Raw genomic sequence first — 72,089 nt, 5'->3', positions numbered from 1 at the left:
TTCATGTCCAAATATAAAGTTCCTTGGATATTCAAATGGCAATATCATATTGAAGATCATATAGTCATTAGACAACATTTTGTCAAATGGTGGGATGCATTTAAAGCCAATCAAATTATTGATTAAGGTCAAAAAGAATTTTCGGTCAATATTTATGCTCCTACTCCAGCAATGGTTAAGTCTTCTTAGCAAAACCTAACTGCTTCAGTCACTCAAGGAAGCCCACTGCCTCTCACAACAGTCAAACTTGGCTAGGCCTCCAAAATCTAAGTTATCCAAGTCAAAGTCCAAAACAAATCCCAAGTAAAAAACAAGTAATGAAGAACTCATCCAGATTGCGAAATTATTATTGGCCCAAGCCAAGTCACAAGATGAAGACAATACTTCAGATGGATCAACCTCTTATGAAGCCTCTTCTAGTCATGAATTTATTCCTCTAGTAATCTCGCATGCCCAACACCAAGTGATTTTAGATGGTAGAAAGATGTCTTTACATCTAGAGTCATGCTTCGAGATGATTGTACCAAGTCATTTTGGAAAGAAAAGTTTATTAATGGCCTTCCTAATCTTTTTGCCCATAAAATTAGAGATGTCCTTAGCCAGCCTACAAGAATCATCGAATATAGCAATCTAACATATGGTGATATAATTAGTACCATACAAAAAGAAGGATTGAAAATGTATATTGATATGAAACTTAGTCAAAAAACTGCTACAGATAAACACAAAGCTAAATATGAATTAGGAAATTTCTGCGAATAATATGGTCTACCTCTGATAGCAGCATCTAAAATTTTGACAATATTTTCATTTTGTTTCCATTTTTTTAGTGAGTCATCTATCATTGTCAGTTAAGCTATATTTGAATAATGGATTTGGGTAAAGATTTGTAAAAGTAAAGAAAAAACGTATGTAAAATATAATTATATGATATTTATATTATATTTTAAAATTCCTATCCAAAATTATGATTCAAAAACATTCCTAATATTTTCAAATGAAATAATGACAAGTTATTACATTTTACCAATTCTCACATAAGAAAGAAGAAAAATGAATACATTACACTGAGTGAATATTTCGCTCAACTTCCAATTGGCAGGGTAGGACAGCATAATATTTAAAATTTTAATGAGTTGGCCTAGTGGCTTAAGGCTTGAGGCTTAAAGGTCTACTCTCCCTACTCAAGTTTAATTTCCCCAATCAACATAAAACCCTTGAGGCCACGGATTGTAGAGAAACCTATTTCGAAAAGACTTGTTCGAGCTATTGTAGATAGAAAATAAATAAACTATGTATGAAAATAAATCAGATTCGTTAAAAAAAAAAAAAAAAAAAAAACACTCAAAGTAAGGCACATTCATTTTTTTTTAATTTTTTTTTTTTGAGATATTAATTTTCTCTTTATTATATAGAAAGGTCTCTTGGAAATTATATCTCCAGGACACAATGCCTTATTTTAGAAACAATACTAATGTTGTATTGCTTAGTTGTTTTCTAAATCAGAACCTTAACCTAGAAAAATCAGAATGAAAATAGTGAAAAAAACTAGTAGGAAAAAAACTAAGTATCTAGGGCTGTTGAAGAGAGTTTCTTAAATGGAACTCAAACAGACACCAACCAAGGAAAGGGTGCGTCCATCCTTTATAGACACTACTTGAATTTCAAAAGTTTAAACTGATTCCCAACAAACTAGCCATTAGGATCTGAAATTGAAATCTTAAAACTATTTTATTCAAACGGTCCCAAACAAAACTGTTTTGAATATTTTATTTATCTATTTCTTTCTTTCTATATATATATATATATATCAAAAGAATTAGAAGCTCCATCTCATGGATATCTTCAATAGAAGACTCTAATGGAAACTTGAAGGACTATGAAAAGTTCTTCCTCTATTTATAGTAGATGAGAGCACACTCATTTGCTCAAGATTTCTAAGTTAGAACCAAGCTAAAAGTTTAAATTCTAAGTGAATTGAGGGAAAATGAAATATTAAATTTCCTCCAAGTGAAAATGTAGATATTCCTTTAGATTCCAATATGGGAATCAAGAAAGGAAACAAAACAAAAAAACGTGGAGATTTATTTATTGTTATTAGTAAATAATATATAACAATCTTCCACTAATTTACTAATAAAACAGAAAAAACAAAAACAAACAAATAAACTCAATAAAAATAAAAATTGGGTATTTATCTAACACATACTCTTAAGTGGACAAGTCTTGAACTTAGAGTTGAATATGACCTTTGAGATTCAAACAATTAAGTATTGATCTTAGTGAATTCAAACAAAACAACCATATTTGCACCATACATAGGTTCATAGTTCACCCTAGTAGCGCATTAATCGGCCTTGCGCAAATCCCGATTAGCAAGTACTCTAGGATTAAGTCGGTAATCCGTAAGGAGCGGCCCTTACTTCTATATTTGCAAAGGCAAACTCATCTAGAACATTCCACAACCTCTCTATCGCCCCACCGAAGCTATGAGTAATGTGAAAGATTTAAAAATCCAACCTTTTAATTATAGACTATTGAGTGCATTAATTAGACATGGAACTTTGTTTGAATAGCATTAACCACCACTATTCACAAGTTTATAAATGCATTTGAAATATAATCTCTCATTATATTTCATACTATAGATTTTAATTAAAAACCTTTGAACTTTAAAATAGTGATTATGTGAGTTATACAGACATCAACTACTTAGAGTAGGCTACAATAAAAAGTCTATTTTTTAAGTAACTGGTGAAAGTCTCATATCTCTCATAATTTTATTGATAATTTCACCATTAAGTAGCTTTGTGAGAGGATCCGCACGCATTTGATCAATAGGTAAAAATATTCAAGTAATATTTTATATTTCTTCACAAGTTCTCTTATGTGATTATATCTCATAGCAATGTGTTTGCTATTATTTGAGATTCTCATATTTTTAGTATTGTGAATTACTGCTTGATTGTCACAATAGAAAGTAATAGGCCCTCTAGGTATTTCACTAAATGGAATACATCTGATGGAATTTTTCATCAAAATCAAATCTTTACTTGCTAATGACATAGCAACATATTCAGATTTCATAGAATACAAAGCAATACGTGATTGTTTTTTAGAAGACTATGTAACTATAGCACCACCAATGGCAAATAACCACCCACTAGTAGATTTAGATTTAGTTCTGTCAAAAGCCCAATTAGCATCACTATAACATTCAAGAACATGATTTGTGCAGAAATAATGTAAACCATATTTCATGGTATATTTCAAATATCTTAAAACTCTATTAAGTTCCTTCCAATGTTCAATACTAGGATTACAAGTAAACCTGCTTAACATACCAATTGCACATGCAATATCAGATCTAGTATAATTCAGAGCATACATTAAACTACCTATAATACGAGCATATTCTTCTTGATTAACAGAAGCGCCTAAATGAAGCACCAATTTATTGCTAGGATTAATACGAGCATATTCTTCTTGATCAAAACAAATCCATTATATTTTTTAATAACTTTAACACTCAAAATAAAAACAACAAGACCTAAGTCTTTAATGTCAAAAGTTTGTGCCAAAAAACTCTTAGTCTCATTAATACAAGCCACATTAGAACCAAAAATTAATAAGTCATCAACAGAAAGAGTCATAATGTCATGACCTGAACCTGCCCCCGCCCCCGCCCCCGCCCCCGCCCCCGCCCCCGCCCCCGCCCCAATGGGTTAAGGACATAATCGGCTAGTAATCATGAGATTACCTACGGCCTCAAGCCAAATAAGACATAACTCATCAGAGTAAAGGAGCCAAATGGAAGCAAATTTAAAACTTTGTCCTTAGAGCTGTGCTTATATGGCACATCATATCAAACCATACATATATATGTTAATAACTCACATCAAAATATGCACTAACACAGGGTTCTGTACATACAGGATCATTCAAGTCTAAGTCAGCCAATCAAAACTATATACAAACATATCCAAAGTCCTCGCCAACATGACAAAATAAAACAAGATAGCAAAAGGGTGAAGACGAGTCTCGTGCGTGAGACGTAAGGACTGACTCTTCAAAACTTGGTTGTTCCACACAAACTTCACTGAGGCTGGGTTTGGACCTCTCTTGGCTCACCTACAAACACATGAATGAGTGTGAGCGAAAGCCCAGTGAATAATATCAAATAAAGAAGATACACGAACAGTATTTATAACAATATACACCAAACGGCCTTGGGCCCAATTCATATTTCTATCAGGCATATATATAAACATATATAGGTCAAGTGACTGCGATTCCAAACATATCAAACGGCCTTGGGCCCAATTCGTTCTTGTCCGACGGCCTTTGGCCCAATCATTTGTATCATACGGCCTCTGGCCCATCCATTCATGTCATATGGCCTCTGGCCCATTCATTCACGTCATACAGCCTCTGGCCCATGCATTCCTTCATTCATGTCAAACTGGCCTTTGGTCCATTCATTCTATCATTCATGTCAGACTGGCCTTCGGCCCATTCATTCTTTCGTTCATGTCAGACTGGCCTTCGGCCCATTCATTCTTTCGTTCATGTCAGACTGGCCTCTGGCCCATTCATTCTTTCATTCGTGTCAAACTGGCCTTCGGCCCATTCATTTGGCATAGCAAACATTTGTCCACCATTCAAATTAACAAACTTATAAGACTTACATAGGAGTAAGCAATTGGACAAATAACATACTTTAGATATCTTTATGAAGATATTACTCACAGTGATCGGCGAGATGATTTGCCCTAGAGCTCGACCCTACACATTCCATGAACACAATGGGTCACAAACAATTCAATCTATTCTTAATTCACATATTCCTCTTTAGGCTTCATGCTTATCCTTTTAACTCATTTACAATGCTTAATGCATGCCTAAGAGTACTTAGAAGTGAAAGGGAACGGAAAACGAAACATAGAATGCACTTACAAAATTTCAGAAATAGGGGTCCCTGCTTGAGCTTGGACTTCCTTGCTCGAGCGGACCCATTAGGTCTGCAAAAGTACTGGTTGCGTCATTTCTATGCTCGAGCACGAATTCGGACGCTCGAGCTGAAGGTCATTCTACATAGCTCCCCGCTCAAGCATGAACTTTCCCGCTCGAGTGGACATCATGTCTGCAAAATAGTGGACATCATGTCTGCAAAATATTCTGGGAGCTCGTATTTTACGCTCGAGTAGAGGTTCCCCCGCTCGAGCGAACATCAAGAATTCTGGGTTTTCCAGAACTGTTCTTCAAGTTCAAATTTGACCTCCAAAGGCTTTAAAGCTCAAATTAAGGCACCAAAAACATGCAAATACATCATATAGCATATGGATGTAAACAACATGAGGCCAATTATTCAAAATCATGGTCCAATCTTCAAAATTAATCAATATTTCTTTGTATAACCAAGGCTCATGCATTCAAACTTCATATAATCTTCATATCTTCAATATTCAAACATGCATGCCAATTTTTGGCTTCAATTCCATTTCAAATAATGCAAATCGTGTCCATTCTCATGAAACTCAACAAAACCATGCTTGCATGTATGCTTTAATACTCATATTCCCATATTTAACTTAATACATACTTGATTATGCAAAATCATGGTGATCCTACACATGCATGTGCATATTAACTTCAAATTCACCAATTATAAAACAATTCTTGTTCTTGATCATCATTCAACTTTGAATTCACAAAGTTACAAACTAAAATCCATGAGTCAACGGTTGATTACTAACCTAGGAGCCTTAATTTTCACAATTGTGGTCAAATCTTGCACCTAGCCTTCCCAATTCACAAATCTTGAGCCAAAATGCACAAGGATGCCTCCTCTCTCTCTCAAAGTCAGTTCTCTCTTTTCTAGAGAGCCAAAATCAGCCAAAATGAAATAAAAGAGAGGAATTGAGTGCATAAAGGCCCTTTTATAGTTTCAGTAGATCAAATTTGATTATAGCTAATTAATGGCACTTAATTAATCGTTCTGAATCTAATTATTTTGATCCGAATCAATTTTCAATTAAATTTCATCGTAGGCACTAAAAATTACGCCAATCACAATGGCACAGTCAATTTCGGTTTCTGTGGCCGATAGGGCCTTCAATTTAAATCCCAAAGCAGATAAGCAAACAGATATTCCTACGGTGAACAGATAGAAATTCAAAACCACATATTTTCACATAAATGGCACACAAAATCATATCAAACACATAGTCACATTCATAATAAAGACCAATTAGCATAACACGGAACAGGGTTATCACACATAAGAACTTTATAATTTTCTGTTACTTTAATGAAAACACAAATTTCTACTTTAAAGCTTTTAAAATCAAGATTCTTAATTTATTTTTTAAATTTTTCATACCATTGTCTAGGTGCTTGTTTAAGAGCATACAAAGACTTATTTAATTTACAAGCTAAATTCTTTTAGCCTTTAATAACATAACCTTCAGGTTAATGAACATAAATTTCTTCTTTAAGAGTACCATTAAGAAAAGCAGTTTTTACATCCATTTTGATGTACTTCAAGATTATAAATAGAAGCAATAGCAAACATAATTCTTATGGAAGTTATTTTAGTAACATGAGAAAAGGTTTCAAAAAAAGCATATTCCTTCTTTTTGACTACTTTCACTACAAGAAAAGAGGCCATATAACACGGAAGCATTTGCAACGGCATCACTTACCGTCGCAAAAAGTGATTTTTTGAGACGGTACCACTTGTCGTCACCAATAAATTGAGTTTTAGTGACAGCACGACTTTCTGTCACAAAAAAAGCAAGTTTGTACGACGGCAACAACTGTAGTCGCAAATAATGCGCCTTTTTTGAGACAGTAACTCCTGTTGTCACAAATAAATCTATTTTTTGCAACGGCATGAACTGCTATCGCAAATAAGAGAGTTTTTGCGACGGTAATAGGTGTCGGCGAAAAAAAAAAATACTGTTTTGATATAACATTTCTTTTTTCACCAATTTTTTCATCTTCCTATCTCTCTGTCTGTCTCTCTCTCTCTCTCTTTCTCGCTCATTTCTCTTTCTCTCTCTCTCTCTCTCATCACTCTTTGTCTGTCTGTCTGTCTGTGTCTTTCTCTATCTCTCCCCCACTGTGTTCGCGTTGCTTACTTTCTCCCTCTCATCTTCTCGATTTACCGATCTCCCTATCGATTTATCAATCTTTTTATTCTCTCTCTCTCTCTCTCCCATCTCTCCTCTTTCAATCGCTCATCTCTCATTTCTCTTAATCACTTGTCAAAAGAAGAAAAAGTCAAAAAAGGAAATGGGCCTCTTTCTCTCTCTCTCTATCTCTCGCTCAACTCTCCTCTCTCTCTCTGTCAATCATCACTCTTCTCTCTGGCTCTCTTATCTCTCATCGCTCTTTTCTTTCTTGATCATCTTTATTCTCTCTATCTCTCTTTCCATGTCTTTCTCTATATCTCTTGTTCATCTCTTTTTGCTCTCTTTCTCTTTTTCTCTCTCTCGCTCATCTCTTGTTTCTCTCTTTCTTTTATCTCTCTCTTTCTCTCTGTTTCTCTCTGTCTCTCTCTCTCTCACTCATTCATTTTTCTTCTCTCTCAATCAGTCATTTCTATAAATTACACTCATCTCTTTCTCTTAGCCCATTGTTGTTGAAAGAGGAAAAAGTCAAAAAATGGAATGAGTCTCTCTCTCTCTCTCTTGTTCATCTCTCTTTTCTATATTTCTCACTCATCTTTCTTCTCTATCTCTCTCTGTCGCTCTTGCTTATCTCACTTTCTATGTCTCTCTTGCTATATCTCTCTCGTTCATCTCTTTTCGCTCTCTCTCTCTCTCTATGTGTGTGTGTGTGTTTATCTCTTGCTGATCATCTCTTGTTTGTCTCTCTTTTTTTGTTTCTCTTTTCCTAGCTCTCATTGCGCAGCAAAATGGACACAATGTTTTTTTTTGCAAAAAATGAGTTTTTTACGACGGCAACCTCCCTCCGTTGTAAATAAATTTTTTTGGCGACGACAACCTCTCCTTGTTGTAAATAAAGTTTTTTGGCGACGGCAAACCCCCCATCGCAAAAAAAAAAAAAAAAGAGTTAAATAGCATCAATTTGTTGTTTAAATTTTCATTTGTGATGGAAACTTGATGTTGCAAAAAAAAAAAAAAAGAAATCTGAGGCTAAGCTTTTTTTTCCCTTCCCGCTCGTTCCTCTCCCCACCCCACCAAAAATCCCCAATCTCAAAAACTAAAAATCCTTTTCAACTAAAAATCTCTAATCTCTTCTTAGGGCTCTCTCTCGATCAATCAACTATGAGCAGTGTTAGACGATGGTGAGCAGCAAACGACGGCATCGAGCAGCGTTCAACGACGGTGAGAAGCAAACAATGGTGGCGAGCCAAAAATCCCTAATCTTTTGAAGCAAAATCCCCAATCTCAAAAAACAAAAAATCCCCTTCGACCCAAAATCCCGAATCTCTTCTTACGGTTCTCTCTCTCTCTCTCTCTCTCTCTCTCTCTCGATCAACTATGAGTAATGGTAGACGGAGGCGAGTGGCAGACGACGACAAGTAGCAAACGACGTCATCGAGCAGTAAACACAGTGGCGAGAGACGGTAATTGTTCTATGTTTCTTTTTTTTTTTTTGCTACTATTTTTTTCTTCTTTTTCTCTATTATTCAGCATCTTTTCATGTCTATGTTTCATAAGTCATCACTGAATGGATATAAATTTGGGTTTGGGGCAGAAAACATGTTTATTCAATTTGTCCTTCTAACATGTCAAAACTATCTCTCTTCCAATTGAGAAACCTATGACATTGGAGGCACCTGCGCCTTTGATTGGCACACTTTCATTGGAGGTGAGATCTTACATGCTATTACATTTGAAATGTAAAATTTTTCAGAATTCTTATTTATTTTTCGTTTGTTTTATTGACCATGGCACTTGAATTGGTCTTCAACTAGAAGTTTCTTCACACATACAAGGTCATAATGGTGTACCTTATGATATGAAATGCTTGTAACTTTGACATAATTTGTCATGATTTCATATTTGGAATCTCAGTATTCTTGAAGCTGGTTTTCTTTCAAGGTATATTTCATCAAATAATATGCATGAATTCATAGGTTTTCCATTTTCACTGCATATGTTAACCGAGATAGCATATTTCTTTATCATTTACTTATTAGTCTCTTTAGTTTATTTTGCATGCTACAATCTTCCAAAAATTTTAATTGTTACATTACCAGGTAGTTTGTATCCCATTGGATAATCATACATTTTTGTTCTCAGGTTCGAGGGAGAATAAGAGATTTCATACTGGGTGTATTTGCTGTATTCCAAGGTATGTAATACTTAGGGATGAAAAAACTTGTTCTTCATCAATAAAATGTGATAAACTAAGCTCTAAAGGTTTTATCTATTCCATATTTAATTTAAGTAAAGTTTGATGTTGTGTTGGCTATATTAAAGATATATGATTCTTGAGGATCAAACAGTGTTTTTTTCCGTTACCAAAACTTGTACAATATGATGCTCAAATAATTTTGATCTTCCTTACATTTAAGTACTTTGTACATGTAATAAGCTAGGGATCTTTACAGTCTAAAATTTAATTGGACTTGCTATCTTTGATGGGTAGGATATAATTGAATTTATAAGCCTTTCTCATCGAAGATAGGGAGGTGAAAAACTATATCTTCTTCTGTGTTGGTGAGGGTGTGTACACATGCATGCACAAGTGTGTGCGGGTGTGTAGGTTTTTGTTGATGTTTTGTTTGACAATTATCTTCCATTTTCTTAGACATTGACATTGTTCACATGATATTTGTTTTTGTTATTCTGTCTATAGATCTGGATTTTAGTTTCCTTGAGATGAATCCCTTTACCCTGGTGAATGAAAAGCCATACCCATTGGATATGAGGGGAGAGTTGGATGACATTGCTGCCTTTAAGAACTTTAAGAAGTGAGCTCCTCATCCTCCTTATTCTTCTTACATTCTCTTTTGATACACAGTAAATTGATCTGTGAAAAGTTCCATTTGACATAGCCCATTTGTGATACTATCTAATCCTATTTATTTATGAGCTCAAGTGGGGTGACATAGAGTTTCCTCTTTCCTTTGGAAGAGTTCTGAGTCATACAGAAAGCTTCATTCACTCATTAGATGAAAAGGTAAGTGAATTACTTTTTATTTATGCGTAGTATGAGAAATTTCTATTTTGAGTAATCACTAATTGTTAAGTTGTAGAAATTTTTTATTTTGGTTTTAGTTTTGTTTGTTTTTTTAAAATTTATTTTTATGTAGTTAGTTGAGCAACAAAGTGTGCCTGTATATTAAGGAAATGAGCTTTTTGACTATAGATGCATTTTTGACAGTATATTAAGGAAAGTATGCATGTATATAAAGTGCCTCTGAAGGATCTTTTGTGTTGCTTCATGGCTGTGCTCACAACCCATCTGGCATTGATCCAACCCCAGAACAATGGGAAAAAATTGCTAATGTCATTCAAGAAAAGAACCATATTCCATTTTTTGAAGTTGCATACCAGGTCCTGCTGACTTTTATCTACTTTTTTATTTTTATAAGTACTTAGTAGTTTGGATTGCTTGATTTGAAGCTTTTAAATTTCAGTTTATGCATGGATTTCAGTCCCCTGAAATGAAACTTAATATATTAATATTTTTGAAGTAAAGTCTCATGCTAATCAATATATATACATATATATTGATCAACATCATGGACTGTTCTGTTAATAAAAAATAAATAAAATTCAAGGACTGTTCTAACTAGTCAGGGAAAAAAAAAACAAGGGTTATTTGCACTTTGCCCATTCAACTATCACTGAATATCGTTTTACCCCTGTTAACTTTAAAGCATACACTTAGACCCCTTAGCGATAAAAAAAAAAAAAAGCCCCTTCGTGGACAAAAAAACCCCTCAACGAGAGATTTGTGGGAGAAGACGGGATTCGAATTGGGTTCTCGGTTTGGGAGATGGAGCCGGATTTCGGTATAGGCAAACTAGTTCCTTAAGAAACTTAGAATTTGAGGTGTTGACACCCCAAAATCACCAAACGGTGTCAGATTAGCACGAAACTTGGAACACACACCCGCCTTGGCACGAGAGACTTGTGGGAGAAGACAGGACTCGAACTAGGTTCCTGGTTAGGGAGTTAGAGCCAGATTTCGGTCTAGGCAAATTAGTTCCTTGAAAAACTTAACATTTGAGGTGTTGACACCCCAAAATCGCCAAACGGTGTCGGATTAGCATGGAACTTGGCACACACGACTGCCTTGGCACGAGAGACTTGTGGGAGAAGATGGGACTTGAATTGCGTTCTTGGTTTGAGAGTTAGAATCGGACTTCGGTCTGGGCAAACTAGTTCCTTAAGAAACTTAGAATTCGAGGTGTTGATGCCCCAAAATTACCAAACAATTTCAGATTAGCATGAAAATTGGCACACATGACAGCCTTGGCATGAGAGACTTATGGGAGAATACGTGACTTGAATCGGGTTCCCGTTTTGTGAGTTAGAGCCGGATTTCGGTCTAGGCAAACTAGTTCTTTAAGAAACTTAGCATTCGAGATGTTGACGCCCCAAAATCACCAAACAGAGTCAGATTAGTATGAAACTTGGCACACACGACCGCCTTGGCACGAGAGACTTGTGGGAGAAGACGGGACTTGAATCGAGTTCCTAGTTTGGGAGTTAGGGCCAAATTAAAGTCTAGGCAAAACTAGTTCCTTAAAAAACTTATAATTCGAGATGTTGACTCCCCAGAATGACCAAACGGCGTTGGATTCACAAAAATAGGGATACAAGACCGCCCTGGCACGAGAGACTTGCAGGAGAAAACAGGGACTTGAATCGAGTTCCTGATTTGGGAGTTAGAGCTGGATTTCTGTCTAGGCAAACTAGTTGCTTAAGAAACTTAGCATTCTAGATGTTGACACCCTAAAATCACCAAATGGCGTCAGATTAGCACGAAACTTGCCACACATGACCACCATGGCACGAGAGACTTGTGGGATAAGACGAGACTTGAATTGGGTTCCCAGTTTGGAAGTTAGAGTCGGATTTCTGTCTATGAAAACTAGTTCCATAAGAAACTTGGCATTCGACGTGTTGACGCTCCAAAATCACCAAATGGCATCAGATTATCACGAAACATGGCACACACAGCCATCTTGGAAGGAGAGACTTGTGGGAGCAGACAGGACTCGAATCGGGTTCTTAGTTTGAGAGTTAGAGTCGGATTTCGGTTTAGGCAAACTAGTTCCTTAAGAAACTTAGCATTCGAGGTGTTGATGCACCAAAATCACCAAATGACATCAGATTAGCACAAAACTTGGCACACATGACCGCCTTGGCATGAGGGACATGTGGGAGAAGACGGGACTCGAATCGAGTTCCTGGTTTGGGAGTTAGATGTGGATTTCAGTCTAGGAAAACTAGTTCCTTAAGAAACATAGCATTTGAGGTGTTGACGCCACGAAATCACCAAACGGTGTCAGATTAGCACAAAACTTGGCACACAAGAACGTCTTGGCACGGGAGACTTGTGGGAGAAGACGAGACTTGAATTGGGTTTCCGGTTTGGGGGTTAGAACCAAATTTCGGTCTAGGCAAACTAGTTCCTTAAGAAACTTATAATTCGAGATATTGACGCCCCAAAATCACCAAACGGCATCGGATTAGCATGAAAAATGGCACACACAACTGCCTTGGCACTAGAGACTTATGGGAGAAGACGAGATTGAATCGGGTTCCCGGTTTGGGGGTGAGATTCGGATTTCGGTCTAGGAAAACTAGTTCCCTAAGAAACTTAGCATTCGAGGTGTTGACGCCCCAAAATCACCAACGGCGTCGAATTAGCACAAAACTTGGCACACATGACCGACTAAACAAGAGAGACTTGTGGGAGAAGACAAGACTCAAATTTGTTTCCCGGATTGGGAGTTAGGCAAACTAGATTCTTAATAAACTTAAAATTTGAGGTGTTGACGCCCCAAAATCACCAAACGGTGTCGGATTAGCACAAAACTTGGCACACACGACTGCCTAGGCACGAGAAACTTGTGGAAAAAGATGGGACTCGAATCAGGTTCCCAGTTTGGGAGTGTAGACATCCCATTTTTGACCGCCTTAAGACTTGGACACCACTGATTGATCACTTCATGATGAAAGTTGTGCTATGCAAATGTTCGATTTCTTTAGCAAGAAGAGCTTCAAATCCCAACCTTGCACCCCATTTTGGACCAAAAAGAGTTTGACCAAAACTATTTTGGACCTTAAAACCCTCTCTTTCAAAATATTTTTGAAAATTCTTCTACGATGTTCCGAGGCTCGCATTTCATTAAATGTTGCACTTTTCGGTAAACCGAGCAAGGACAAAGTTGAAATAAATAGAAGAGAGGTGAAATCTTTGAAAAAATCTTTTAAACATTTTATTTAGAGGTTTGGTGTTGAAGAAAATTGGAGGAGACTGAAGAAACCTAGTTGGGGAAGAAGTTGGGCATAAACCGTTAAGAGAGAACCGGACAGCCTTCACTAAATCAGGCCTATGCTTTTGTACACTTTGACTTTAGTTGTGTGGCCACCACCATTGGAAAGTGGACTTCTGGGGCTTCATTTTGCACTCAAGAATCTCCAAAGGCTGTGTCCGGATGAGATAGATATGGTTGGTTGAAGTTAGGCATCATTCTGGTTAAGCCAAACTGAGCGACCTTCACTAAAATAGGCATATCTCTTAGTAAACTTAGAATTTAAACATGGGGTCACCACCATTAGAAAGTATACTTCTAGAGCTTCAATTTAGACTCAAGAATGACCTGCAAATAAGTCTGGATGAAGGAGATATGCCCGTTTAAAGTTGGGCCTAGAAGTAGATTTTTGGTGGCCGACCGGCCACCATTGATAGCTGACCGGTCATCATTGGTGGCCGACTGGGCACACTTCTGGCTTGTCAGCCAATGGTGAAAAAGCTAGATATTTTGTGCCAGCTGTCCCCCAAAAGCTCCAGTCGTCCAGAGCTTGATATTTTCGACTGAGGGACTGTATTTTCTATATATAGAAGGCCTCTCCACTTTCTTTCAAGGTTAGAATACATTAGGAGTGAAGAAATATTTTGAAAAATATCCGATCTCTCTACAATCCTCTGTCTCTACAATTCTCTCTCTCTTTTGCAACTTGCATAGCCTATGCCTAAACACTTTAAACCAAATTTAGAGAGCTTCTTACTGAGGTGATTTGAGCTTGGATTTGAGCTCTTAAAGCACTTAAGAGTGTGAAATTAGTTGGTTGTGACTTAAGGGTTCATTCTTCTCCAAGTGGTATACTTCTCTTTCTTTTGCACCATCTCTACAACACTTGTTTTCCATCTTTTCATGCTATTTTTAAGCTCTTTAAAACCAGTTTTTATGGGCTGAAACTTGTGGTTCAAAGCTACCAAAGGTGGAGGGGTTAACCACCATTCCTTGAACCTTACTCTCCAAGCTTTTGCCCTTGTGTTTCCTATTCTTTTCTCAACTTTTTTTGAGCTTTTCACCACTAATTTTCAGAGGTTTTCAAAAGCTAAAAATGTTATTTTGAGGTCCCAAATATAGAGGGGTTAGCCACCCCTCTTCATGCATGTTTACTAGCTCAAAAGCACCATGTTTTAGGTTATTGTTTTAGCTACTTTTGTCTTCGTTCCAGCATGTTTTCCAACTGATTTTAGGCTATAAAAACTCTGTGTTTTTGGGCTGAAGCTTGGGTCTTAAGGCTATTAAAGGTTGAGGCGTTGATAGCCCTTCTTTGTACCTTGTTTTGGAAGCCTTTACCCTTGTGTTTCCCACCCTTACATCATCTTTTTCAGAGCCTTTAAACACTAAATTTCAAAGTATTTTCAGTGGTAAAAATCATGTTTTGAAGTCCAAATTTGGAGGGGTTAGCCTCCTCTCTTTGTGTCTTGTTTGCTAGCCTAGTTAGCTCTTTGTGTTAGCCTTTTTTTTCTAGCAAGTTGTAGTTTTGTTCCAGCATGATTCAGGCTCTTTTTTGGACTGTTGTAAATCTGTTTTTGGCTAGTTAATTCATTTGAGTCTTGTATTGCATAGTTGTAGTGTAAGTCCTTCACTAGCTTGGTGTTTTAAGGTTTTAACCACCATTGGTTTGAGTTGATTGCATACTTTCGTGCTTTTTCTCACCTAATTTCAGCACTTATAATCTCTGCAATCTCCCTCATTTCTTTCCTTTTACATTTTCTTTGAGGGTTGTTTCAACCTTAAGGTTGTTTAAGCTTGAGATTAAGGCTCATGCTTAATGATTTAATCCTCCTTTGAGGGTTCATTACCAATGGCATGAAGCTTCTCTCATGCCTTAAACTATCCCTTGGTTGACACTTCTTTCATCTTAGAAGACACTCACCATTGGACAAATTGATTAATGAATGATTTGGTAACTAACATGTGTAAACAAAATTGGCAAGTAAAAGTGACAAGATAAGCATTCCTTTGTGTTGCATTGCATGTGTTCAAATCGGACGTTAATTTGAACACAAGGAAAAAGGGACATTTCATACCCAAAAGTTATGAAATGTGCCATTTTCCAAGGTCTCCATTGCCCTTGATCATGCATGATAGGGTGATGGTCATTTTGGTCTCATTTTGCATTTATTAAACTTGCACAATTGATTTCACAAGCCATCATGCAATAAAATTGCTTGATTGATGGTTTATAAACCAAATTTTGTCCCTCCTTTAATTTCCCCGAGAAATGGAAAGGCAAAGTGTGCAAATAACCCATGAGAAATACATTGTTTTGCTCTGTTTGCTCTCTGTTGTAGCAAGGAAGTCCGGGTTATCAGTGGCTGACAGCCACCACCAGTAATTGACTGGCCACCAGTGGTAGCCGACCGGCTTCTTGTCGGCCATCAGTGAAATTTGCATAGTGTGTTGGTAAGGTGGAACAGAGGTATTCTGGAAGTGGACAACATTGTCAGTGTTCAAATGTGTAAACAGAGGTTTGCAGCAGCAAAATGGTGGCTTTTCGGGTGGAAATCGAGCACGTGCATGAGCCTCCCTTTCATTCCAAGCTTATTTAAAGTTTAAATATCTAGCTTAAATATGTGTTGTAATTAATTAGTTGTAGCTAATTAAGAGTTCTAAATAATTAGTTAGTTTAACTAGTTATTCGATTTCGTTTTGTAATTAGTTAACTAGAATAGTTAATTAATTTGCGTCTTGTAAAAATTAGTTAGCTTAATTAGCGTAGCTAGTTGGTTATCTTATTCATTCAGACCCTCCTTCGCGAGGGCGTAATGTTGTAATAAATGTGCGTGCATGCGCGCGTGCATGTTTTCCAACCCCACGTCTTTCTTCCTTTTATTTTGCCCGCTTTTGATGGTTAGATTAGGGACATGTTTCAATTAGCATACCTTATGCTTGCATTCATTCATTCGTATTGCATACATCGAGGCTTGTTGCATCATTCAAACTGCATTGCCATTTCAATAATTCTTTGAATGCGTGTTTAATCGCATGTTGTTTAAATTGATTCATATGCCATATTAGTAGCCGAGCCTATTAATTACATATTGCATGTGTTGCATTAGGCATCTTGTATAGTTAGGAATCATTCATATTTTTTTAACTCATATTAATTTCTTAGCTTGGAGTACTAGGTGAGTTTTACGCTTTAGCATACTTGCATGAATGTGAATGTTGCCATGTCTAGCATGCTTGCCATGAGGCTAAATGCTTATTTGATAAAACCGCTTGAATGCCTATGGATGAAGGCTTCTCATTTGAATTGGAATGGTTCAACAAATGTTTGTTTTAAGCCCACTTTGTTGAGTGGCAAATCATGTTTTAAGCCCACTATGTTTGGTGACGAATCGGCAAACTTTAAGCCCACTTGAGGTGGCAACTTCAAACCATTTTCACAAACAAACATGAGTTGAATTGTTCCAAATTGAGCAAACTAGTCTATACTTGCTTGCGCGTATCACATAGTAAAGCTAGCCTAATAACCAGAATAAGAACACATAGTGTTTATAAAAAATCATATTATGATTAGTAGAGGCCGATCTTTGATCGGATGAGCGGGGTTACTCAATTCATGACCTTCCCCTCTCGTACTTAAGTTCCCGAGCCAAGGCAACTTTAGGTGGCGACTCTGTATATGGCAAAGCAGTCCAATTTTGACATTTTCAATCCTAAAATGAATTTTCCAAAAGATTTGCCGGATTTGGACTCTTTGGTGATTATCAATTTCACATTGCACTTGTGAGAATAGATTCAGAATCGCCGGAGTCCGAACTGTAGGGCTTCTTTCAAACCTTCTGAAAGGGGCCGCGAAAAAGGCGAGCTACAGTTTTTGGCGACTTCGCTGGGGATTTAGAGAAGTTGACTCGAACTCATGATATGTTATTTTATCTACATTTATGTGTTCCTTTGCATATGCATCGGTGCGCCTAAGTCACAGTGTTTGCCATCTGCTATTCCTGAACGGTTTGCCAGAGACTTGTTTGGAAAAGCTTACCAAAAGGCTGACTAGTTGCGGGCTCTACCACGTTGGGAACACAACCTTTGGATCTGGACTACCGCTGTACCATTTGATCCTCCTTTCACTTCCCCGTGTTAGGTGTGATAGGTATATTAGGTTGTCTTGCTGAGGTATTCCTTTTGACTAATCGGCCTAGTTGCATATAGTAAAGCCATAGAGACTGTTCCAAACTAGGACATGATGCTTACCCGAATGCAGTAAATGTGTGAAACTGCTTGTTTTGAATAGTGAACCCTAGCTCTTGACAAAACTAGGACAGGGTAACCCTACCCCCCTCATAGGGGTGTTTTGGCTCTCTTTAATAGGTATGTGCTTTACTGTGAAACTGTACAGGAATGTGCATATCAGTTGCAAGGTTGGTATCAGTTTGTGGGGCAGAATTCAGTATAGAGAGTATAATCATTCAACTGTGATCATATCCGTTCTAGTGAAATTGGGCTGAGGTGCTGTCGGTTTTCTCTTTTGTAAGGTACTCCTGGAACCATAGCTTTAGAAGGCTCTAATATCCCCCGAGTACTCTGGGCTCGTGTTGATAGACTTTGTAAGGTCGGGGACCTAGTTCAGTGGCAGCTAGTGTTTCCTTCACTTTTGCTGGTGGTGAGAAGAAGGAGGGCCAGATAGGGTTCACCAGTTCCATTGGTCTAACATTCACTAGTTAGATTGCCTTCGTTCAGCTCATCCCGAACATCTACCCCTATCATGGCTCAGCCTCTGACAAATTCGGAGGAATTATTACTCCATCTGCAACAAACAATTGACTCCTTCCAGCGTGATGCGACCCGTCAGGCTGAGGTTAAAACTAGCCTACAGCAACAGCAACTGCTGCCAGCAGCAGTCTCTGCATCATATGTACTCACTATGGCTATCCCTGTGCCTAGTACCATAGCTAATGCTGCCATTGCTCAAGATCCACAAACCGAGGGTGCTCCGGTTCTCCCAGTTCAAGTAGAACCCATCCCAACACAAACTTTGAAAGCCTTGGTGTATCAAACCAAGGCACCGTTTGAATTTGAGGTTGATCCAATTGCGCTCGAAGTCAACAAGCTGGAAAAACAGTTCAAAAAGGCACAGGGGGTCAACTCTATTCCAGACATAGAGGATGGGCACACTGAATTGGCGGTTACCTTACCGGAGCGGTTTAAGATGCCACATATTGACGCTTCGATGGCTCTGGAGATCCGATGGTGTATTTGCATCTGTTTTCTGATATCCTACGACCGATGGATTTGACTCGAGTAGAAAAGCTGTCACTATTTAGCCAAACCATATCTGGAATAGCTACCATTTGGTTTACAAAATTGGAGGACTCGATGAAACAGAGCTGGCAGGAGTTGGCCAAATCCTTCGTTGCCCAATATTCCCACAAACACGTAGATCGAGGTCACAACTCGTGATCTTGAGGCAATGCGTTAGGAACTAAAGGAGGGCTTTTCAGAGTTTGTTATTCGATGGAGGGAAAAGGCAGCTATGATGGCAAGCTGGCCTCCAAAGAAAGAGCAAGTCCGTATCATTGTTAAAAATCTACATGAAAGGCTATTATAGAAAATGATTGTTCTCCCGCTATTCAACTTTAAGGACCTCCATGAAATTGGAGTTCAAATCGAGGATGCCATCATGCAAAGGATCATTGTGGAAGGTAATGAACCTACGAGGAGGAATGTTGTTCACAGTTCCAATGGTAGCACAACTGCGAAATGCTCAGAAGTCAATACTGTCACCACCAATCCCAAAACTGCTAACCCTTTTGCCAATACCAACCCACAAACAGCCGGCCCAACCCTAGCTCAAGGCAGAACTTTCACCCCCCTCTATATGAGCATAACTAGTGTACTAAAAGTCTTGATGGAAAAAGGGTATCTCAAAGAGCTTGATCCCCAACCTCGTCTTGACGCACTCCCTGCAAGATATAACCTCACCAAATATTGCGTGTATCATTAGCAATGCGGTGCTGGCACCGATTGTTGCTACCGCCTTCGTCATGAGGATCAGAACCTCATCGACAATCAGATGATAGCTCCACCTCAAGACCCTAGTGTTACCACCAACCCACTTTCCATCCATGACCAAGTATCTCCTTCCTACCTCAACCTGATGAGCATGATTGAAGATCTTCAGAGAACAGTGGCAGATTTAGCCTTTCGGGTTTTGGCTCCATCATCGACCACATCACATGCTAAAAATTTCACGCCAAAAGGCTCCCCAATCTTGGGGCAAGCTACAATTGAAAATAGTCAACCTAAAGCTATCTCAGGTCTGGGCAATGACATGCCAACAACAACAGGGCTCCGCTCTGATATAGTGACCCAATCCCTTGGCAAAGTGGAGGCAAGTGATAAGAACAAGGTCAGGGAAAGTATTGGTCCCTATGAACATTTTCAGTGGGCTATTGAGGCTTTGATAGCCGAAGGGCTGAACAAACAGCAAGTGCTCACAGTTGTTGCAAAGATTGTGGATGGCACTTTTACCACTCAGGATGAGAGCATTCTGAATCAAGGGGCAAGCTGGGAAAAGGGATGTTGTACTAGAAACACCCCTTTCAGCTTCAATCCTACACCCATAAGAGATCGTCAAACCTAGTCAACACCTACTAAGCCCTCTGTCAAGCTTGTCAGAACTGGTAATCGCACCTTTAATCCCCTCGACATGACCTTGTCCAAAGCTCTCCAAATCCTTATATGACAAGGCCATCTCAAACCTCTTGAGCCTTAGCCTCTCCCAGATCCCCTTCCAACCCTGGCATAATACTGCCAAGTACTGTGCCTTCCATTAATAAACTGGTCATGACATTGAAGGTTGTTGTTGTCTTCGCCATGAAGTTGAAGATCTAATTGACAATGAGGTCATCGTTGCACCAGGTCCTGCAAAGTCTATCGGTACTGGATCGATGAATGTGGGAGATAATGTGATTATGTGATCGGGGATGAACCACCTACCGATGGTGCTCATTTTATCTCAGATATGGTGGATGGCATGCACTGTTTTGAGCAATTTGCAAATGCTGTTTATTTTACTTTCTGACTTAGGTATTGTGTCAATATTGTTGTGTTGTATTGAGTCAGTCTTTCTGTACTGAGTCAATTGAGTCAGTCGAGTCAGTCTTGTTGTGTCGGAGGTTGGTGATTTCGGGGGTGTGAACTCGGACATCACTTCCCTGTTTGTTTTGTTTGACTTTTCGCTATTTCTTTTAAGTCTGTTTCTATCATGGAGCCAGTTGAGCCAAAATTTCTAAATGAAACGGCAGAGGTTTTCACTTACTTTTCTGTGCCTTGAAATTATTGCATTGACCTAAGTTTTTCAAAACTTTTCTAACACTATGATGAAAACAAAGAGGAAGTAATTCCTCAGGATTTGTAAAAATTTGATCAACTGAGAGAAAGAGAGGCATGCTAAGCCCTTAATGAATGAGATCATGTTTGTTAATGTGAGTACTGAGAAGGATCCTGGCATGATCCAGATTGGTTCTACATTGTCTTCAGAGGAGCTTGAGCGACAAGTTGCTTTATTAAAAGATTTCAGAAAATGTTTTGCGTGGTCCTACGAAGACATGTGTGGAATTGTTCTCAGGATTGTACAGCATAGGATCACTCTCGGCCTCGGGACTTGACCCCATTTGCTTTCAAACCTTGAACTTTGATTTAAAATGTTTAACGATCAATCACAATATATGGCTTGTATGGCCGAATCGGAAGCAGCCCTTGAACTAGGGGCAAGAAGGTCAGATCAAGAAGGTCAGATGTTATCAAAGGAAGCGTGCAAAGTTAGATCAGAAGTAGCCCTTGAACTAAGAGAAAAAATGTCAGATGTGCTCAATGATTCAAACATGGGTCATTCCGCAAATCAATGGAGATCGGCAAGAAAGCCAAAATCCCTCGAATGAAGAAAAGAAAAGTTTTGCTGAAGGACAATCGAGTTCCTATCTACAACACTGGGTCAAATTCAGACCCCAATTGGATGGGCCCTTACATCATTAAGACTATTTAGTCAGAAACAATAACCATTCTCCAGGATTCAGATGGCTTAAAGATCCTACGGCCAATCAACATGAACAAGTTAAACTTTTCTATCCTTGAGAGGCTCGCTGGGCCAAAAACCAGAAAGGGCGATGCTGGCAAAAGTTAGAGCAGAAAAAAGAAAATGAACAAAAATGAAAAAAATGGAAATGAAGAAAAACGAAGAAAAAGAAAAAAGAAGAAAAGAAAAAGAAGAACCAAGAAAAATGAAAAGAAAAATAGCTCGCAAGGTTGAAATCCCAGAAGGGCGGCCTTGGCAAAAGTTAGAGTGCAAAAGGAGAGTGTCAATACTCGAGTGTACCTTAACCCCTGAAACTATGTATGACCTAATTCCCATCTTTGGGATATGTTGGTAACTTTATCCTGAAGTTCGGCCCCAACCATTTTTAGCTTGCTATTCTCATCCATGTTTATTGGCTGGTCCTTATTCAACTCGGCTATCTTATCCATGTGCAAATTGGCTCGTCTTCATTCAAATTCGATTGTCCTATTCCGTTACAAGATTCAACTGGAAGACAAATCAAGTTCAAATTTGAGATTGTGCATCTCAAGAGTAGATTTCGTATTGGTTGAGCAATGGCCATTTGCAAAAATAGTTTTGAAGATTTTTAGTGAGGTTGACTAGTTTTCTCGAAAATTATTCTATTTTTCCAAAACGGACCATTTCTTGGACCCAAAAAAGGAAAATTTTCAGTGCTCACAACTTGACTTACAGGATTTCAAATCAGAAAGTCAAAAAAGCATGTCAATCTAACTCTCATGGTGATTAAAATTGTTTTAGCAGAAACCCCAAAACAAAAAATGGTGAAAATAATGAACTAGAGGCATAGTTGAGTCAAGTTTCCTGTCTTTTCCCCATTATCAATGTACTCGCCAGAAAGGGCGCAATTGAAGCTAACAGTAGAGGCCAAAAGACTCTCTCATCCTCCAAGCAGCAACATACCAAGCCAAGTGCAAAGCATGAACTGGAAATGGAGTAGGGTATTCCACTCCCTCATCTGGACGGGTCTGATCACGTCCAAACTGGCCAAGGGCATTGTCAACCGATGTCAGTTGCAGATCTGCTATACGTCCAGTCGCACCACAACCCCTCTGTGGGAAAGCTCACTAGTTGTGAGCAAAAGAAGGAGAACCTAGCAGCGTGCTAGGGGCAAGAGCCCACAACTTTCAGCTTATCCACCAACCACACTTGGCAAGGGATTAAAAATAAGAGAGATTAAAGAACAGAGAGATGTGCGTTGAGAGAAAAAGTAAGGAAATGGCTTTTCAAAGAAAAGAGATTGAGTGCCAAAGTGATATAAGAATCACAAATGAGAAAGGTTGGAAAACAATACCTGGAGAAGCAGTGGGCTGGAAAACATCCAAATGTTGTGTTTGTTGTTTTTGTTTGTCTTGATTCTTGTTTTTAGTCGTTTTGAGTGTAGTAGATATGTTTCAGTTGTTCTACATTTTTTTTTCCTTTGTTGAGTCATTTTGACTGTGGTCAGTCGTAGGCTCAATACCCGATTAACAAATTTCTAAGATAAATTGTTTTGTGCTCAGAGTGTCGTGCCATTCTCAACATGATCTGCAAAACAGAATTCTTTCTTTTATAAACTACAGGGTTCAACCTAGGTCAAGAGTGAGAGCAATAGAACCAGGACCTATCTGAAGCTACATAGGTTCCAGAATACAAAGTAAAAGAAAAGAAGGAAAATCAACTTCAGCAAATTTTGAGACTGCATTCCAAGTGCAACTTCTCAAGCCTCGCCATTTCTTTGGAGTATGAGTGTACCTCGACCTCGTGTTCAAGCCTGCTTCAAGTCAGAATGACAATCAAAGCGACTTGCAGATGTTACCCCTTGCCAATATGAATACGATATATCCTTTTGAGCATGTTAAAAAGTCTCCGAGGGGTAAATTGGAGGTTGTCGCCGAACAAGATCTTTTGTTCGATCTGTCGTTCTGTCAAATTACATATTTGTTCTCTTTTGTTGCATAGAATGTGCATTTTTACATATACTTATGTTGCATAGCTTATGTTTCATGCACATAATATGCTTTCAATGTTGCATAGAATATGCTCTTGTTTCATGCATAGAACATGCTTTCAATGTTACATAGAATATGATCTTGTTTCATGCATAGAACATGCTTTCAATGTTGCATAGAATATGCTCTTGTCTCATGCATAGAACATGCTTTCAATGTTGTATAGAATATGCTCTTGTCTCATGCATAGTACATGCTTTGAATGTTGCATAGAATATGCTCTTGTCTCTTGCATAGAACATGCTTTCAATTAACATCACGCATCGGTTGTTTATTTTGCATGGAACATGCATTGTCAATGTATTACTTTGTAAACCAATCATTCTGTGCATCCACCGCACAATAATCTCGCTTCTGTGCATCCACCGCACAATAATCTCCTTCTGTGCATCTATCGCACAATAATCTCATTCTGTGCATCTATTGCACAATAGTCTCACTCTGTGCATAATCTCACTTTGTACACCCATTGCACTATCTTGTGCATTTTACATTCGCACTATCTTGTGCATTTCAACTTACAATTCGCACTGTCTAGTGCATTTCAACTTACAATTCATACTGTCTAGTGCATTTCAACTATTTCGCTCTGTTTAGCTGTAGACGCGCCCGAACGTCCAGGGAAAAATCCCGATTTGTTCATTGGGCTTCACTACAGTTCGGACTCAATGTCACGGTTCTTATTCTAATCTCGCAAAGTGCAATATGAGATTGACAAATTACCAAAGAGTCCAAATCCAGCAAATTGTTTTGAAAAACTGATTTTTAGAAAGAATTGCCAAACATGGACTGCTTTGCCAAATACAGAGTCGCCAACTAAATATTTTATTTTGGGGGAATTTAGGAAACCCTGACTCGTGCCTAAGGCCACGTGTCCGTCATCACCAAAGTTGCCTCAGCTCGGGAACTTGGGTATGATTGGGGAAGGTCATGCAATGAGCACCCCCGCTAGCTCGATCAAAGATCGGCCACTACTAAACCCAATATCTTGTTTTTGAAAACATATGTGCTCTTATTCCGGTTATTAACCTAGAATTACTATGTCATGCGCACAGCATACAAGTATAGACTGGATCACCTAAGTTGGAACAAAATACCTCATGTTTGTTTTTGAAAGCGGTTTGCTACTCGCAAGTAGGCTAAAATGCGGATTTTGCCACCTTCAACAGGGCTTAGAAAAACATGGTGATTTGCCACTCTCAAGTGGGCTAAAAACTCGCAATCGATGAATTGTTCCAATTTGAATAATGCAACCTTCACCCACAAGCATTCAGGCAGGTATATCACATAAGCAGTTAGCCTCATGGTAAGCATGCTATCATGGCAGTCACTCACACACATGTAAAGATGCTAAAGCATAAACACTCACCGAGTATTCCAAGCCAAAGAAAGAAGCTAATTAGAAACCATGCATGAATCCTAACTATGTTGAGATGCCTAATGCAACACATGCGAAATGCAACTAAGATAGGCTCGGCTTTTCTAAGATGGCATATGAGATGCTACAGATAACATGTATTCAACTCAGAATTGAAATACGATGCAGTTAGTATGATGCACCGAGCCCGGTGCATGCAAGACAGATGAATGAATGCAAACATGCGAAGCATAAGGATGCTAATTGAAACATGCCCTAAAACTATCCATCATAAGCTAGTAAATAAAAGGGAGAAAGACGTGGGGTTGGAAGACATGCATCACACACACGCACACGCACACTTATTACAACAGTTGGCCCTCTCGACGGAGGGTTTGAATGAATAATACAACACCAACTACCTAATCTAAGCTAATCTAATTAAGCTAGTTATTACACAACCAAAATGAATAATAAATTACAGCTAATTATTACATAACTCCAATTAATTAACAAACTAACTAAGTAAGCAACTAAGCTAACATGCAAACTACATGGATGTGGACTGCCTCACTCTGCCTTGAATGATAAAGGATGCATGCATGCTCGAGTCGCCTTGTCGGGAAATCCATCGCGACGCCCCGGCTTGCCTTTGTTTGTAATTGACTTCAGAAATTTGCACAAAGCTCCAGAGAGATGAAACTCCACCCTGGGAATCCATGGAAAGGCTGCCGACCAGCTTATAGGCATGGGAGACCAATGGCTGACCACCTTTTGTGGTGGAAACCAAAAAAAGTGGTCGGCCTACCAATAAATCTGGTCGGCCGACCAGTTTCCTCTCCTGGTTTCTGGTTTTTCTGCAACAAAGGGAAAGAGAGATGCACGTCAAAGTATTTGCAACACATGTGTGCACGACCACTCTCTCCATCATTGCATAAGCTCAAGGGAGTGTAGTCCTCGACCCTCGGGCCACCAATCACGCATCCCGATGCATGATGGCCGAGGAGTCGAATTGCACGACTCAATGTGAAATGAATGCACATACAAGCACCTAAAGCCAACAACTCCATCATGGGTAGTCAAGAATGTCAGCAACCGAGAATCAATGCATGTTTCATCACTTTGAGTACGAGACGTCCCTCGTTTCCCGTGTTCGGGCTAACTTCTATCCCAAACACAATGCAACAAACAATGGCATGCACAATGTGACTTTAAGTATGCTACCTAAATGCTATGCAACTAAGTGATGCAAACATGCAAAGGATGACATGCAAACAAGCAATTAGCATACACAATGCTATGAGCTAACAATGGCATACTCAATGCACGTGGTACTTAGCATACACAATGCACCTAAGAACTAACCTACACAATGAGATGAACAAGGCATGCACAATGCAATGATCAATCATGCGACAATGTGGCATACTCAATGCTATGGAATACAATGGCATACTCAATGCAAAAATATACTTAAACCAAAATGAATGGGCCTCAGCCGCACCCAAATCAGTGGCCAAACATGATGAAAACAAGACTCCAAAACTCATGCTAGCATGCACAATGCAAGGACCTAAGCCCAAGGCACAAAAACACAACTCTGCACATGCATTGAAAGGACTAAACATGGAGTACAATGGCATATATTCCAGCTCTGAAGTGGCATATAACATGACTCGAAAATGACTCCTAATCATGCAAACAACTCACACAACGCATGTTTGAATGACTCAAGCATTGAAACTAGTGAAGTGCATTACACCATAGGCATGCAAAGTAATGCTCAAATGATGAAACCAACCCCAAACAGACCCTATGCAGGCCCAAAATAGTAGCAAAATGGGTTGGGATGATGGCTTGAAAGGCACAAAAGTGAAGCTCATGCAATGGCTCGCAAATAGGGCATAAACGCACAACTCTAAAGAGCACTTAAAGCATGGAAAATATGGAAGTGTAGTAACCCTATATGCTCTGAAATATCATTCCCAATGATGCCAAAACATGTAAATAGCTCAAGTTAAGTATGCAAGGGACCTCCAAACTCAAAGCTAGTCAATACTATTACACAACAAGTATGCATGGCTGGCATTTTGTGACCAAGAGGCCCCAAGACAGAGCTAAGACAGCCTAAAATATGAACAAAATTAGTTTGAAGTGTGGCCAAAATATGCTAGAATAGAGGGCCAAAACAACATGCATTGTGAGCTAGTGAACATGAGTTACACTACAAGCATATGAAGCATGTGAAGGACTACCAAACCAAGCAAAAAAAGAGTCATGGCATGTCGAATGATGGCCAAAAACCCACTGAAACAAGACAAATACATGCAAGAATGACATGCTCCTTTGATAAGCCATGAAAGGGATTACTCTACACATGCAAGAAGCAAGTAAAAGGGGACCAAACCAACCAGGGTCAGAGCCTAGGCAGGTCATAGAAGTCACCAAAAAGTGCCTGAACTAGGCCCCCAAATAGTATAAACATATGCTCCCTTGGTAGGCCAAAAATGCTAGTAAAAAGACAACAAGAGAGACGGTCACCCCTCTCTGATTTCGGCCCTCAAAACCACATTCTCACCACTAAAAATCCATTGGATTTCAGTGGTAGGAAGGCTAAGCAAAGACTAGCTCGAATGCCTTATGGCATGGCACAAAACAAGGCTAAATAAAGCATGCAAGAGGGTAGATGACCCTCAACACCAAAAGAGCCTCAAACAAAGATGAAAAACGCTTAAATATAAAGCTTTTTTCAGTTGACAACAAAGCTCGAATAAGCAGGCAAATGAGGCTATGAGAAGGATCAAAATAATGCTTAAAAAGTGAGGAAAGGAGTTACCCTTGAAGCTCAGCAAAACCAGCAACTTTTCGGAACCAAAACCAAACTTTTGAGACCTCTCAAAACCCTCCAGCAACTCAGTAACAATGGTGGAGGTGTGTGGTCATGAGGTTGTGTGCAATAGGCGAAGAACAAAGAACTTTCTAAGCCTAAAATCTAGAGACAAAGAGAGAGATATAAGCTTTTGCCTTAGAGCATTTTTTTCAACCTGGTATAAGGAGGGGGAGGGCCTCTTTTATAGTCAAACAAGGCCAAAGCTTCTTCAAGAAGCTAAAACAAGGCTCAAGATCCTCCATACGTGTATGGAGGGTACAGTCTGTGCCTTCCAGCTGGTACAGCTGGCACCCACTCAAACAGACAAAATAGGAAGGAGCTGGCCGACCAGAAGAGGTGGTCGGCCGACCACTTTCCCTGGTCGACCGACTAGGTCAAGTGGTCTCCCAGATAAAAATTGGTCGGTGGCTCCATTTGGTGGTCTCCACTTTGAAAGCAAGCTGGTGGTGTGGTGGGAGACCAGCAAATGTGGCCCAAAGACCAAGAAAACCAGCTTCACGACAAGAAAATTGGCTAGTGGGGAGAAAGTGGCGTCCAAGGAGAAAAAGTGGTCTCCCACCCTTGTACCACCTCCCAAACAAGGAAAACAAGGTTCACACCAAAAATGAACCAACACGGATGCAAAACGAGAGTTCGGGGGGCAAAGCGCGCAGCTGGGTGCCTGAAAACCGACTGTTGACCACCAAAAGTGGCGTACGGCCACAAAAGTGGTCTCCCAGATCACAGTGTCCCTTTAGATAGAGGAAACAAGGTGTGTTCCAAAAATCGTGCCAAACGGAGAATGTTAAGCTGTCCCGAACCGAGGCGCACGACCGACGGCCCCAAAAATCGAAAACTAGTCTCCAAACAGGAAAAGTGGCCTACGGCCACGAAAAGTAGTCTACAACCACTAAGAGATGGTCTACAAGACCTCTCCCTCCCTCCGGGAAGAGAAAACAAGACTTAGTCCGCGGACCGAGTCAAAGCACAAAAAGTTCTGAGGATCGGAGGGTAAGGCTCTCAGCGAAAACTTCAAAACTTCAGAACGAGCACAACATGCACCATCACCGAGCGCCCAATCGATGACGTCTGAGTCTTAAGGTCGGTCAAAAATGGGGTGTCTACACTAGCGCATCGCACTGTCTAGTGCAATTTCAAATTTAATTCATGCTGTCTAGCGCATCGCACTGTCTAGTGCATTTCAATTCAATTTGTGTTGTCTAGTGCATCGCGCTATCTTGTACATCGCACTATCTTGTGCACCTCACTCGCACTATCTTGTGCACTTATTGGTCTAGGATACCTTAAATCCTTTAAAGATGCAAATCCTTTAGTGTTTGTCGTGCTTGAATGACTTCTGGTGGTCTGGTATAGCCACCTACCTGTGTTTGCAATGAGTTCCTAAGAGATCAACTGAGATGGTGGAAACTAAAGTTCGAATGACCGAGGCGTAGAACACAAAGGTTCAGAATTTTCAAGACTAAAGTCTGGTTTAAATACCCAGGGATGTATTCTCTGCTTGAAATATGTATGGCAGCCCCATAGGTTAAGGTAGCTTGTGTGCGCCTCAATTCTGGATACTGAACCAACCTAGTCTGTCACCCTATTGGAGAATAGGGAAATCTGCGACCATAGCAAGGGAGAAAAGTAGTACCTGTAGATGAACCCAGAAGAAGAGGAAGACCCACATTAGCATGAGGTGAGTCATCGCCAATTGTCCCTGTAAGTTACTTTCTAAAACATCGCTTCCTTGTTGCATCATCATCGCATTTATTATCTATCACTTCTATCGCATTGTATACAACATTTATCGCATGGATTTACTGCATTATCTATTTTATCATATTGAGTTTGGCATGTGCCCATACTTTTCTCATTAAAACATAGCTCTGCATGTGTACTCGCCTGTTCTGTAAGAATTGTGGTATGAGGGTTTTGGCGCCTTTACTGTGTTAGACGTGGTTTGTTTTGTGTCCATACCTTTTCTAGGTAAAATATGGTTTGGCCTACGCCTTATTCGCTGCATCCATTGCATCCATTGCATTGTACTTTGTCTTGTTGCATTTAGCATTCAACATCATCTTTCCCTAGTAGATCATTCCTCACATATATCATACCATCCAATTGTTTGTACTCTTTTTCTTTCTACGAAAAACATAGTTCTGCTTGTGCATGTGCCTATTCCGCAAGAATTGTGGTTAGAGTGCTCCGACACCTTTTCTATATAAAACGTAGTTTGACTTGCATTGCCAATCCTTTATGATATTCGTGTGGTTTTGCACTGCTTGTGGTTTGATTATTTTATTACAATTGTGTTTCATTTTGCATTCTGCCCCTGAACTATGCTGGTTTGATAACTTGCAATGGGATACGTAGGCAACCCTCGGGTTCAACCAACTACATCTGCATTTTGTTTGTTTTCCTAAGTCTTACGGCCTTGTCAAAATAGGTCATCTTCGGGCGTTGACATTCACTCACGTCATTTCATGACTTCGGGCTCTGTCAAAAAGGGACAACTGTAGACACCCCATTTTTTACCGCCCTTAAGACTTGGGCGCCACTGATTGATCACTCGATAGTGAAAGTTGTGCTATGCAAATGTTCAATTTCTTTAGCAAGAAGAGCTTCAAATCCCAACCTTGCACCCCATTTTGGACAAAAATGATTTTTGACCAAAACTATTTTAGACCTTAAAACCCTCTCTTTCAAAATATTTTTGAAAATTCTTCTACGATGTTCCCAGGCTCGCATTTCGTTCAATGTTGCACTTTTCGGTAAATCGAGCAAGGACAAAGTGGAAATAAATGAAAGAGAGGTGAACTCTTTGAAAAAAATCTTTTACACATCTTATTTAGAGGTTTGGAGTTCAAGAAAATTGGAGGAGAGGGAAGAAACCTAGTTGAGGAAGAAGTTGGGTATAAACCGTTAAGAGAGAACCAAGCAGCCTTCACTAAATTAGGCCTATGCTTTTGTACACTTTGAGTTTAGTTGTGCAACCACACCATTGGAAAGCGGACTTCTGGGGCTTCATTTTACACTAGAATCTCCTAAAGCCGAGTCCGGATGAGGGAGATATGGCTGGTTGAAGTTAGGCATCAATCCGGTTAAGCCAAAACTAAGAGACCTTCCCTAAAAAAGGCATATCTCTTAGTACACTTAGAATTTAGATGTGAGGCTACCACCATTGGAAAGTAGACTTCTGGGGCTTCAGTTTAGAGCCAAGAATGATCTGCAAAGGAGTCCGAATGAAGGAGATATTCCCATTTGAAGTTGGGCCTGGAAGTAGATTTTTGGTGGCCGACCGACCACATTTCTGGCTTGTCGGCCAATGGTGAAAAAGCTAGATATTTTGTGCTAGCTGTCACCCAAAAGCTCCAATTGTCCAGGCCTTGATATTTTCGACTGAGGGACTATATTTTTCATATATAGAAGGCCTCTCTTCTTGCTTTCAAGGCTAGAAAACATTAGGAGTGAAGAAATGTTTTGAAAAATATCCTCTCTCTCTCTCTACAATTCTCTCTCTCTCTCTTTTTTAACTTGCATAGCCCATGCCTAAACACTTTAAACCAAACCTAGAGAGCTTCTTGCTGAGATGATTTGAGCTTGGATTTGAGCTCTTAAAGCACTTAAGAGTGTGAAATTAGTTGGTTGTGACTTAAGGGTTCATTCCTCTCCAAGAGGTATACTTCTCTTGCTTTTGCACCATCTCTACAACACTTGTTTTCCATCTTTTCCTACTATTTTTAAGCTCTTTAAAACCTATTTTTATGGGCTGAAACTTGTGGTTTAAAGCTACCAAATGTGGAGGGGTCAACCACCCTTCCTTGAACCTTACTCTCCAAGCTTTTGCCCTTGTGTTTCCCATTCGTTTCTAAATTTTTTTTGAGCTTTTTATCACTGATTTTCAAAGGTTTTCAAACTAAAAATGATGTTTTGAGATCCCAAAAATAGAGGGGTTAGCCGCCCCTCTTCGTACATGTTTACTAGCTCAAAAGCTCCATGTTTTTGCTTATTGTTTTAGCTACTTTTGTTTTTGTTCCCGCATGTTTTCCAACTGATTTTAGGATATAAAAACTCTGTGTTTTTGGGCTAAAGCTTGGGTCCTAAGGCCATTAAAAGTTGAGGGGTTGATAGCCCTTCTTTGTACTTTGTTTTGATGGCCTTTGCCCTTGTGTTTCCCACCCTTACATCATCATTTGCAGAGCTTTGAAACACTGAATTTCAGAGTATTTTCAGTGGTAAAAATCATGTTTTGAAGTCGAAATTTGGAGGGGTTAGCCTCCTCTCTTTGTGTCTTGTTTACTAGCCTAGTTAGCTCTATGTGTTATCCTATTTTTCTAGCAATTTCTAGCTTAATTCCAACATGATTTAGGCTCTTTTTTGGACTGTTGTAACTCTATTTTTGGCTGGTTAAGTCATTTGAGTCTTGTATTTCATAGTTGTAGTATAAGTCCTTTCACTAGCTTGGTATTTTAAAGCTTTAACCACCATTGGTTTGGGTTGATTGCATGCTTTAGTGCTTTTTCTCACCTAATTTCAGCACTTATAATCTCTACAATCTCTCTCATTTCCTCACTTTTTTTCATTTTCTTTGAGGGTTGTTTCAACCTTAGGGTTGTTTAAGCTTGAGATTGAGGCTCATGCTTAATGGTTTAATCCTCATTTGAGGGTTCATTACCAACGGCATGAAGCTTCTCTCATGCCTTAAACTATCCCTTGGTTGACACTTCTTTCATCTTAGAAGACACTCACCATTGGACAAATTGATTAATGAATGATTTGGTAACTAACATGTGTAAACAAAATTGGCAAGTAAAAGTGGCAAGATAAGCATTCCTTTGTGCTGCATTGCATGTGTTCAAATCGGATGTTAATTTGAACACAAGGAAAATGCGACATTTCATACTCAAAAGTTATGAAATGTGCCATTTTCCTAGGTCTCCATTGCCCTTGATCATGCATGATAGGGTGATGGTCATTTTGGTCTCATTTTACATTTATTAAACTTGCACAATTGGTTTCGCAAGACATCATGCAATGAAATTGCTTGATTGATGGTTTATGATCCAAATTTTGTCCTTCTTTTGATTTCCCCGTGAAATGGAGAGCCAAAGTGTGCAAACAACCCTTGAGAAATACACTTTTTTGCTTTGTTTGCTCTCTGTTACAGCAAAGAAGTCTAGGTTATCAATGGCCAGCAGCCACCACTAGTAGCCGACCGGGCACCAGTGGTAGCCGACCAGCCACCATTGGTAGCCGACCAGCCACCATTGGTAGCCGACCGGCCCCTTGTCGGCCATTAGTGAAATTTGCACAGTGTGTTGGTAAGGTGGAACAGAGGTATTCTGGAAGTGGACAGTATCAATGTTCAGATGTGCAAACAGAGGCTTGCAGCAGCAAGACGGTGGTTTTCGGGTGGGAATCAAGCACGTGCACGAGCCTTCCTTGCATTCTAAGCTTATTTAATGTTTAAACATCTAGCTTAAATATGTGTTGTAATTAATTAGTTGTAGCTAATTAAGAGTTGTAAATAATTAGTTAGTTTAACTAGTTATTTGATTTCGTTTTGTAATTAGTTAACTAGAATAGTTAATTAATTCAAGTTTTGTAATAATTAGTTAGTTTAATTAGCTTAGCTAGTTGTTTATCTTATTCATTCAGACCGTCCTTTGCAAGGGCGTAATGTTGTAATAAGCGTGCGTGTGTGCGTGTATGTTTTCCAACCCCACGTCTTTCTCTCTTTTACTTACCTGCTTTTGATGGTTAGATTAGGGACATGTTTCAATTAGCATACCTTAAGCTTGCATTCATTCATTCGTATTGCATGCACCAAGTGTGGACGTCCCCCGAACGCCCCGGGAGGGTTAGTCCCGTTCTGTTCATTTGGGGTTACCACAGTTCGGACTCGACTTGTGTCACGGTTCTTAATCTGAACCAAAGAGTCCAAATCTGGCAAATCGTTTTGAGAAACAGATTTTTGAAAAAGTAGTGCCAAACATGGACTGCTTTGCCAGATACAGAGTCGCCACCTAAATATTTTAAAATGAGGGAATTTAGGAAACCCTGACTCGGTGCCGAAGGCCACATGTCCGTCATCACCGGAGTTGTCTCGGCTCGGGAGCTTGGGTACGATCGGGGAAGGTCAGCTATGAGCACCCCCTTTCGCCCGGTCCGAAGACCGGCCTCTACTAACCGTGATATCCGTTTTTGAAAACTTTATGCCTTCTTAAACCAATTATTAGCCTAGAATTACTATGTTATGCGCGCAGCAAACAAGTATAGACTAGATTGCCTAATTTGGAAATAAACATTGCATATCCGTTTGTTTTGGAAAATGCTTTGGAATTTGCTACTCGCAAGTAGGCTAAAACACGGATTTTAATGAGTTTTTCCAACTCAAACAATCCAACCTTCACCCACAGGCATTTCAAACAGTTTAACACATAAGCATCTAGCCACATGTTAAGCATGCTGTCATGGCAATATTCATACTCATGCGATATGCTAAAGCGGAAATACTTACATAGTACTCCATGCCAAAACAAAGAACTTGTTAGCAAACATGCATGATCCAAGTCCATGTTAAGTGCCTAATGCATCGCATACAAAATGTTGCTAGAATAGGCTCGGCTATCCTAAACATGTCATGTGAAAATGCACAATTATCACGTATTCAGTTTGGGAATTGAAGTATTGATGCAGTTAGCGTGATGTACCGAGCCTAATGCATGCAATACAAATGCATGGATGCACACATGCATAGCATGAGGTATGCTAAATTAAGCGTGCCCTAATACTAACCATTAAAGCGGGTAAGTAAAAGGGAAGAAAGAAGTGAGGTTGGAAGACATACACACCACCCACACACACTTATTACAGACTTGCCCTCGCTCGGAGGGACCGAATAAATATTACAAATTAATTAACTACGCAAGCTAATTAATATTACAAATTAACTAATTTAATTAACAAATTAAATAAATTAATTAAAACAGGAAAACGCCTCGGGAAGCGCGCCACCATGCATGGGCTGCCTCTGTTTTCCTTCCTTTCCTCCTCTGGAGGCTGTCAAAGCCTCAGGACTGATCCCTTGGACAGAGAGGATCACCACCGGCTGATTGAGATTGCCACCGGCAGTGTGGTATGGCCATCGACACAAAATTGAATCTGTCGGCAGAGAAATTGTTGCCGGTCGGCACATTACACTGCCGGTCGGCAGAGTATTCCTGCAGAACCTGCAACTCACAGCAACAGAGGGCAAGGCAAAGCATGGCAGCACAATTCAAAGCATGTATGCACCAACCATGTCTCCTATCATTGTAATGACTCAAAGGGACATGTGCCTCGGTTCTCGGACCACCAATCACGCATTTCCATGCATGATGGCCCAAAGAACCAAGTATGCAACTTTGATTTCAAATGTATGCAAACCAATCAAACAAAACTCCCAATCCCTATCACCCAAGTCAAGGGACAAGGAATGCATGCAAGATGCAATGCAACCTAGGCATACAAGCTAAGGATGCAACATGGCATGGCAAGGCACTTATGCAAGCATACAAGCATACATATGGCAATGCAGATGGATGGCAAGATGGACTTATACATGAATTAGGCAACTCTAATAAGGCCTAAAACAGTGGCCATAATGACCAAAACAAGAAGCCAAAACACATGCGCACATACACATGATGGAAGGCCTACACTTAGGCACAATTTAAACAACCCTCAAGCACACTTGAAAGGGATAAACAAGAGCAATTAGTATGCAACATAAGCATTGAAATCATGTCATAAAATGATGCCAAATCATATCGAACAAGACAAGCAAATGCATGCAAGCATGGTCTAAGTACTTGAGGCAAGTCATGAAGCTTTGAAGCATGTTTTATCACAACAAACATGGCATGCATTAGGCAACCTAAAACAGGTTTTTAGCACATAACATAAGGCCCAAAAGACCACTTAGATGGCATCTAGATGGCTCAAAAAAAAAACAAAGGCATGCAAAGGCACCAAAACATGAAGCATTGCTACACAAGCTTATGAGGCATTAAAGAGGCATGCAAGGTAATCAAACAAGCATGGAAATGGGACTGAAATGGCATATAGAATGATCCCAAATCACCAAAACAATGCAAAGATGCTATGCTACACATGCACATACTCAAGGCCAACAAGCCCAAATACAAAGGAGCTATATCAAGCATGCCAAGATCAACCCAAATGACTATGGACAGAGCTAAAACATGGCAAGATATGCGCAAAATCTTCACAAGACTAAGCCTAAAACATGCTCTAACAAAGGCTAACAACCTAAAGCACATTAAGGCATAAACAAGGCATTACATGGCAACTATGCTAAGCATGCATGGAGTTCCAAAACCAACTTGAAATCATGTTACATTATGGATATATAAGCATGAAAAACAAACCAAACATGCTCAACACACACTCAAGCATAGGCTTCCTTAAGAGGCCAAAACATGCCCTTTTCAAGGACAACAAGGAGAGGGGGTGGCCCTCTCCTTCTTGGGACTTCAAAGCATCATCTTCACCACTGAAATCCCTCAAGATTTCAGTGGTGAAGAGACCTCAACACCAAAATCCCGGAGCTAACACAAAATGGCTCAAAATGAGGCCTTTTGAGGCCTAAGGGTGGTCAACAACCCTCAAACAACAAAACACTCTTAATAAACAATAAAGAGGGCCTAAAAATAGAACTTTTTTATGTTATACAATAATCACAAAAACAGCTCTAAGATAGGTATAAAATCAATGCAAAAATGGGGAAAAAAGGGACTAGAATCTCACCCTTGAAGACCCCTTCAGAAATGGTGCTCCAATGGCCTCCTTGAGCTTGAATCCAACACCAAAACTTCAAAACAAACTCTTTAGAACCTCAACTCCAAGAGGAAGGTGAAACACTAGGTGTTTGTGTGCAATAGTAAGACACAAAGCACCTAGTGAACAAAAGAGAGGGAAAGAGAGATAGAGTGTGTATCTAACTCTAACCCTAGAACTCAAACCCTAACAATGGCTATTCTTGCTCTCAAAATATCCTAAGTCTCTAACCAAGCCTCTCCTATATCTCTTGTAAAGCTTACAAGACAAGCTTTACAAGAGGGAGATCCCTCCATACACGTGTATGGAGGAGAGCAAAAGCAAGACAGCTGTCTAAAAATATCTGCAAAAGTAGATGAACAGCAATCGGGCGGCCAAAAATGCCATCTTGGCCAAAAAGAGTGCCGACCGGCACAAAATAGTGCTGACCGGTAACAAATAGTGCCGGCCGGCAAACTACATTGCCGGTGGTAGCAAAAACCAGCCGGTGGCCTCTAGCCACTGCCGGTGGTGGGTGGGGATGGTCTACAAGCCCTACCCTGCCTCTCCAAGGCAAAACACAAGTGTTCGGTGTGAAACCGGACACTAAACGGTCGAGTTCGGGGATCCTGAGGCAAGGCGCACGAGCAGAGGCCTCCGGGAACTCCAAACGAACACAAACATGGATGATCACCGAGTGTTCAAACGGTGACGTCCAAGTCTTGAGGACGGTCAAAAATGGGGTGTCTACACCAAGGCTCGGCGCATCATTCAAACTACATTGCCATTTTAATAATTCTTTGAATACGTGTTTAATCTCATGTTGTTTAAATTGCTTCATATGCCATATTGGTAGCCGAGCCTATTAATTGCATATTGTATGTGTTGTATTAGGCATCTTGTATAGTTAGGAATCATGCATATTTTTCTAACTCATATTAATTTCTTAGCCTGGAGTACTAGGTGAGTTTTACGCTTATGCATACTTGCATGAATGTGAATGTTGCCATGTCTAGCATGCTTGTCACGAGGCTAAATGCTTATTTGATAAAACTGCTTGAATGCCTGTGGATGAAGGCTTGTCATTTGAATTGGAATAGTTCAACAAATGTATGTTTTAAGCCCACTTTGTTGAGTGGCAAATCATGTTTTAAGGCCATTATGTTCGGTGGCAAATCCGCAAACTTTAAGCCCACTTGAGGTGGCAACTTCAAACCATTTTTACAAACAAACATGAGTTGAATTGTTCCAAATTGAGCAAACTAGTCTATACTTGCTTTCGCGCATCACATAGTAAAGCTAGCCTAATAACCAGAAGTGTTTATAAAAAATCAGATCATGATTAGTAGAGGCCGATCTTTGATCGGGCGAGCGGGGTGCTCAATTCATGACCTTCCCCTCTCGTACCTAAGTTCTTGAGCCGATGCAACTTTGGTGATGATGGACACGTGGCCTTTGGCACGAGTCATGAGTTTCCTAAATTTTCCCAAAATAAAATATTTAACTGGCGACTCTGTATCTAGTAAAGCAGCCTAATTTTGGCATTTTTGATCCTAAAATCAATTTTCCAAAAGATTTGCCAGATTTGGACTCTTTGGTGATTATTAATTTCACATTGCACTTGTGAGATTAGATTCAGAACCGCAAGAGTCCGAACTGTAGGGCTTCTTTCAAACCTTCCGAAAGAGGGCACAAAAATGGTGAGCTATAGGGAGTTAGAGCCAAATTTTGGTCTAGGCAAACTAGTTCCTTAAGAAACTTAGAATTCGGGGTGTTGACGTCCCAAAATCACCAAACGGCGTTTTATTAGCATGAAACTTGGCACACACGGCCGTCTTGGCATGAGAGACTTGTGGAAGAAAACGTGACTCAAATCGAGTTCCCGATTTGGGAGTTAAAGCTAGATTTCGGTCTAGGCAAAATTATTTACTTAATTATCTTTGTTGTTGTATAGTATTTAGATATTTGTGTTTTTTTATAATTAACTTATTAACACATATTTATATTGTCATTAATTTTTTTTTTTTGGCTGTCAGATATTTCCCGAGTAGGAGTTTGCTTCTTGTGAAATGCATGCCTGTGAAGAATGCGACTAAATTTTCTTTTTGTTATCCACAGAGAATGATGAGGAAAACTTTTGTTTTTGGTTTATGTTATTTTGAAATGATATATATGTTATGCAACATTGTATAGTGGGGTAATTTTGCTGATTGGTAGTTACAAATGCAAAAATATTTTTATTATGGAGAAATTGATATTTCTATACAGGATTTATTATTATTATTATGCAATTATTGGTTTCTTTTTTAATTTTTTTCATTTAATATAGGTAATTTGAATTTTTTTTTTCTTTTGGTGTGACGGCACCACACTGTCACAAACAAACAGTAGAGCTCAAATTCATTTATTTTTGCGACACAGGCAATGTTGTTGCAAAACAATTTTAGCGACGAAGGTCATGCCGTCACGATAGCATTGTGTTGTCATCTCAAATAAAAGTTTCAGTGACGGTACAACATTGTCATCGCAAAAGATCTCATTTTTTTACATATCATAGGCAATAGTAAAATGCTATTGAAAAAGACCACATTTGCAGTCACAAAAAAAGGCGACGACATCATGCCGTCTCTAAAACGTTTTAGCAACACCCTCTATTATGACCCCCACTTTACTGTCGCTAAAAGTCATTTGCCGTCGCTAAAAGTTTTTGAGACGACAATAGGGGTATTTAGGACGGCATTTTGCCGTCGCAAAAAAATGAAATTTTTGCAGTGTTTTGCAACTAACCTTGCATTATATTTATCAATACTCCCATCAGTTTTAAATTTCTTTCTTAACACCCATTTACATCCTATTGGTTTTGTATTAGGAGGAAGATTAGTTAAAGTCCAAGTGTTGTTATCATGAATAGATTTAATTTCATTATCCATAGCAATTTTTTATAAATTAGCATCACGCAAAGACCCTCATTAAATGTTTTAGGATCTTGACCATAATCTAATAAATAAGTAAACATTCCAGGACTAAAACCTTTTTCAATTCTTTGTCTTTTACTTTTTCTTAACTTAATGGATTTATCTACTATTCAATTTTTTTTTAAAAATTATTATCACTAACATTAGGCAATCCATTATCAGCAAGTGAATTATTCAAAAAAAGAATTAATATTGTCTAACTCAACAAACAATTATTTTTCCAATTCATAATTATTAATATCTTTAATAGTTAAATGTTCATAATAGATTGCATGAGTCGCTTCAAATACAATATTTGAATTTAAATTTAAAAATCTAGAAGCTTTACTATTCATAGAATATCCAATAAAAAAAGATTTTATAACCTTACTACCTAACTTAGGCCTTTTATGTGAAACATCTAAGACATAAGCAATGCAACCCCAAACCTTAAAATAATTAATATTTGGTTTATGATTTTTTGACAATTCATAAGGAGATTTAATTTTATTTTTATGTATGATTCTGTTAGAAATATGACAAGCTATATGTAAAGCCTCACCCCAAAAACTATTGGGCAATTTTGAATGAATTAACATAGCACTAACCATTTCTAACAAACTTTTATTTTTTAGTTCCACAACACTAGTTTGTGGAGGATAATGAAGGGCATTTTTCTTCTCTAACTATTCCATGTGTTTGACAAAATTGAATATAACCATTAAGTCGATATTCACCATCTCTAACTTCTTTGACTTTGCTTTCCAATTTTATTTTCAACTTCTGCCTTAAATATTTTAAATGTTTCAAAAGCTTCATCTTTTGTTCTTAGCAAATAAACACAAGTAAATTTATAAAAATCATCTATAAAAGTCATGAAATATCTTTTTCCTCCTCTAATAATTATATCCTTATTATCACATATATCACTATGAATTAATTCTAACAAAGTAGTAGATCTACTAATAGATTTAAAAGGTTTCTTTACAATTTTTTCTTTAGCACAAAATTCACAATTTTGTGTAGTAAGAACATGACTAGATGTAGGAACATAACCATGTGAAATCATGCGAGTCATAGAATTGCTACCAATAAATCCTAATCTATAATGCCAAACAAAATTAACATGTGAATCAAGCATATAACTAGAAATAGAAACGTCTTTATTATGACTAATATAATGCATATTGTCTTTAGCATAACCCTTCCCAACAAAGGATCCCTTTCTTAGAGATGATCACTTTTTGGGAATCAAATACAACTCTAAAAACATGATCATCAAGCCTCTTAACAGATATAAGACTCTTCCTAAGTCCTAGGATGTGATACATATCTTGCAAAGCAATGACTTTGCCGGAAGAGAGAAGATCTTTCACCACTCTTTTCCCCAAGATAGCACTTGTAAAATAATATGCCATGAAGTTGGCTTTCTTACCACCAACTTCATTATAGGAATGAAAAGCATCCTTATAGGGAGTAGCATAACAGGTTGCATCAGAATCAATCTACCAACCATCTTCCATGTTGACCATGTTGATCTCAGTAAGGATGGTTATCATGTCTTCATTAGTGCTTATCATGTTGGTCTCATTTTCGTATCCTTTGTTGTGATGACCTCAAAGTGCATGTCACTTTTATATATTATTTCATTGAGCATATTTGCATGATTATGTGCTTAACTGGTGTTTATCTATTTATTTATGGGCTATCTGTTAGAGTATCCAATTTGAATCTAAAATTGAAAGCTCAAATGGATTCAAAACCCAAAATAGACTAGTTCAATAGGTTAATTGGAATATTTAGAACCATATGGCAAGTTTGATTAAAATTTGATTCGGATCAAAATAATTAGAATGAATTGATTAGACTTGGTTAGAATTAACTAAGCCTAAGCTAGATTAATTAGCGTTATATAATCCTTATATATATGCGCACTAGCGCGCGTGTGTGTGTCTTAAGCATGTTTGAGCTCATTTTTCATCATCAAAATAATGTGGGTGAGAATATATATATATATATATATATATGAAAAACCTAGAAATCCCTTAGATATTAATTTGTGATTATGTATCAATTTTAAGTAGTAAATAACAATCCCAATCAACCAATCAAGACAAATCGACACAACGATTTTAATGTGGAAAAACCACAAATTGGAGTGCCTCCAATTGTGATAAAAAACCATGGGCAAAAGCCACAAAACAATCCACTAAGAAGACAAAAGGAATTACATAAGTGTACTCTCAATTACCTAGCGAATCCACGCCCGAACTGAACCAACCCCTATATGCCTCATCTGCCACAGTCTTCACCTTAGAATTGTCTTGCCCAACATTGAATCCACAACGCCAATGTCGAATCCATGACGATGAGCCACTCCAGAATCCACCAAAGCTTCAGGCCCAAATTCCATGGAATCCATCGAAGAACAACTCTCTCTTTTGTATTGAATGAAACAAACAATCATTCGATGTATACTTCTCAAACCATGAGTTAAACTCAAACAAACATCAAAGAAACTAGCAAAGAAACCCCATATATAAACCCTAATATTCAAGAAGAATACCTAGAAGCCGTAACCCTAAAATCTAACTGAAACACATATTTATAGAAAGTAGGGCCGTGATACTCGCTTGAGCGAGGAGACTAAAACGCGTGTTTTTCCAGGTGTCTTCGCTTGAGCCACCAAAGTCTCGCTTGAGCGAGAAATGAAACTTCTCGGTATTTTTACAATTAGTGAAAACTTCTAGGACCAAAGATTCTTCGCTTGAGCGCACACTCCTTTGCTCGAGTGACCAAACAGGTCGATCCCCGACATAGTCAGCGAAGTGGCAATTCAAATAACAAACTCCTTTGCATAAGCACAATTCAGGTTGGATTCGCATCTAAAACTCATGGCCTCACTAAAATAAAAAGAGCAAATAAAATTAGTATTGAAAGAAGTTTTATCAAGCGGGATTGCCAAGAATAAAACCTAACAATCTTCCCTTTGGCAATGCCGTGACAAAACATACCAAACAAATAAAATCCTAATCACCCCAACCCATTGCAACCAACAAAAGCAAACTTCTTTCTTAAGGTCATGATCTGCAAAACAGCTATTAGTGCCACAATCTCCAAAACAACTATTAGTGCCACAAGAGTATATGAAAAAGCAATAGACATATGACAAGATTATCTTGAAGCATGAGATGGAAATATGGATGAATGTAAATTGGAGATTTTAAGAACATGTAGCATGAATAGATGAAAATCCTAAGACTTTAAGAACATGTAGCATGAATGGATGAAAAACCTAAGACATATGCATCCTCAAACTTTCTCCCCCTTTTTGTCATGATTTGTCAAAGAAAGCTCAATCAACTAAAGCAAGAGCATAACTCACACAAGTAGAGACAAGATGATGTATAAAAGAATAGCATGCGAGAAGTAAGTAATAAATAAGTAGTGCATAGCAACATGCAAACCAGCTAAAGCCAATCTCCCTTGCCATACAAATCAAAGTGTTCATGCTAACAAACTCTTGCAATGATAAACCAAACTCCTCTTAACTTAAAGCAACGATAGACCAAACTGTCCCTCACTAAAAGAAACCACAAACACTGAAAACAATGAACAAGAAAAAAAAATGACAAAAATAATATGGTGGAGCAAACAAGGAATTTCAGGTTTGTACCTTAAAACACACAAGATTATCCAAGAAACACAATTACTTGAAAACACAATGAGCACAACCTGTAGAAAATTCCTCATGAAAGAATGTGATGCCACATGTGAAAAGCATAAATCTCATGAAAAAAGTGTGTGTGTGACTCTGGGAGGTCGACAAACACTAGATTCAATCCTAGCAGTGATCTGAAAGTTGGACCTCCGGCAAGTGAATCTAAAACTCAACTAAGGAAAGTCAAACCGCTAGGAATCAAGGGGTATTTGTTGAGTAAAAGTGGAGGCTCCCCCTCAATCAATGAATCTTTTTTCTCTTTCTTTATTTTGCACATTTTTTTTTTCTTTTACACATTCATTGGCTGTTGACACAGTCAAGAGTATGGAAACTGAACCAGAGAAGCATGGATACAATAAGGATAGCCTGGTTGGTGACTCTGAGGTAGCCTTTTCCTCATGGCTAGACTGCAAAGAACTTAGGGGAAAACCATGGAGATGCAAAAAGATGGAAGGTGGTTAAGTGACTCAACATCACACAAGATGTGCTAGTATAGGTCAATTCCTCTAGAAAAGCAAACGACACAATGCTAGAAGTCCATAGAGAAAAATGATCACTAAGGTAGAAGATTATGATATTTTCTAATCCGAGAGTGTGTACAGAATGAGACATACTAATCAAAGAACATACACTCCGAAATGAGTAATGACCACAGAAAGCACACACATATTAACAGGCAATAAACATTCTCATCAATTCTAATATGCACCGACTTCTCCAAAATTTCAAGCTTGCAAAACCATGCTAAGAAAATCTTTTTGTTTTTTGTTTTTGATTTTGTTTTTTTTTTCTTTTTCTTTTTTTTCAAGACAAGATAGGAAAAAAAAAAACGCAAAGAGTAAAGCACACGAACAAGCACACAAACAAACAAAACCTAAACCGAAAAACAAACAGAAATCTAAAACACAAAGAAAAAAAACACACAAACGAATAAACATATTAACACAAGTCAAGCTTTTGCACCCAAACCGCACTAGTATGAACAAAGTTGTGAGAATTACGGTTCTTGGGTGGTGTCTTGACGTTGTGGTTCCCTTCCCCCTCAATGGGAACCTGTCTCAACTTGGTTTCAAACCTCTTACTCCAAGGTCTAGGCAAATGCAAACTCGCTTCATGTTCGGTCTCAAGCAAATCAAAAAAGCAAGCTCTATTATGACCCTTAGCATCATTATAGCCAATGAAGTGTCTCCTACCCCACAAGATGTTGGAATTTCTTCCATCTCTATGAGACACTCTCCCATGCAACTCATAACAAAATGGATGAATATGACCATACATACCACAATGATGACAAATAAAACAGGGTGAACCTTCTTTTCTTTGACCTTGCCAACTCTAGGAAGATTGAGACGTTTTTCCTTTAGTTGAATCTTGTGCTCCCCCTGCCCTTGAGTTCTTGTATCACGAGATGTAAATGCACTCAATTTTTGCTCTTTGTTATCATGAAAGCCAATGCCACTCTTGTCATAACACATTTGTTGAGACCTAATGATATTGTCCAAAGTCTTTGATCCTTTGTTCCAAAGACCAACAGTAGCCATAGCACACTTGAGCTCTTCCTCTTTCTTGATGATTAGTTCTTCCAAGGCAACTTGAGACATCTCGAGAGTTTCAATATTCTCTTCATATGTTGCATAGATTTGCTATAGCCCATTCCTCTCTATCTCATAAGTCAAGAGTTTTGCATAAAGTGCTTGTCGATCATTAGAAATCTTAAGGGCATCATTCCTAGCCTCGAAAATCTCCTTCTTTAATTTGACATTCTCACTTCCATAAGGTTTGAGTTTGATATTGAGTTTGTCATTTAACTTAGATAAGTTAAGAGATTCCTGACACAACTTTTTATAAGCTTGGTCGAGCTCTTCATCATCACTCCCTTAGGATTCATTATCAGTGGCATTCTTAATCGGCCTCTTCGAATACTTTATTCTTTCTTCAATTTCGAAAGCTGCCATGAAAGCAGGAAATTGTTCATGCCCCTCTTCACCTTGATCTTCGTTGTCACTTTAATCTTTATTAGTTTCCAATTCATCATCCCAGGTGATAGCGAGGGCTTTCTTCTTCCTCAAACGAGTAGGGCATTCTTGAGCAAAGTGGCCAAATCCTTGGCATTCATAGTATTGGACTCTTTCAGAGTTCTCTTGTATCGTTTCTATCTTTTTCTGGATTATGGAATTAATTTTGAATTTATCTTTGCCTTTGGATTTATGAGTTGACTCTAAAAGATTAGGATTCTTTTTCAGAAAAGACTTTTAAAATTGTTGAACAAAAGCCTCTGTAATTTTGGAATCAATCTCACAATTCTTATCAGAATCCTTTCCAACTCTATGAGCACTACTCAAAGTAATATCATCTTTTTGTTTCTTTTTGAAATTCCTATGTGCCTCATAATTTTGAAGATTTCCAACCAAATGATCCAGCTTGAGGTTATCAAAATCTTGAGCCTCCTCAATAGCGATAACTTTTGGTTAGAAGCAATCGGGCAAGGACCTCAAAACTTTTCCTACAATCTTGGATTCCGGTATTTTTTTACCTAAATTGAAGCTAGAATTTACAATGTCACTCAACTTCGGATAAAATTCATCGAAGGTCTCGTTATTTTTCATTGAAAGGTTTTCGAAACTAGACGCGAGCCTTTGAAGTTTAGAGAATTTAACCGAAGAAGTGCCCTTATGAATAGTTTGTAAGATATCTCAAGCGTCTTTTGCGACATCACAATTACAAATACGACTAAACTCTTCAGGTGTGACGGTGCAAAAGAGTGAATTGATAGCTTTACTATTCCAACTACTATTTTGGTAATCGATTGTGTCCCACTTATTAATTGATTTGGGGAAGGTTACTCCATCAACAGTAATCATCGGTTCGCTCCAACCATACATGACAGATTTCCAAACGTTTTCACCAATAGATTTTAAAAATGATCTTATCTGAGCTTTCCAAAAAGAATAATTAGATCCGTCAAGTAGGGGTCGTCGAACCATAGGATTTCCCTCACGAATTGAATCCATTATTATAAATCAAACAAGTTCTCGCTCTAATAGTTACTTTTTTTAAAAAAATAAATAAATAAAATGACCCACTCTGATACCAATTAAAAAACCTAGAAATCTCTTATATATTGATTTGTGATTATGTATCAATTTTAAGCAGTAAATAACAATCCCAATCAACCAATCAAGACAAATCGACACAACAATTTTAACGTGGCAAAACCACAATTGGGGTACCTCCAATTGTGATAAAAACCATGGGCAAAAGCTACAAAACAATCGACTAAAAAGACAAAAGGAATTACATAAGTGTACTCTTAATTACCTAGCAAATCAACGCCCGAATTGAACCAACTCCTATATGCCCATTCCACCGCAGTTTTCACCTCAGAATTGTCTTAGCCAACGTTGAATCCACAATGCCGATGTCGTATCCATGACGATGAGCCACTCTAGAATCCACCAAAGCTTCAAGCCTAAATTCCACAGAATCCACCGAAGAACGACTCTCTCTTTTGTATTGAATGAAACAAACAATCCTTTGATGTATACTTCTCAAACCGTGAGTTAAACTCAAACAAACATCAAAGAACCTAGCAAAGAAGCTCCAGATATAAACCTAACATCCAAGAAGAAGATCTGGAAGCCGTAACCATAAAATCTGACTGAAACACATATTTATAGAAAACAGGGCTGCGATGCTCAGTCGAGCGAAGGAATTCTTGCTCGAGCGTGAAGAGTAAAACGCGTGTTTTTCCAAATGTCTTCGCTCGAGCCACCAAAGTCTCGCTCGAGCGAGAAATGCAACTTCTCAGTATTTTTACAGTCTGTGAAAACTTTTGGGACCAAAGATTCTTTGCTCCAGCGCACACTACTTCACTTGAGCGACCAAACAGCTCGATCCCTAACATAGTTAGCAAAGTGGTAAACATGATAGGATTCATATCACAAACTCCTCTGCATAGGAACAATTCGGGTTGGATTCGCATCTAAAACTCATAGCCGCACTGAAATAAAAGAGCGAATAAAATCACAAGTGAAAGGAGTTTTGTCAAATGGGATTGCCAAGAATAAAAACCTAACAATATATATATATATATATAGAGAGAGAGAGAGAGAGAGAGAGAGAAAGAGACCAACTTGTAGAGAATTTGAAGGGAACTGAAGAGATTAAGCTAGCAACACCTCAATTCAAGCTTTATGTAAGATTATCACCCATAATCGTTGTGAATAATACATGTAGAAGTTGAATTTATGAAGCTTGTAGGATCAATTGCATGTAATTGACAAGAAGATGAAAGAATCAACTTGGTTATGCATGCATAATTCTTTATCCTTGAGCTTGATTTCTACTAATTTTGACATGTATGAAGCTATACTTGCTATTTTTGAGAATTCTTCATGATTTTACACTTATCATCTCATTTGATCATGTTTTGAAAGGAAAAGAGTTGAATTTAACACATGCATGGCAAAATTGAAAAGTTTTGAGCTTTGTTTTGAAAAAATTGAAAGAGATTTTTAATTTTGGTTTGATAACTATCAAGTATTCATGTTTTATAAAGAGTTCCTTCATGCTTTTATTAGCCATGCAAGCTTTGGACTTAAAATTCTTGTTTTTGAACTTAGAGTTCAATTATGGAAAACTCAGAATTCGTTTACTTCGCTCGAGCGATGAATATGTTGTTCGAGTGCATTTTGCATGCATTCAGAAGTTTTGCAAAGTTTTATAGACTGCTCGAACGACAAAGGGTTCGCTTGAGCGACCTCAATTCATTTTCATAATTGGCTCGAGCGACCATCAAGCCTAGTTTTTTACCATCTAGTACTTTGGCAGACAGGCCACACTGCTCGAGTGACCAAAGGTGCGCTTGAGCGAACTCCCTTGTTTTTAGCATTTTCGAAATGCACTCCCATATGCATGCTCTCATCCTCATGCTGCTTTAGGCATCTATTGACATTGTTTAGGCATTCTTAATAAGGAAATGAATTAGAAACACATTAAAAGAGGATTCGATTAAGTAGAACATTTGCTTGGAACATGTGTTTCAATGTGTTCTTTGTTATGTGCATTGTGTAGGTGGACGCTCGAGGCTTAATATCGATACAACCCACTATGAGTAATATCTTTATAAAGTTATGTTTGAAAAGTATTTTAAATTGGTTAAGAATGATATTTTGAATCTTATTTTGTTATTTATGAATGAATGTCCTTTTTGAAATTGTAATCGTGACATCCTTTAGTGAGGCCCTCGCCTGGGAAAAACAATACCATGACCCATTGATTAATAGGCCCTCGCTTGGGGGAAATAATACCATGCCTCATTGATTAATAGGCCATCACCTAGGGGAAACAATACCATTGCCCATTGACTAATAGGCCTTCGTTTAGGGAAAACAATACCATAACCCATTGGATTAATTCAAACAGAGAGATATTTGATGTTAAACCTTAATGGTCCACATTAAATTATGGATTATTGGATTGACCCTTATATTAGAATTACATACAATATGTATTACACAGCACATCATTTTTCTTCATAACTTAATGTGGACAGGCTCGATCTTTCAACCACCAAAACTTTTTAGTTGTATAGTGCTATGACCACGACGATGACCTGAGCTCTTACTTAAATGGTTATGGAGAGATTGTTTAGATGTCATGATGGGTAAAGATTGCTTAGATGTCATCATGGGTAAGATTTCAAATTTAAGTTTTTAGAGGGGCATCGACATGCGTTGTAATGTAATTATTAGTATAATAATTATTATCTTGTAAAAATATATATATATATATATATATAGTACTACTACTTATGAACCAATCTGAAAGTCCTTTTAATACTACTACCAGATTATGAACCAATCTGAAAGTCCTTTTATTCCTTTCAACAACCACATTAATTATATATATATATATATATATATATATTATTGCAACTCATCTGTCATGCAATCCCACGTTGTCATTAGTGAATTACTTAAGCCTATTTTAGGAAGTGGATTAAAAGTCACTCCCCAGCTTTTATCCCACTTCCCCCTCTCACTAAAACATTAAAAAAAAAAAAAGTCAAAAACAATTTTTAACTATCTTTCCAAAACACCCCTTAGGTTGACCAAGTTTGCACATTAAGGTGAGGTTAATCATAAAATTGTAATTGTTAATATATATATATATATATATATGGAAGGTAATTATTTAATAATTTCGAAATATAGATACATTATACTATATAATATTGTAATTGATGGAGAATGTGGGTAGGTGTGATATTGTGTTGGGTGATTGAATGACATGAGAAGCATAATGAATAATAATTTTTTAGGAGTATAAACATACACTACTCCAGAAATATTCTATAAGTTCTCATATATAGGTCAGAAATTTAGTAAGGAATTCATTAGAAGAATGAAATAAAATTCAATTGTGGCCCTATTATACACAATGAAATTACTTTTAAAAGAGTTTTTAAAACTAAAAAAATTACTTGTTGTATATTTTAGAGTTTTATAAGTTGAGATGATTTGTAATTAAATATATGAGTGTGAGAGAAAAAGTAATTGATTAATGTGTAGTAAAAGAAGAAAAGAGGAGATAGAAAAATTGATTGAAAATAATTTTGAAAAAAAAAGAAATTCTCACACACACACCCTTCAAAAGGATATACCATATGCACCTGTTATGCCATTTTCTTCTTAGTTTGACTAGTTTTCTTTTTTAATAATGATATTATTTTAGTTATGATTTATGATTTCTTTAATTATGTCTTTTATTGTGCTTAGTTATGACATTTTTCTTTTAGTTATAACTCAAAAGTATAAATTTATGCTATTTTATTTTTTAATTATAAAATACATATGATATACATATAGTGTTTTTCTTAAAAAAATTATAAATCAAACAAATTTATAATTTTAAATTCTTAAAAATTAATTTGAAAATTAAACTAAAAACAACCTTAGATTTACATTAGCAGCCCTCACTCGTATCATTTTGGAAAACATTTGTAGCCTCATCATCTACAACTTTTATTTACGAGGTAGTAAAGAGCTATCACAAAACTGCACGTGGTTGATGGAAAAAAGAAAAAAACCTTCGGTTTACTTTTCAAAAATGAATATATAATGACTTAGGTTTACATTAATTAGCCCATAGCCGTATCCAGGGGACTCCACATGTGCTGTGATGGTATCCCATGACCCCATCAAACTTTTAAAAATTGTTAATGTGATCTCATAATCAAATTAAATTTTTTTGTTGAAATCTTAGAAACTTAGTTGTGGAGTATGTGGCAAAATAAAAAAAGCCAACACTTGCATAGAAGAAGACAATAAACCATGGTGGCTCATCTACCTAGAGATATTTCGATGATCAAATCATTTAACTTATCTCTCAAAGATAACAACTCAATCACAGTACTTACAAAGAAAAACATACTTTAGACCTATGGAATGCCTTCTTTTTACAATGAAAAGTGTTCTCGTCTCCTAAAAGTCTTATTTCATACGACTTTATTCCTTACGAGGATATCACTTATCAAGTCTAAGTAGAGAGTCTGTCATCATCTAACACTCTGGCCCCTTATCTGAACATCTGGATTCAGATGTGGTTTGACCACACCTCGGCCAATCAAAATCATCGACGTGGCACCTCGGCTAACCACTTAGGTCACATGGACAACTCAAAAGTATGTCCGCATAATTGCTCCCTGGGTCCTATCACCTCGGCTATACTAAGGTGATGGGACCTATAGTGTCTAATCTCCCAACATGTCGGCTGCCCAACATGCTGATGGGTGATTCTCCGATAGAGATCATAATTTGTTGTCGCAGACACGTTGATCGTGCACAATGTTGTCGATCTATTTTGACTAAGTTCCCTTATATGGCGCCAAATTATCGTTGTTGATTTTTGACTACTAAACCAAACTAGATCTTTTCACTGAGATCCTATAAACTTAGCCATAGAGTACGCAACATAATAAAGAAGCACAATATGTGCATACAAGAAGACAACAAACCAACAGTTACAGGGACATAATTTTGAGTTATGGATTTCTTTATTTCTGGAGTGTGCTCTTCGGCTTTGTTCCATGAATCTCAGGCAACAAGATTCAATTGATTATGAGGTCATATTTCAACATCCACAATTTGGCACCATCTGTGGAAATTTATTGGAAATAGATAGTTAACATCGTGCAAGATCAATGTGTCAGCGACAACGAGCCATAATCTCTCAATCGGAAGAGCACCCACCAACATGTTTTGGAACTGACATGTTGGAGATCAGACACTGTAGGTCCCATCACCTCGGTATGACTAAGGTAATAGGACCTAGGAGATAGTTCTGGGGACATAAATTTGAGTTGTCCACATGGCCTAGGTGCTTAGTCGAGGTACCACATGGGTGATTCTGATTAGCCGAGGTGTGGTCAGACCACATCTGAATCCGAGATGTTCAGATAAAAGACTAGAGTCCTAAATGATGACAGACTCTCTGTTCGGATATATCAGGACTTTTGAGAGAGTTAATCCTATTCCATATTGGAGGAGTCTTTAATAAGTGATATCTCTGTAAGGGATAGAGTCATATGAAGTAAGATTTCTAAGAGACGAAGACACTATTCATTATAAAAATAAGGCACCCCTATAGGTCTAAGGTATATTTTACTTTGTGAGTACTATGATTGAGTTGTTATCTTTGAAAGATAAGTTGACTGACTTGATCGTTGGAGTGGGCCCGGGAGGACGAGCCACAAGTTTTTGTTGTCTTCTTGTATGTAGGTGTTGGGTTTCTCTATTTCTGTCGCGTGCTTTTTGACTTTGTTCCCTGAATCTTAGCGACGAGATTTGATGGGTTGTGAAATTAGATTTCAACATTCCCAATTGAAAAAAAAAAATATATTGTTAATATTTTATTTAATATAATTTAATTTCATTAAAAAAGTAAAGGACCCTATCAAATAGGGATTTATACTCTTTAGATAGTTTTTGACTCACTCAACTGAGCAGGTGCAAACCGATACGGTATCATGCTAGGCACTAAATCAGTAGAGAACTCGATCTCTTGATGAGGTGGTAAACTAGTAAGATCCTCAGGAAAAACATCCCAGTATTCACAAACTACTCTTGGAAACTCTACTCGAACTTCATTACACCCGTTGCCCAAGAAATTGGCAAAAAGACAACTAAGTTCACTTCACCCATACGGATCATACACTAGTGATAAGACTTTATCAGTCTGGTCCCCTAAGAAATAAAAGCAATCATCACTCAAGGTACATACAGTAACCTTCAAACGGTAGCAATCTATGATAGCCTGGTACGATGACAACCAGTCCATACCCAAAATAACATCAAAACTACACATGTCAATCAACACAAATGCAAAAGGAAGTCGGCGACCGACAACCTCTATGTCACAACCCCGACACTCCTACTCCAAAACAATCTCTCCACTAATTGGTGACTCTACATTAAGAGGAGATGCTAACTGAGCCAACTCTAACCCCAAAGCCGATGCAAATGCAAACGAGATAAATGAATGGATGCATCCATATCAGTAAACACATTAGCAACTAAATTGCAAAACAAAAAAGTACCTCTTACTACCGAAGGTGCTACTACAAGATCTAGCACAGTAACAGCATACACACGCCCCGTAGGTCTCTGCTCAACCTGCTCACCCCTCAGAGCATAAACCTGATGCACTGACTGAGCCGATGAGGCTCCCTAATTGGCCCTCGAGGTCTGTGCTGACTGTGTAGACTAGTGACTCTGTGTCTGCCTCCAACCAGAAGCACCAGGGTGCCACCCAACTAAGGATAAAATCTCTTCATGTGCCTCGCCTGCCCATACTAATAACAAGTGAGCGACTGCCGTCTCTCTTGACTCTAGCTCTGAGAATGAGCCGACGACGATGTAAGCCGCTACCCTCCTCCCCTCTATGGGCAAGCTAGAAACTTGTGGCCCAACTGACCACACCTGTAACAAGTGAAATCTCCCTGGCCACCTCTCCCCGAACCTAAATTCGGTACTGGAAAAGTGGTCCTTGACTGAGCTCCCTCTGCCTCTTACTGTCCCTTTGAACAGCCTAACTCATCTTGGAGCCCCTTATCTGCTCCTCTTCCATCTGCATTATGGTCTCAAGATGAGCTATCACATCCACAAAGTGGTCATAGTCTCTAATCATTGACCTGGCCACTTTGAATATGAGCCCGGTCCTCAACCTCTTCTCGAACTCTAAACAACGACACTCCTCAGTTGCCACGAGTTCTGGTGCAAACCTCAACAAGCTAGTAAATGGGGCCTCAAACTCAGCCGTCAGAGTATTCAACTGCACAAGCTTGGAGAACTGATCTCTCAACTTCTCCCTAACAATGGGAAGCAAATATTTATCTTGGAAGGCGCTAACAAAAGCTTTCCAGGTCACCCCAATGCGACCATGCACATACTTCCACCACTGACCCGCATCTCGCTTCTGTTGGAAGGATGCCAAGGTTACTCTCAGTTGGTTGTCCTCAATGCCAAGCATCTTAAACGTCTTCACTCTCTGCTCTAGTCACTTATCTGCCTTTAATGGCTCCTTAAGATCACCCAAAAACTTATCCCGATTTGATTGGAAAAACTTTCGCTTTAGGAATGATGGCCCTGTCTCAACTACTTGGGTCTGGACTTGATTCTCAACTCTGAGAATGTCCATAAACTCCTGCAATGCTCTAGCCATTTTGCTAACTAAGGTGTCCATGGCCAGCTGACCCACTGGTTTAGCCACATTGGCCTGACCAACCCTTTCTTCTTGCGCTAGAATATCATCCGTTAAAGTCACCTCATGCCTCCTAGGCCTACCACGCCTACCACCGCCACGTCCATGTTCTGACATCCTAATGAAGGTAACAAAAGAGATTAGCACATTTACAAATATGCCGAAGCTAACTCACTCTCGTTGTAATGCGGTGGAAAATAGTAATTCACTCCATGTCAGCATTTAGTCACATAAACACATATGAATTTCATTCCCGGATAATGACCGTCCCACGGCATTGCCAGAGTTCCAATTAGAAATAACAATGATCAAGTGCTCTTCTAACAGGACTTCTAGAAACTCGTAGACCCAATTAATATCTTATGAATTAAATCACGTACCCATATAATCACATAAGTATGTTATCATGCAAGCATACTCTACATACTAACTTCTCTATTAAATAAGACAAACCCATTGTGGTAATAACCACTTCCCACGTACCCAAAGTATTCAAACCCGATACACTCTGATATCAAGTTCTAACGCCCCAAAATAAATACAATAAACCATCCAAATGATAAGTAAATAAAAGTATAAACCAGAGTAAAGTATCCTTCTACTACATGAGATTCAATTGTATAAAGGGTGACACATGCAATATACATTTATAAATAAGACACCCTGAATCTACAACATGTGTTACCAAGCCACAATAATGTAATAAAAACTAAATACGCAGTCATATGCCCTAAAGGGTTACATCTTTCCAAGTTAGGGCTTAGGTACATCAAAAGTGATTCTCTGGCTCAATACATATAAATCCCCAGCCTTGTACAAAAATTTAATGCAAAATAAAAAAAATTGAGCCGTCAGCTCCACAATCCTCCCAAGCTAAGTCCTTGGTGGAGGCACATCACCAGTACCTGAAAATGATTTTCCCAAGTAGGGTGTGCCAAAACCTAGTAGAGATAATCTAACACAATGTATGAATCTTAACAAAGATATAAGTATAACATGCATACACAATGCTCCACGATCAAATCATTTATGACTCTTTTGCAAAACCACACTACGCCAAGTTTTATATCTCAATCCATTTTATCTCAATTTGTAAGTCCTTTCCATTTCATTCAGACAACCAAACTAAAATTACAGCTCAATGGGTCTCTAACCAACACAACCATTATACAAACTCTTCTATTTTCCATTTTTGTAGAAATTTTGTAAGCAGGAATCGACACCCATGTATACACTCGATTCTCGGGACTTTTACCCTAGACACATAAGCCAACTTAATTTAATGGAGTCCATCCCCCTTCTTCTCTCAAAGACAGAGTACATCCCATTTCTTCTCCCAAACGTCATATATTTATAATGTATTAAAGACATAGCCATATTCAATGACAATGAATAAGAGGTTAGTTTCAATTCACCAAATCATCATGCGATTTCTACAACACTATAGCTATCTGTAGACACCCTATTTTTGACCGTCCTCAAGACTTGGACGTCACTGTTTGAACACACGGTGATCTTCCATGTTTGTGTTCGTTTGGAGTTCCCGGGGGTCTCGGCTCGCGCGCCTTGTCTCAGGATCTCCGAACTCGACCGTTTAGTGTCTGGTTTTGCACCAAACACTTGCATCTTGCCCTTGAGAGGCAAGGTGGGGCTTGTAGACCATCCCCACCCATCACCGGCAGTGGCTAGATGCCACCGGCTGGTTTTTACTGCCACCGGCAATATAGTTTGCCGGCCGGCACTCTTTGTTGCCGGTCAGCACTATTTTGTGCCGGTCGGCACTTTGTTTGGCCAAGATGGCATTTTTTGCCGGCCGATTGCTGTTCATCTGCTTTTGCAGATATTTTTGGACAGCTGTATTGCTTTTGCTCCCCTCCATACACGTGTATGGAGGGATCTCCCTCTTGCAAAGCTTGTCTTGTAAGCTTTACAAGAGGCATATTAGAGAGAAGCTCTCTCTAAGGCAAAGGAGAGCCTTTAGACATTTTTGAGAAGAGAAGACAGAGGAGAGCTCTGGTTTTCTAGGGTTAGGGTTAGACATACACAACCTATCTCTCTTTTCCTCTCATTTTGCATACTAGGTGTTTTGTGTCTCATTATTGCACACAAACACCTAGTGTTTCACCTTCCTCTTGGAGCTGAGGTTCTAAAGAGTGTGTTTTGAAGTTTTGGTCTTGGATTCAAGCTCAAGGAGGCCATTGGAGCATCTTTGTTGAAGAAGGCATCAAGGGTGAGAAACTAGTCCATTTTTCCCCCTTTTTTGCATCAATTTTATACCTATCTTAGAGCTGTTTTTGTGATTATTGTATAACATAAAAAAGTTCTATTTTTAAGCCCTCTTTATTGTTTATTAAGAGTGTTTTGTTTTTTGAGGGGTGTTGACCACCCTTAGGCCTCAAAAGGCCTCATTTTGAGCCATTTTGTGCTAGCTCCGGGATTTTGGTGTTGAGGTCTCTTCACCACTGAAATCTTGAGGGATTTCAGTGGTGAAGATGATGCTTTGAAGTCCCAAGATGGAGAGGGCCACCCCCTCTCCTTGTTGTCCTTGAAAAGGACACATTTTGGCCTCTTAAGGAAGCCTATGCTTGAGTGTGTGTTGAGCATGTTTGGTTTGTTTTTCATGCTTATATATCTATAATATAACATGATTTCAAGTTGGTTTTGGAACTGCATGCATGTTTAGCATAGTTGCCATGTAATGCCTTATTTGTGCCTTAACATGTTCTAGGTTGTTAGCCTTGTTGGAGCATGTTTTAGGCTTGCATTTGTGAAGATTTTGTGCATATCTTGCCATGTTTTAGCTCTGTCCATAGTCATTTGGGTTGATTTTGGCATGCTTGATATAGCTCCTTTGTATTTGGGCTTGTTGGCCTTGAGCATGTGCATGTGTAGCATGCCATCTTTGCATTGTTTTGGTGATTTGGAATCATCCTATATGCTATTTCAGTCCCATTTCCGTGCTTGTTGGATTGCCTTGCATATCTCTTTAATGCTTTGAAAGCATGTGTTGCAATGCTCCATGTTTTGGCCATGGTGCATGCCTTTGTATTTGGGCCATTTAGATGCCATCTAAGTAGTCCTTTAGCTTTGTTTTAACATGCTAAACCTCTGATTTTGGTCCTTCTATGCATGCCATGTTTGGTCATGTTAAGTGTAGTTCAATGCCTTATTGATTTGCTTTGAACACTTAGACTATTCGTTGCATGTTTTGGCTTGATTTGTTGCTTGGTTTGGCACCATCCTAACATGATTTCAATGCTTATGTTGCATGCTAATTGCTCTTGTTTATCCCTTTCAAGTGTGCTTGAGGGTTGTTTAAATTGTGCCCAAGTGTAGGCCTTCCATCATGTGTATGTGTGCATGTGTTTTGGCCACTGTTTTAGGCCTATTTTAGAGCTGCCTAATTCATGTATAAGTCCATCTTGCCACCCATTTGCATTGCCATATGTATGCTTGCATGATTGCATAAATGCCTTGCCATGTCATGTCGCATTCCTAGCTTGTATGCCTAGGTTGCATTGCATTTTGCATGCATGCCTTGTTCCTTGAATTGGTGATAGGAATTGGGCCTAATTTGTTTGATTGGTTTGCATTGCATTTGAAACCAAAGTTGCATACTTGGTTCCTTGGGCCATCATGCATGGAAATGCGTGATTGGTGGTCCGAGAACCGAGGCACATGTCCCTTTGAGTCATTACAATGATAAGAGACATGGTTGGTGCATACATGCTTTGAATTGTGCTACCATGCCTTGTTTTGCCCTCTGTTGCTGTGAGTTGCAGGTTCTGCAGGAATACTCTGCCGACCGGCAGTGTAATGTGCCGACCGGCACTATTTTCTCTGCCGACAGCTTCAATTTTGTGCCGATGGCCATACAACACTGCCGGTGGAAATTTCATCTAGCCGGTGATGATCCCCTCTGTCCAAGGATGTAGTCCTGAGGTTTTGACAACCTCCAGAGGAGGAAAGGGAGGAAAACAGAGGCAGCTTGCGCATGGCGGCACGCTTCCCGAGGCGTTTTCCTGCTTTAATTAATTAGTTAATTTGTTAATTAATTAATTTGTAATATTTAATTAGCTTGCGTAGTTAATTAATTTGTAATATTTATTTGGTCCCTCCGAGCGAGGGCAAATCTGTAATAAGTGTGTGTGAGTGTGTGTACGTCTTCCAACCTCATGTCTTTCTTCCCTTTTACTTACCCGCTTTAATGGTTAGTATTAGGGCACGTTTAATTTAGCATACCTCATGCTATGCATGCGTGCATACATGCATTTGTTGACATGCATTAGGCTCGGTACATCACGCTAACTGCATTCGTACTTCAAATCAAAAAGTGAATATGTGATAATTGTGCATTTTCACATGACATGTTTAGGATAGCCGAGCCTATTCTAGCAACATTTTGTATGCGATGCATTAGACACTTCACATGGACTTGGATCATGCATGTTTGCTAACAAGTTCTTTGTTTTGGCACGGAGTACTACGTAAGTATTTCCGCTTTAGCATATCGCATGAGTGTGAATATTGCCATGACAGCATGCTTAACATGTGGCTAGATGCTTATGTGTTATAATTGCTTGAATGCCTGTGGGTGAAGGCTGGATTGTTTGAGTTGGAAAGACTCGTTGAAATCTGCATTTTAGCCTACTTGCGAGTAGCAAATTCCAAAGCATTTTCAAAACAAACGGATATGCAACGTTTATTTCCAAATTAGGCAATCTAGTCTATACTTGTTTGCCGCGCGCATAACATAGTAATGCTAGGCTAATAATTGGATTAAGAACACATAACGTTTTCAAAATTGGATATCACGGTTAGTAGAGGCCGGTCTTCGGACCGGGCGAAAGGGGGTGCTCATAGCTGACCTTCCCCGATCGTACCCAAGCTCCCGAGCCGAGACAACTCCGGTGATGACGGACATGTGGCCTTCGGCACCGAGTCAGGGTTTCCTAAATTCTCCCATTTTAAAATATTTAGGTGGCGACTCTGTATCTGGCAAAGCAGTCCATGTTTGGCACTACTTTTTCAAAAATCTGTTTCTCAAAACGATTTGCCAGATTTGGACTCTTTGGTTCAGATTAAGAACCGTGACACAAATCGAGTCCGAACTGTAGCACGAGGCCCACGCGGGCGCGTCTACAGTTTCTGGCGACTCTGCTGGGGATTTTTAGAGAGTTTGACTCGAACTCGTGATATCCTGTTTTGACTTCATTTATGTGTTTCTTTGCATTGCATGTGCATTGGTGCGCCTAGGAACACAGTGTTTGCCATCTGCCATTCCTGAACGGTTTTCCGGAGGCTTGTCTTGTCAAGGCATGTCCATAAGGCTGACCGGCTATGGGCTCTGACAGTATGGGAACACAAACCCCGGTTTTACCAGGGCACCCCTTTTTGACCATTCGACCTAGTGCATATTCGGATCCGTAGTGACCATTCCAGACTAGGACAGGTTGCTTACCCGATGCTAAGTTGTTTGAAACCGCTGTGTGCGTAGTGAAACCCTAGTTCCTGACAAAATAGGACAGGGAAACCCTACCCCAACATAGGGGTGTTTTGTTCTCTTTACTTGTTATGTGCTTTTAGAGTGTTTCTCTACAGGAACGCACATGTCAGTTTGCAAGTTTGAGTATCAAACCTGGGGACACCAGAATCAGTATCAGTTGTGAGAATCAGTTATCCGCGGGTATCGGTTCAGTTTTCGGGAACAGTGACTTCTGGGAACAGTGATCAGCAGTAGGGTACAATTGTTTGGCTACACCCGTGTTTGATCAGTTTGGGCTGAAATGCTGTCTGTTTCTCTTTCAGTTCAGAGAGTTGTAGAGTTGATACAGAACAACCAGTGTCTCCCCTTTGCTGAGGCAGGATTTAGGGCGGCACAAAGTTCAGAAGAAATTGTGGTTATGGCAGCTGTATCGGAGCAGGGAACCACTCCGCAGAACGAGGCCAGCATCAGTATGTCATACCCGCCCAGGATGCCCGTTGTGCACCCGGTCTGGACTCCCCAGTTATACCAGGCTCGTGAGCCCACCACCTTCGAATTGATGGGGATGATAGGCGATCTCCAAAGGTCTGTGGCAGACCTCGCCTATGGAATGTCGGCTTCACCGCCAGCGGCGCCGTATGCCGGGAATTTTGTACCACAGGAGCCCCCGCTACTGGGGCGGATTGTGATAGAGCTCAGCCAGCCAGAGGTGGCTTCCGGCTATAGCCACGACACGCCAGTATCAACCCCGACCCTTGATCAGGCTGAGGCCAGAGGAAAAGACAAGGCAAAGATAGATTCCGACCCCATTGAGCAACTGCTGTGGGCAGTCGAGGCTTTGAAAGTCAGAGGGATGAACAAGCAACAAACGTCTGCAATAGTGACCAAAGCTGTGGATGATGCTTTCCCCACTCCGATCAAAGGCAGTTCAATTCAGACAGAAAACCGGGATGGGCCCCGTCATGCCCCGACAGTTCCAGTAGTTCCCAACCCTGCACCGGGGAAGGTTCAAAAAGCCAAGGCAGCGCCAGCTGATCCTTTCGCCGGCGCATCTGGCAAGAATCCTCAAACTGCAAAGTACCTGCCCCGAGGGCGCAGGGTCTTTCACGACCTCCACATGCCTTTGTCTAGGGCATTGCTGATATTGGCGAAGAATAGGCATCTTAAGCCTTTGGAGTCCCGGCCACTCCCGAAGAATCTCCCCGCCACTCATGATGCTACCTTGTACTACGCGTACCATCAACAGTCCGGTCACAGTACCGATGGATGTTCCCGCCTTCGTCATGAAGTGCAGGATTTGATTGATAACAAGGTTATCCTACCACCCACCTCAGGCAAGCCCGTCACCACTCAGTTGTTGGATTTCGAGGGCTCAGATACTGTGAGTATGTAAAGTGAACCGCCTGCGGGCAACATTTGGTACATTTTGGATGAAACGTCTGGCACGCATTTTTGAGCATCGGTGAAACCGAGTTTTGTAAATCTTGGCTTGGATGTCGAGTCAGTCTTTTGTTTTGAGTCTGTCTCTTTGTCTTGAGTCAGTCTTTTTTTGCTTAAGGGTCTGTCTGATTGTATCGAGTCAGTCCCCGTTGTATATAACACCAGGTGATTCTGGGGTTGTTGTCCCGAACACCGTTTTTGTTTTGTAATTATCTGTTTTTGTTTTGAGTCTGTTTCTGCCGAGGGGCCAGTTGCACCAACGGAGCCGATTGAAACAGCTGTTGCTATCTCAACTTCATGCTTGCTTTCAGCATAAGGACCAGAGAATTTGAATGCGCTGACAGTACATCTCGCCTGCTCTCCTGTGTGCCAAACTCATTGCATTAACCTAAATTTTCAAAAAACAAACCTTTTGAACACTGCGGTGATAAAAACGAAGAGGAAGGAATTCCTCGGGTTTTGTAAAATTTTGATCATTTTGAGAGAAAGAGAGGCGTGCTAAGCCTTTTTATGAATGAAATCATGCTTGTCGGCATGAGTACTGATAAGGACCCTGGCCTGATCCAGATTGGTTCCGCACTATCTTCGGCGCGAGCGATTCGTCGCTTTCTTAAAAACTTTCAAAAGCAAATCTTTTACGCAGCCCTGCGAAGACCTGTGTGGAATCGTTCTTGAGATTGCGCAGCCTAGGATCGCTCTCAGCCTCAAGATTCAACCTATTTGTTTTCCGAGTTTGAACCCGTTCAGAATGTTCAGAAAGTTCAACGGACAAACGCCATGGAGGCCCGTGTGGCCAGTTTCGAAACAACCCTCGAGCAGGAGGCACCAAAGCCGAATCAGAAGGAGTAGATCTCGTCGGAAGAAGCTCGTGGAGCAACCTTGATGGATTCTCCGCAAATCAGTGCAACAGCCGTTCTCCTAGACACAGGGAGGCTTCAATTTCAAAAAACCATTTGGCATGGACTTGCTACACTTTTACCCTTTGAGAGGCTCGCTGGGCCGAAAACCCGGAAGGGCGGCCCAGGCAAAAGTTAGAGCAAGAGAAAAATACAAAAAAAGAGACAAAAGATACAAAAAAAAGAAGAAAAAAAAAAGAAGAAAAGAAAAAAAAGAAATGAAAAAAAGAAATAGAAAATGAAAAGAAGCTCGCAAGGTCGAAAACCCGCATTGGGCGCCTTGGCAAAAATAAGAGCCAAACAAAGTGAAAGTTAAAATACCCGAGTGGACCTTAACCGGAACTACGTAAGGCTTGATTCCCATGTTTGGGATACGTAGGCAACTTCATCATGAAGTCCAGCCCCCAACGCTTTCATAAGCGTCTCAGTCCATGCAATGGTTTCGATTTCATCTCAAAGTCCAGTGGCCAACACCCTTCAAGGTGATTGTGTCCATATATGTGTTGTGACCGTCTTTGTCATCTCTGTGTCTAAGAGCTCGACCACCGCCAATGAAAACTGTCTGCGGATTGCTGCGGCACCATCCCAAACAAGGGGCAACTTTCCGTTGCCACAAGCCGTCGTGAGCCGCCATTCAAACTAGGGGCAACTTTCCGTTGCCTCTCACACCCCGCTTCAAACCAGGGGCAATTTGCCATTGCCTCCGATCCGAGGTTGCGCATCTCGAAGGGTAAGCTCCATGCTTGTTGAGCATCAGCTGTTTGAAAAATAGTTTTTGAAAATTTTTACTAAGGTTGACTATTTTCTCGAAAACTGTTTTATTTTCCAAAACTGGACCATTGTCTTGGACCCCAAAAGGAAAATTTTCAGTGCTTGCAGCCTGACTTGCACGCTTTTCAAATCAAAAATCGAACAAGTACGTTAATCTGACTCTCGTTTTGATCAAAACCGTTTTAGTAGAAAGCAAAAACGAAAAAATGGTTAAAATGATGAACTAGGGGCATAGTTGAGTCAGGCGCTCTGTTTGCCCCGTCATCGACGTACTTGCCAGAAGAGCACTCTGCCCGCCGGAAGAATAGCTGTGAGCTAACGGCATCGGGCGTGAACCCGCAACTTTCTATTTATCCATCAATCACCCCGGGGAGGGATTGAAAAATGAGAGATATGAAGAATAGAGAGGTGTAAGTTCAGAGAAAAGTGAGGAAAAGGGTTTTGAGAGAAAATCCGAGCTTGAGAGTCGAGTGATGTGAGGATCACAAATGAGAAAGGGTGGGAAAACAATACCCAGATTGAACTGGCTCCTCGTGGTCCGAGGTCTCCCATCTTCGTTTACGCGTCTGTGTGTCGTGTCTCTTTCATTTGACGGTCTCGTCTTTTGTTTTGAGTCTCTCCCGAGCGTGTCTCGTTGTGTTTAGGTCGTGTACCTATATTTGAGTTCTCCCCGCTGTGTTCAGTGGTAGGCTCGATATCCCAGTTTGAAAAACCCTCATTCGATTTCAAAAATCGTTTATGCTCAAGAATGCTGTGCCATTCTCTACATTTGAGCGTGTTCTGACTCCAACTGGTTCCACTTTTGAGGTCCGTCCTGACAGATTGGGCCGTTTGTTCAGAATTTGCTGTGTGCAGAATGAACCGAATGCTGTGTTATGGACTGTATGCAGATTAATCCCTAACAGAGTAAGGGCTGTGTGTCTAAGGATCAGGCAGTGGGTTGCTTGGGTTGTTTTGGCTGTTGGCTGTTTAAGTTATCTGATTATTACAGTGCAAGTGTTCAATTTTCAGATAACCAATCAATTTCGTTTACATTGAGGTGTAACATGATGAGATGCGATGCAATGGATGAAATGTGTAAATGTAAACACTTTTTCAGATAAAAAGTCCGTTTCATTTCATTATCTTTTCAAACGTACAAGTTTTGGAAACAAAAATCTGCCTGCGGCAGTACAAGGTAATCTATCTACCAACCAAAAAGAAAAGTACAAGAAAGAAAGAAAAGATAGCAAAAATCTGCATCTATGTCAAGCACTCCAGGGGCTGTCAGTCCGTCCTGGTCCTCTTCCTGGACGAGGGTCCAGGAGCATCATCAGCGTCGTCGTCAGAGCTCGAGCTAGAACCGTCTCCGGTCTCCTCCTCCGATGACCCTGCATCCGCCTCTGACTCCTCGTCATCGTCATCGTCCGGGACTGGAGCTCGTGAGCTACTCCCGACGTGAGTACGCCCTCCCCTGGTACGGGGAAATATCATGCCCTCCTCATCTCTCCCCCGAGCAGGGACAGAAGGCCTAGCTGGAGCGCCTCCTGCCATAGGAATCTGGAAAGGAGGCTGAAAAAGTACACAAAAAGGGAAATGCATCAGTATGCCGTGAGCGGTTTATCAGTGCAGAATGCAGAGTATGAGTACAGTGTAAGAATGCCGTGAGCAGTTTATCAGTACAGAGTTTGGTGCAGAATGCAGTGTATGCAGTGTTCAGATACTGTGAGATCAGTGTATCAGGTGTTGTGCCGTGCAGCAGATTATGTAAAGCAGTGAATGAATGGTTTCAGGCCAGTGTTAGAAGGACATACCGGTATGCTGTAGACGGCTAGGAGGTCAAAAGTCCGCTGAAGCATCCCCATCATCGAGGCATTCATCGCTAACGACTGACGGGTGTACTCAGAAGAGGCCTGCAAAAGTATCAGATGCATCAATATTCTGTGGAATATCGAGTAAACTGAAATGAATAACTGTACGAAGTGCAGTGATACGTACCGGTGGTAAGTCGGGGACGTCAATGAACTCGTGACCAGCCGGTGGAGGGGCGAAGGGGATCTGATAGGTCGACCCACCCTGCCCCTGGAAAGTCAGTACAGCGGGCAGGGCAGGCCAGCCAGCTCCTCGTCCTCCCCGCGCTCCGCCCCTGCCACGGACCCGGGCCCTCCTCGAAGATCCAGCCCCTGCTCCCGCTCCGGCTCCAGCCGCCGATGCCACAGGCCTGGCCCCCTCTGCTCGACGACCGCTCAGGGGGCGCATCAGGTACGTCCGCACATACTCCTGATAGTCGCCGGTGCCTCGGAAGCCGGCCTCCTCCCAGCCGATGGAGTAATCATCCAGCTGCTCAGTGGTGAGCCCCTCGGTCTCCCTCATGTCTGCAGGAGGGGGAACCGGGACTATCTGCTCAGGTAACCCGCGGGTCTGGCGTAGAAAACGCTCCCCCAGGTACCAAGCCCGACAGACCGAGCCCTCTAGCAAGATCCGGAAACGCGAGGTCTCCTCAGCACCAGGGAACCGACCCCGCATCGCCGACGGCAAGGAGGCCCATGGCCGCCATGTGATCTGAAAGTGACGGACAGTTTGTTATCTACTGTTATTGAAACATGCAGTGGGAAAGCGAAGCTAAATGAACTGAAAGTAAAACATACCTCGGCCGGGGTGATGGTGTCAAAATATCGGCGGAAGAAGCCGAATGTCTCCCGTGGTCGCCGGGTGCATCTCCCGTCGAAGCGACTCGAGAACGGGACAGCCGGAGGAGGCTCCGCGACTGGCACGGGGGCAAGCCTAGGAAAGTAGGCGTAAACCCACAGCTGCAAAACAGATGTCAGTATGACCATCAGATAAAGCAGGATACACAGAATAAAGCAGAAATGGCAGAGCCGTGTGTTGTGCAGTGTATTGTGTACAGTGTACAGTGTGAGCAATGTACAGTCAGTGTAAGGCAGAATGTATGTGTGTGCCGTGTGTACAGTATACAGCAAGTATAGAGCAGACCACAGTGTGTGCAGTGTATTGAGTACAGAAAGTACGAGACAGGAATGAAAAAGCGGAGGAGAAATGTACCTCCCAAGCCCGCCAGTAGCCTCCAAGCAGCTGGCCGCTGCCACGAGAAGCCGAGCTCATGTATCCGTATAGGGTGGCCAGAGCAGCGCCGCCCCAGTCATAGTGCAGAATGTCTCGGACGTCCACCAATGCGCTGAGAAGGCAGAGAGGCACGGTGTTCGCCCGGTCGGTGAAGATAGTAGTCCCGAACAGGAACATGAGGAAGCCGCGGGCATACCTCTCCACGTCCTCCTCGGTCATCTGAGTCTCCTCCCCCAATGCGGGCTGGACCCTGAACTGTGCCTCGAACCAGGAGTATCGGACGAAGCCTGGACGAGCTAGCGGTGGCGCCTCCCCCAGTAGATGGACCTGAGCGGCGGTCTACTCATCCATGTCGGTGTCGAAGGGGATCGGATCACCCCCTACCCCGATGCCTGTGAGCATCGAGAAGTCATAAGGGGTCATCGTCATGTCCCCTGCAGCAGAAAAGTGGAAAGAATCGGTGGTGTCCCACCATCTCTCCGCCAGAGCGGCAAGGAGAGGCCTGCATGTGGAGAGCCTAGAGAGCCCTCGGCAGAAGGTGCCGAAGCCCGCTCGGTCCACGATGCGCTGGACCGCATCTGGGAGCTCATCATACCACTCCCGTGCACCAGTATTCCCATACCCGCGAATGGTATGGGAACCCTCCTGCAAACAGAAAATGACAATTGCAAGACAACATTCAAAATGCAGTTTTGAAAGGACAGATATGGCATGTATGCAAGTTTGTCAGATTCAGGCAAATACCGGGTGCCGGCGTGCTTACAGTAAAATACGTGTGCTGTGTCAGCGTGTTTGAGTGTTTCAGAACAGATGTGGCATGTATGCAAGTTTGACAGATTCAGACAAATACTGGGTACCAGTGTGTGTGCAGTAGAATACAGTGTGTGCCGTGTGTTTGGGTGATTCAGGACTAGTGCAGTATGTGTGTGCATGTGTCAGTCTCAAGCAGATATCAGTTGTATGTATGTTTACAGTCAACTACGGTCTACGGCATATCAGATTTCAGCAATTAAAGAATACAGCTAACTATGGCAATTTTGTATCCTACATTGCAGAAAGTAAAGCAGAAGATGAAGAGTTACCTCGGGAGTGCCGAATGAAAGGTGGGAGGTAGGCTCGCGTGGTAGTAGCTCAGGGGCCGCGTACCTCTCAAAGCTCCGGAACTGACGCAGGCCGTCGGGGGGCAGAACGTGGATCGCCGGCCGGTAGGTCGCCGGGTCGAACGGGCGCTCGCTCAGTGGTAAGAGCTCGACCCCGGGATCCATCTCGTGGTCCGGGGGAGTCCCGCCACGTGGAATGTCGTCCGCCATGTAGAAAATGGTGTGAAAATGGCCGGAAAAGGAAAACCGAGCCGGAATATGAAGAGTCAACTGAAAAGTCAACTCCCGAGAGGGTCGGAAATGGCCGGGAAGGCCGGAATGTGAAGAGGCACGGAAATGAAGAGGAAAGTGAGGGGAACAAACCCCGAGAAGGCGAGAACGCCGAACGAGGCACCGAAACGAGAATGTGATCGGTGGAAAATGTCCGAAACGCGAAGAGGATCGCGAATCCGACGACGAAACGGGCGTAGAACGCCAAGAAACGGGCAAAAAATAAGAGAGAAGCACTCTAGAGAGAGAGAACAAGGGATTTCGGCGGTGGAGAAGTGAGAAAATAGGGCATGAAGCCCTATTTTATAACACTCGAGGTGGAAAGACAAAACTGCCCCGCACCAGCAACTGTTTGCCGGTCGGCAATGTTTTGTGCCGGCCGGCACTTTTTTGTGCCGATGGAATTGTTTTTGTGCCGATGGACAGCCGGTGGCCTCCCCTTTCGGCCGGTGGGGTTCCCACAGCCTTGTTTAGGCCATTTGAGTTGTTTTTGGTCTTCATAGCTAAAGAAAGTGCAAGAAAGTGCATCTCCGACATTCAACCGGCCTCCGTTTTGACTTCGGGCCGTGTCTCCAGTGCGTGGCACTCGAATTCGTGCAAGGTGTATCCTTTTTGTATCCTTTTTGAATTCAAAGGTTGCCCCATGTGTGTTGCACAAATTCATCACACTACTTCGGTGCATTACATCGCACTGTCGTGCGCCGCACATTTGCATTGTTATGCACGTGTTACATGCGTTGCAACACGCACCCCTTTGCATTGTCGTGCACATTTCTCATGCATCATCATTACATTTACATTCCATGCATTGTCATGCATTCCGGAATACGTGCGTTGTTGCGCATTTAAGCCCATTTACACTCCGTGTGGCATGCACGTCACACTTGGCATCGCACTGTTTTGTGCATCACATTTCCTTCGCGCTATTTTGCGCATCGCACTATTTTGTGCATTGCATTTGTTCGCGCTATCTTCCGCACCTTACTTGCACTTGTTAGTGCATTGTATTTTCTTCGCGCTATTTTGCGCATCGCACTGTTTTGTGCATTGCATTTCCTTCGCGCTATTTTGCGCATCGCACTATTTTGTGCATTGCATTTGTTCGCGCTATCTTGCGCACCTTACTTGCACTTGTTAGTGCATTGTATTTTCTTCGCGCTATTTTGCGCATCGCACTGTTTTGTGCATCACATTTCCTTCGCGCTATTTTGCGCATCGCACTATTTTGTGCATTGCATTTGTTCGCGCTATCTTGCGCACCTCAATTGCACTTGTTTGTGCATTGCATTTGTTCGCGCTGTTCTGCGCATCGCACTGTCTTGTGCATTTCAAAGTTGTTCGCGCTGTTCTGCGCATCGCACTATTTGTGTGCATTTCAAAATTCGTTCGCGCCGTTTTGCGCATCGCACTATTTTGTGCATTTCAAAGTTGTTCGCACTGTTTTGTGCATCGCACTGTTTTGTGCATTGTATTGTTCGCGCTGTTCTGCGCATTGCACTGTTTTGTGCATTTCAAAATCGTTCGCGCTGTTCTGCGCACTGCACTGTTTTGTGCATTTCAAAACCTCGCGCTTTTCTGCGCATCGCACTGTTTTGTGCATTTCAATTTCGCGCTGTTTTGCGCATCTCATTGCATTTTGCATGCATTCCATCGCACTGTCCTGTGCACTCGCGTTGCCTAACGCATTGCGCTATTTTACGCATCATACCGTCGTGCAATACCGCCGGTCTGGCGAGACCTTAAACACGCACGGTTTGGCGAGACCTTAAACACGTACGGTCTAGGAGACCTTAAATCCCTGGGAGATGCGAAACCTCCGGTGCATTGATGTGCACGTTGTTTCTATTTCGGCATATGAGTTCATTTGCATCAACTTACGTTCCATACGGCGTGCGTGCCTCATTCTTGCATTGTCATGCATATTGCTAACAATATTGTACCTGTTAAGTTTGTTTTCTTTTCAGGAATGGTATTGTATGTACGGTTCATTTGAGGCTGGAGCGACCAGACGAACCGCACAGGTTTTTTTACGGTCTGGCGAGACCTTAAACACGTACGGTCTGGCGAGACCTTAAACACGCATGGTCTGCCGAGACCTTAAACACGTACGGTCTAGGAGACCTTAAATCCTTGGAAGGTGCAAGACCTTTAATGCATTGGTGTACACACTATTGCTTTGTACATATCTTAAGCCGCGTGTTGTCGCGCATCTCATGCAACATGCATTTCATACATCATGTGCATCTCAAAAAAACAAAAACATGCATTGTCATGCATACATTTTGCATCCCGGTCTAGGAGACCTTAAATCCTCTGAAGGTGCAATTCCTTCGGTGTTTGTCGTGCCCGAACGACTTTTCGGTGGTCTGGTAAAGCCACCAGTCTGTGCTTGCGATGAGTTCCTAGAAGACCAACTGGGACGGTGGAAACTAGAGTTCGAACGGCTTATGCCTAGAACGCAAAGGTTCAGGAGTTCCGAGACTAAAGTCTGGTTTAAATACCCAGAGGTTTACCCTCGGCTTGAAATCTGTATGGAAGCCCCATAGGTTGAGACGGCATGTCTACGCCTCAGTTCTGGATACTGAACCAACCTAGTATATCACCCTGTTGGTAAGATAGGGAAAGTTGCAATCATAGTCATTGCATCATAGTGCATTGTCATGCATTTGCATTGTAGTTTGCATGCATTCATTGCATCACCTTCCGCTTATGGCTTGCGCCTTTCCAGGTTGAGCTTGGTCTGGTATGTGTCCTTACATTTCATGTTAAAACACAGTTCTGCATGTGTATCGCGCCGATTCCACGTTGATATGTTGGTTGAGGGTTGCGGCACCTTTTCTGTGTTACACATGGCTCGTATGTATGCATGCCTTTCCTAGGCAAGATTTGGTTTGGCTTACGTGCCATATCCATTGTATCCATATCCATTCCATTGCATATTTGTAGATATTGCATTGTAGATTGCATGCATTCATTGCATCGCCTTCCATCTATGGCTTGCGCCTTTCCAGGTTGAGCTTGGTCCGGTATGTGCCCTTACTTTTCGTGTTAAAACACAGTTCTGTATGTGTATCGCCCCGATTCCACGTTGATATGTTGGTTGAGGGTTGCGGCACCTTTTCTGTGTTACACATGGCTTGTATGTATGCATGCCTTTCCTAGGCAAGATTTGGTTTGGCCTGCGTGCCATATCCATCCATTACATTGTAGTGTAATTTTTGCATCCGGCATTAGGATCGTAGTCCTTTCTCCAGCGGGATGTCTCCCCACTTATGTCAATTCCACCCAATACTTGTTCTTGCGTTTGTCTACAATACTCATAGTTCAGTTGACCGTTCTATGGTAGACAGACTTGTTATCTCCATCAATCTATTTGACATAGATGTGGTTTCGAACCGTTCGTGATTGGATCACGATTCAAATGCTTTGCATGTAGCTTGCATTGTTTCAATTACATTGCATGTTTATTTGCATTGTTTATACATTGTTTTGTATATACTGCATATCGTTTTGCATCCATTTTGCATTGTCATGCATGTTGCTAACCATATTGTACCTGTTAAGTTTGTTTTCTTTGCAGGCACGATATTGCATGTACGGTTCATTTGAAACTGGTGCAACCAGACGAGCCGCACAGGTATTGTATCTCCCGAGTGAGACGTATTGAGAATTCCATAATTCTCTTACATCCTTTCTGCATTGTAGTGTAGTTTGGTATGCTAGCTTAAAACTGCCGCATGTTTGCTTCATTACAGCTTTCTTTGCATGATCATAAGTTATGCTCGGCTCTGTGCATTGTCTTGCATTTTGCCCCTGCCTCCGGGCGCATACCTTATTTGTATTGCATGTTTGTCTGAGTCTTCGGCCTTGTCAAAAATGGGTCGTCTTTGGGCTTTGACATTCACTCCCGTCATTGTTATGACTTTCGAGTTCTGTCAAAGAGGGGCAACTGTAGACACCCTATTTTTGACCGTCCTCAAGACTTGGACGTCACTGTTTGAACACACGGTGATCTTCCATGTTTGTGTTCGTTTGGAGTTCCCGGGGGTCTCGGCTCGCGCGCCTTGTCTCAGGATCTCCGAACTCGACCGTTTAGTGTCTGGTTTTGCACCAAACACTTGCATCTTGCCCTTGAGAGGCAAGGTGGGGCATGTAGACCATCCCCACCCATCACCGGCAGTGGCTAGATGCCACCGGCTGGTTTTTGCTGCCACCGGCAATATAGTTTGCCGGCCGGCACTCTTTGTTGCCGGTCAGCACTATTTTGTGCCGGTCGGCACTTTGTTTGGCCAAGATGGCATTTTTTGCCGGCCGATTGCTGTTCATCTGCTTTTGCAGATATTTTTGGACAGCTGTATTGCTTTTGCTCCCCTCCATACAGGTGTATGGAGGGATCTCCCTCTTGCAAAGCTTGTCTTGTAAGCTTTACAAGAGGCATATTAAAGAGAAGCTCTCTCTAAGGCAAAGGAGAGCCTTTAGACATTTTTGAGGAGAGAAGACAGAGGAGAGCTCTGGTTTTCTAGGGTTAGGGTTAGACATACACAACCTATCTCTCTTTTCCTCTCATTTTGCATACTAGGTGTTTTGTGTCTCATTATTGCACACAAACACCTAGTGTTTCACCTTCCTCTTGGAGCTGAGGTTCTAAAGAGTGTGTTTTGAAGTTTTGGTCTTGGATTCAAGCTCAAGGAGGCCATTGGAGCATCTTTGTTGAAGAAGGCATCAAGGGTGAGAAACTAGTCCATTTTTCCCCCTTTTTTGCATCAATTTTATACCTATCTTAGAGCTGTTTTTGTGATTATTGTATAACATAAAAAAGTTCTATTTTTAAGCCCTCTTTATTGTTTATTCAGAGTGTTTTGTTGTTTGAGGGGTGTTGACCACCCTTAGGCCTCAAAAGGCCTCATTTTGAGCCATTTTGTGCTAGCTCCGGGATTTTGGTGTTGAGGTCTCTTCACCACTGAAATCTTGAGGGATTTCAGTGGTGAAGATGATGCTTTGAAGTCC

The sequence above is a fragment of the Camellia sinensis genome, chromosome 10, assembly GCF_055761805.1.
Source record: "Camellia sinensis isolate YWXY chromosome 10, ASM5576180v1, whole genome shotgun sequence".
Taxonomy (NCBI): Eukaryota; Viridiplantae; Streptophyta; class Magnoliopsida; order Ericales; family Theaceae; genus Camellia; species Camellia sinensis.
The sequence above is the reverse complement of the archived record's forward strand: the minus strand, read 5'-3'. Positions refer to the sequence as shown.